Below are 72,089 nucleotides of genomic sequence, written 5' to 3' on the forward strand. Positions count from 1 at the left end.
TCTAAGCAAAACAACTAGATATTTGGAGTAGGACTAAAAAGAAAATATCCATGATAAGTAAAAGACAATGTCCCTAAGGAGAACTGACATGGAATGTACCTGGTGTGATTAACAAATTTGTTGGTTTTTGTCTGTTCAAATGATTGTTTGATAACAATAGCTGCACTTAAACACAAGCCAGATTTTTCTGAAAATAGGCATGAGCATTTAAAAAAACATTATTGAAACGTGTTTTTGATAGTTTGGCTATTGAATGTTCATATTGTTCTGATAACTGTTTGTTTTCCCTGATGAGGAAAAGAGAACCTGTTAAGTTCCTAAAATGCACTTATTTATGCCTGATTTAAAAGCAATTAAAAAGTAGGGTATGTTTTACTGATGAGAGAAAATAAAAACGATGATATAGCCTGTTAACTCTGTCTAAAAGATTTTATTTAGTGTGATTAACAGCATATTTAATATGTGTATACGTTTTCAATAATACATCCATGAACAAAATTGCTGGTTTATCTATTCAAGATTATATATAGGTGATGCAGAAATGGTGATGGAAAATTTGTCAGGAATTTTAATTTATGCACAAATTCGCTTCTCTCACAATTTATATAGTACGAGACCTATTGTGATTTGGGTCGTCATTTTGTCATTTGTCATTTTCAAAAAGTTTGTGAAACACTGCCGTAGAGACTCTTCCTGGCTCCGCTTACTGGCTGCACGTTTCACTCTTTCTGATGGACACTTGATACTGAGGAGACGACTGAATGTTTCTCTTGGCATGCTGCACTAAAAGGTGAGTGGAATTAAGTAAGACTGAATGAAACTGGTAAAAAATAGAATCTCTGAACTGCACAACGTGAAATTAAACAGCTGGTGTCTATATACGGTATACATGGCCTACAACACGTATCGTGGTAATTAGCTAATGTTCGCTAGCTAGCTTAGCGCAAAAGCCTCGCAAACCTATTTAGTGATTATTCAAGAAATGACATATAAACTGATAGCTAAACAAAATATATTGTTTTTAATGTGTGAACTTGTCTGAGGCTGGAGTTAATGTTAGACCTTGTTTTTGCTGATGAACATCTAATGAGGTGTATAAAACATGTCTGAACATGTCTGGTTGGTGGCATCAGGAGTTTGCTATCATTTTTACATTTCCCCATAAAGTTTTAAAATACGTTGTCAAAATTCTTTGCCATTTCCAGAAACAATGCTAGTACCGGTGAAGTACAACCAAGAGCAGAAGTATGTGAAGCTGAATGAGGTTGGAGGACAGTTTCACGAAAAAGGTATGCTAGTGAATTTTATTCAGCTTGGATTGAGGACATGCTAAAACCCTACCTATATCAGGGCCAGAGTGGGGTTGTAAGGGGGGAAGATGCAGGAGTATTTAATTATTATGCAGTGATCCATGAGTGCATTTAAAAATAGTTATTTCCTATGAAGCAAGAAGCAATGGTGACTTAAAAAAAAATAAAATAAAAAACATTCATTTTCATGTCACTCTCTTTTCCAGTCAATGAGAGCCTGCCATCTGATGCCAAAGTTATTTGCAAGGATGCAACAGGGACAGAGGTTGATGCAGAGATGTTCAGCAACCTAGTTTCTACAAGGCGACATGGTTTTGACAGTTTCCTCTGATGATGGTGAGGTATACATGCAGGTATAGTCAAACATTTTACACATTAATAAAATTGTCAATGTTTTTCCCCTTTCTTTCAGACTTCTCAGGTTTGTCATCTGCTTCTGAAATGTCTAACTCAAACTTCAGCTCCTCAATTATAATCTTAGATGAAGTTCCCTGCAAGAGGCTTAAAATGCAGGTGACACAAGATGCTGAATCTGCTAAACAGGTTTCATCACAGCAGTTCTCATTTTGAGCAAAGTTGTTCATTGACAGATTTTAGATTCTTTTTTTTCTTGACAGTTGGTTGAAGCTGTCCTAAGAAGGAAGTCTCGGGGAGACGCAGTACTACAGGAGTACCATGTGACAGAAACCCTGATACATGCTACAAGACAAATGATTAACATAGTGGTGGCTCACATAATAGTAATCATGGGTACATGTGTTTCCTGTCCTTATTACTTAAGCCAAATGACTGTATTCCAATTGCACAAGTTTGGGTTAGTACATTTTACATCTCTTCCCAGGCACCTTCCTCCCAAAGCAATCCGAGAGGAGTACGCTCTTGGGATAGTGAAACTGTTTCCCTCCCTCAAAGATCCATATGCCACGAAAGACTATGTAATAGTCATTAGGTGTTTTTGCACAACACTTTCTCTGCATAGGATTCAATGTCAATATAATGCACTCAGCTTTGTGTGCACAACATAGATTTATTATGAACTTAGCATGACAACACATTTATTATGTTTTTGTTTTATTTCAGGAACACTTCTATGATGCTGTTAAAGGCACAGGATACATTTCTTGGCACCTGAAAACTATCCAAAGAAAGATTTGTCGTAGATCTCCACTGCTACCAAAACGCTCTGTTTATGTGGTCCCTGGGGGCCCAAATCTCCGAAGAGTGTGAATGTTGAAAGGCAGCTCGATGGAGATGCTTGCAAAGAGGCCATATCGTTGCTCGACCATACAACAGACAAGTCTGTGATTTTCACACTGACAGGACCTTGTTAATGACGCAGGCAGAAGTGCCAATGTCCTCTCCACCTTTCCAAGGTCTCTGCATATAAAAGGATTGGTAAGTTAGGAATGTTATGTTTGGAATGGCGTGAAATTGTAGTAGTTGATGTTTTAAATCTTCTTTCTTAAAGGTGGACCAAGACTTCACACTCCTGTTTGATGATGCCACATCCTCCAGGCTGCTTCAGAAATGGGACATGTTCTTTGGGCCAAAGGTTATCAACAAAACAAAGCAACTCAGTTTAACACCAGAGCTGCTCAGTTGTTGGAGTCAGCAGAGCGTCCCCCAGCAAGTGATCTTGATGAGACAGGAAGTGAGTTGTATTTGTTGCACTTTTAAACTTTGTTTATCCCTGTGTACCTCTGAAACTTGATGAAATTTTAGGTTAACGATATACAATGGATGGAAAATGAATACACATTAAATTGGAAGATCGTTTATCGTGAATATTTCTGACTTCTCATCCTCAGCCTACGACCAAGAAATGGCATCCCTTCTGTTGCTGATACATCTCCTTCCACCACCACCTGTAGGACCGAAATCTCCAGAAAGCAAGTCATGCAGTACTAGTCTTTCATAAGGTAATCACATTATTATGGTAATTTAAAAAACAAAAACAAAAATTTGTCATCTTCACTACATATGAACATTACAGATATTAAAAGAGAAGAAAATGTAAACTAATTCTGACAAGGTGTTCCAATCGAGGATTATTCAGGAGGATTTTGGAAGCAATGAATGACTTTAGACGGATGTATTCCATATGGTGTTCTCTGTGGCTGCAGATCCTTCAGGTGAATAACGTTCAGCTTCCTTACCTCATCACCAGTCATGCTGCAGTCTGGAGAAGCGTCTCCGCAACCAACAAGGTCGGCAGCCGTACCTCCTCGCTGTTGGGCGTCAGAAGAGCAAGATTGACAGCTTCTACATCACCATGGATCAGCATCAGCATCAGCATCAACATCAACATCAGCATCAGCATCAGCATTTGATGAACTTTTCACAGCTTATTTTGTGTTCACTTTGTCTTATGGTGCTGCACTGGTGAACTTCTACACATTTATCAGACAACAGTGTATAACATTGATGTAGGGAAAATTAAGGAGTCACCCAGAGTTTGAGACGCGAGAGTCAGGATGCCTCACCAGCAAATACCTCTCTATTAGAGGGGTAAAACAATGCTGACCTGTTTTTTGTGTCAGAATCTGACAAAACCTAATCACTTGCTAAAAAGCATCAGATGGCCATTGCTTATGACTGGGAAACATTCTCTCTCAAACAAAACGAGATTGGGCCAATTAAACATTTTTCTCTCAGAAGTGAGAAGGTGGTCAATAATGATGAGCTGGAAATGCTCCGGTCGAAAGTGGGCCCGGACACTGTCACCCCGGTGGACGGCAGCCCCCCAGACCCGGGGAGGCCCCAGCGATCCACGCTACCGCCCAGAAAGCACCAGATGGAGAAAGCAGAGAGGATTCCCCCCCAGGCAAGAAGAGCCCACAAGAGAAGGATAAAGGGCACAGGGCCCCACAAACACACACATACACATACACATACACATACACATACACATACACATACACATACACATACACACACACACACACACAAACAGACACACACACACACGCATACAAACACGCACGCATCCACACACACACACACGCACACACACACACACACACACAGCATTAGGAAACCCACCGAGATGGTGGTGCCTGATGGTAAAGCTCCAGAATTTTACAAAGAATTATGGTCTTTACTCTCACCATTTCTTTTAGAATAATTGAGGAGATTAAAGAATCTTCAACTCTCCCCCAACATATGAACTGTGCAAATATCAGTCTTCTTCTAAAACCGGATAAAGATCCCACACTACCATCTAGCTATCGGCCAATATCACTTATCAATGTAGATCTTAAAATAATTAGTAAAACATTAGCAAGAAGACTGGAAAAAATCACACCCCACATCATACACCCTGATCAAACTGGGTTTATTAAAGGACGACACTCCACTAACAATACATGTAGATTGATTAATCTTATAGACCACTGCCACCACAATAAACAAAAGGCCATTATCACCTCCTTAGATGCAGAAAAAGCCTTTGATCGGGTAAACTGGAAATTTCTACTCACTACACTACGAAAAATTTGGATTTAGAGAAAATGTACCTCTCCTGGATAAAAAAACTGTACACCTCACCCAGTGCCTGTGTTAAAACCAATGACCAAATGTCCTCCAGGTTCAATCTTGAGAGAGGCACCAGACAGGGGTGTCCACTCTCACCATCTCTCTTTGCAATTTTTATTGAACCACTAGCAGCAGCCATTAGACAGAACAATAACATAAAAGGAATACGAACAGCAAATGTAACGCACAAAATATGTCTTTATGCAGATGATGTGCTACTTTTCCTGCAAAACGCACAGACTTCTCTTCCAGAAACAATAGGGTTAATAGACAGATTCTCCTCAATCTCAGAATATTCTATCAATTGGAATAAATCAGTTGTCTTGCCTATTAACTCGAGATTTCAGCACACACCTAACACCCCACTAAAACCAGGGAACATCAAATACCTCGGCATTAACATCTCAGCCAAACTCTCAGACTTGGTGCACTTAAACTCCACCCCTCTTATTAAAACAATAGAGGAGGACCTCACCTGATAGAGGACACTTCCTATTTCACTTACGGGGCGAGTAGCAACAATCGAAATGATGGTCCTGCCTAAAATTAACTACATCTTCTCAATGATCCCAACAAAACCACCAAAAACTCGGTTTAACACTCTTAATTCTCATGTCTCAAAATTCTTATGGAAAAACAAACCATCACGTATTAGTTTAAAAACACTATGTGTCTCGCAAAGACGAGGTTGTCCCGCATGCTCCGACTCTGGAGATCGAGGATGGACTCCTTCATCTTCTTGTTCTCCTGCGTCAGCCCAGTCAGTCCTTTGTTCAGCGACTTCACCTCGTCCCGATGACCCTGATTTTCAGCGGTCAATTCCACCACTTGCTGCTAGCTGAGCTCCAGCGAGTCCCGGAGAGCCTGAAACTCGCGGTGGAGCACCTCGACCAGAGCGAGCCGGGCATCGAAGCTGGACAGCTTAGTGTTAATGCTGTCCAGGACGTCCTCGAACTGCTTGGACGGCGAGGAAGCCATGGGTGGAGACGGCTCTGGGCGGCTTCTTCTGGAAGACGAGGTCTGTGGAGTCTTGGACATTACGAGGCGGTTGTAGCACTCGTCCAAGTAGGCTTGAAGATCTTCGATTGTTTCTTCTTCCAGCGTTGTGGGTGATCTTTCCTTTTTGTTTCTTTGTTTTGTTTTGTTTTTGTTCCCGTCGGACAGAAACGCTTGTATTACAAGCTGGGTTGCCACCATGTTGGATTGACCTCGATAACGTCACACTCGAATCACTCACTGCGAATGTCACCTTCCTCCTTCTGCTCTGGGTGTGGGGCGTCAGGTATGCTGTGTAATTTGTGATAAACTTTTATTTTGAAGGTGTTTTGGGCTTTTATTTGGAAAGTCAGGATATGCAGGTTAAGTGGTCACACTTTGATCGACATGGTATTGTGTAATTCTTGGTGTGAATGATGCAACACTGATGGACACAGCTGCAGTTAGTGATGTCATCAGAGTGGACAGATGTTATCTACATATTTTGGAAACAACTCTTCAGAATCTACAGTTTTCGGTCAAATATTTTCATAAAATGATAATTTCTTGAGATGAAGATTTGTTGTTGGGATTTAGGGGTGGCTATTAGCATTAAATTACTGTAAGTAATAGATTACTGAAAGTAATAAATCACTGGAAGTAATTTATGAAAAATGAAAATTATTAATGGAAGTAAACTCACTTACATTAACAACTGCTAAAGTAATTGAGTAATTACTTAAAGTTAATAAATTATCAAAAATAATTTATTAATGAAAGATTATTAATTTGAATACATTGGTTATTTATTCATTAATAATAAAAGGGGGCACCACCAGAGAATCTGGAAATAGCTTGTTACCAAAATATCAGTCTCATTTGAAAAGAAGTTTATTTAAGTTACTTAATATTTCTGTGTAAAAATCTAACAATCTTAAATAAAAGGGAAGGTGTGAGAGCCGAGCACAGACTGTTACAAACTAGTGAATGTCAACAATAAATACACAATAATGCAGTGGCAGGGCCGTGCATTTCAGACCGAGACCTTTACTAGTGCTGGTCTGACTCAATCCACCCCTCAATAACGTTTTTATGGCCACAAAAACCATGTTACCATGCAGAAATGCTGTATAAAAAGCTTTTGCATTACAGATAGATACTCGTGTAGCCAGAATAAATACCTTTACTGATGAAAAAAATCCAAGTTCAGTCTCTCCTTCTGCTGTAGCTGCATAAAATAGCAGCTGCTTTTCCAAAAACTTCTGGGGGTCGAGGACAGTGACAAACGTCAGCTTTTCATCGTCTGGAAAATAATATAATGGCAAATAATATAAACCTGAATCCTGCTATTGAGTTTGTAGTGAGTGCAGATAAATTGCACCGGAAGTCTGCGCTGGAGTGCCGTGGTGCGTTCAATGACCTCTTGGAAAAGTCCGTCTTCAAAAACCAAATGTCTTTATCTTCTCCTTTAGTCATTGAAGGTTGATAAAACCACGATTAAATCAACACAACTATATTTTTGTTCATGCAGCTCGCTGCAGATGCAGTCAGCTAGCTGCAGAGTGAAGTCTCTGAAGATCCAATCAGAGGGCTTGAATACACTGACGTCACGTTAGGCCTTCTATAAGGCCCTGAGTCGCCAATAACAAAATCTGATTGGTTGAAGCAGCAGTGTGACCGACGCTTGTTTTACACTGCAGACGCCTGCAGAATTGAAAGTGAAGGCCTCAGGCAGATTTCTTTACCCGGCAACAGGTGATGGCTGAAATGTGATTAATTAAAAGCTTTAATATGGAAGGACAGTCTGGAAGCAGTGCAGCCGGCCGGGGCAGAAACTATGAGAGGAAGCGAACAGATCATTTGGAATTATTTAAGAAGTATTCATGGACAAACTATAATCAACATCAGTCTGTGATTCTGATATTTTTCTTAGGCCTGCAGAGAAGGCCTTGCAGGCCCTGACAGTCATGCGTGACTTAGTGAGATTAAACGATATTAATTCATCTATGATATAAACGGACAGCATGTCCGCTGATCACTCAGTTTCACTTTATTCCAGCAGAAACATGTCGGGCTGAATTTCCTCACTGATCTTCTTTTACTTTAGATTTTCCATCCAGTTGTTTAGAGGCTGAGTTTCTCTTGTGTTTTATGTTGGAATATTAATTCATCACCGTGACGGCACGAGTAGTTCTGGTTCCATAAATTCATGTTTCTGCAGTTCTGTCAGGTGTGATCATTAACTTCATTATTCCAGATCAACCTTCGTGGAGATAAACAGACCTGGAACAAGTCAAGAAAAAAAACATCCTTCAGAGCTTCAGTGACCAGGATTTATTTTATTATGTTAAAAAGATTGTTCTAAATTAATTTATCCTCTCCTCTCAGCTGCAGCTCAGTGCTGAACCTGCCCACCAATCATCATCATGTAAGAATGGGCTGGTCATTTTCCAAGAGATCTGATTGGTCAGGAGGCGGAGCTCTGACCTCTTATCCAGAACATATCCTGCTCCGGAGCAGGTTAGACCTTCAGTGTAAGTTACCATTTACCAATTTATCCTGGTGAGAAGTGAGCAAGCGTCGTAGTACGGAAAACCAGAGTTAATCCTTGAAGTTATAGTAGTACAGGCCTCTGGAATCGTTCAATTCAGCTAACAGGCGTTTATTAACAAAAATGTATTAATCCATGAATAATCCTGAAATCATCTTATAAATTAACACATCCAAGTATCAAACGTCATCTAACACGGAGATCTAATCTACTAAACAGCAACACTATGTACAAAGAGCGTGTGTGTGTGAGTGTGTGTGTGTGTGTGTGTGTGTGTGTGTGTGTGTGTGTGTGTGTGTGTGTGTGTGTGTGTGTGTGTGTGTGTGTGTGTGTGTGTGTGTGGCTCTGGAGTGATGAGGGTGAATGGATGTAATGACCTCGAACGTCCACCAAGTGGAAGCAGAAGTTGGCGGGTCAATGTGACTGGATGTAGCCACCTCGAACGTTCACCAGAGGGAGGCAGACAGCGGGTTCAGTGTGGTGACCGTGACAACCACTAGGGGCGTAAGGCGGTCTCAGGTTTCCAGACTATGGGTGTGATGGAGTTGGTGGGGTGCAGGAGCGGGGCGCGGAGCTTCCACGGAGGGGTTGCTTGGGACCCCCTGGCGGGGGTCATGTGACCAGTGGCGAATTTTTCCAGTGGTTACGACATGTTTCTTTGTTCTCAAAGAAATGTGGTCACCCCCCCCCCCACACACACACACACACACACACACCTTGTCCGGAGGGGCTGAGCATGGAGGCCAGGCCCAACATCGTTGTCTTTCAGACTGTGGGATTCGAAGCAGTCAGACGTAAACTTTAGACACTCGGAGGCTCAGTTTGACGCAGACGCACGATTTCGCTCCACCTGACTCAATGATAGAACACTGCATTTGAGCTGCTTTGTCCATCTCAACCTCTTGACCCTTCTCTTGCTCCAGCTCAAACATGCACAGCGCCTCCTGGCATATTTGATGCGCAGCACAGTCAGAAGAAGAAGAGTGGCTTATGATGTCACTCTCCTGCGCCGCTTGGGGTTGCCAAGTGGAATTGAATTTTGATCTTTTTTTTTTGCGGGACGGGCATGAAAATGGTAAAGCAACCCGTCTTTGGTTTTTTGGAGTTCTGTCATAAAATGTGCAACTTAAATAAGAAAATGAAAATGCAGTTTGGTTGATGTATTATTAATTGTATTTAAGAGTCAAATAATGCAGCCATAACCTTGAAATGCAAAAAGCATTTCTGCTAATGTAATTTATTTTTACATTTTACATTTCAAATTGAATTTTGGTAACTATTTGCTGGGGTATCTTTTGAAAATAAATCTTAAACATAATTAGCTTTTTTCATTTTAATGAAGTCAGAGAATAAGCAGTCATGTAAGTTTCAGTTTGGATGATTGAGTATTAACTTTATTTAAGAGTCAGACAAGCAGTTTTAATCTGAAAATGAAAAGGCATATCTGTTAATACATTTGAAATAGATTTTTGATACATATTTGCTTCATAATAGAAAGATGATTTTTTTTCTTCTTCTTTTTGCGAAACATAGATAGAAACAGTTTCACCCAAAGCTGAAAGAAAGTTATAAAAATGGTCTTTAAATTTAAATTAACTTTCTGTGTGTTGAGACTGCATTAATTCCATGAGTCTGCCATAAATATCCATTTCAAGCTTCAGCCTTAAGTAAAAAAAAAAAAAAAAAGAGAGAGATTGATCGTGATTTATTACAGAAAACAAAAAACAAAAAGAATTCACATCAAAACAAAAATAATAATGCAAATCCGTTTTTTTCCCTCTACTTTTAGAAACATCGCATTGGGAGGATTTGGGTGGAGGTTCGTATGTTTTTCTTACTGTCCTCTTGATTTTGTTAAACTGAAACCGGATTTATATTAAAGTGAGCTCCCAACAAAATGTAACTGTCATGTATGCATGTCTTTGTAGGTAAATAATAGCGTCAACTACAAAATAAAGGCCTGTCTGACTCATCTGCAAAATCCAGAGGTCCTCGGTATGCAGGGTGGGATTGTCAGGTTGTGTTTCTCCGCCCTGGCTTTGGGGACCACTGATGGGCCGTAATACGTTACTGTAATCTGACTACTTTTTACAAGTCACGAGTAAAGTCAGGGATTGCTTTTGTAAAAACAGTAATTAGACTGTCGTTACTTTCACGCAAACAGGCTGCGTTACCAAACCGTCATTTTGTCTTATGAGACTGTCCTGTAACATTGACATCTCAGCTGGACGACGTCAATGTAAACAACAGGAGACATCACGGAGTGCAGCAGAGAGCAGGACCCTGCAGTGTTTAATGCTGGAAAATACTGACATTACGTTCAGTTTGACTCAGTAAAAGGTGACAAAACCTCGCTCACTGTGCACTCTGTGTGGGAAGAACACTTTTAGCCACGGTGAAAAATTCCACCTCAAATCTGAGCAAGCAGCAAGAAAGCAGCGCAGGAAAGTGAGACTCAGTGAGAAAACCTCAGATGAGCCGTAACTTCCAGCTCACCCCAGGACCCCAGGACCCCACCCCGGACATGTCTGCAGAGGCCACCACATCGATTCCACCAGGGGAACCTCCAGAGATAGGCGCACAGAAATCAAGAACGAAGCGCAGACATTTCTTGGTATGGTGGCCGACCAGAGGATTCAGTGGGAGTTCCACGGAGTGACTCGGTACGAGTATTGGGACTCGGGAAGTCTTCGAGCCGCTGATACAACCGGTGTTTTGAAGTGACTGCTTTCCCTGTTAACTTGTGACTGTCTTCCTTGAGCGTCTCATCAGTGGCGGCTGGTGGTAAATTTCTTACATGGGGCTCTCCATTATTATTCAATTTCAGCCAACGTTAACTTAATTTAAATACAGTGCGTTTATTAACCACATTACAACAGTCATTTTTTAGATTGAGAGAGGCCCCCAGTGATGAAATGTGTACACTTCTAAACAGCTAGTGAATAGAGAGCTCTTATTAAGACTCTTTTATTAACAGACTTGTAAAACAAATACAAGCAGAAGCTTCATTAGTCCCTTTTAGAAAATGAATGTGTTTTGGGTCTGGTTAACTTGAAATGAGAGTTAGTCTGAGTTTTGGATAAACAAAAGTAATATCAGGTATATTTTCAAACAACACCATTTTAGAATGCTTTGAAAGAAACCTCAAAAAAATAATTAATAATAAATCTGAGTATTTCTAAATATTTATAAACATTAACAAACCTGGACGCATTTGCAAAATTCTGAACACATTTCTGCTTGTGTGAATTTAAAAATAACTATGATGGAGAAAGTTGAACCTGACCTGCAGCTTTTCAGCCAAATTTCTTCTTTTAAAGGATAAATTAGAAGAGATGTGACAGAGTCAATAATCAGAGACTCACTGCTTCTTATCTTCATCTCAACATCTCAAAGAAACACCAGAACAAACCAGAACTGACTTTAAGCCAATCACTGGGCGAGAGGTGCTTTAAAAAGTACCCCAACTCTCGGACAGCAAATAAGGTGACTGACATAGAATTAAACCAATCAATAAGGCTGATTGGTCAAATCTGATGTTAGTCACTCTGGTGTTGATCAGTCATTGGTGAGACCACTACTAAACCCCGCCTCCTCGGGCGGCTTTCTGCAGCGCCCCAGGCTGCTCTCACACACTACCTGTACTAGAGAGAGAGAAATCAAGAAACTCTCTCTTTTATCAAAGATTATCTATAGAAAATGAAGTGAATACAATTCAGAGCCCATTGTTAGATTGTTGACAGAATTACAGCATTGGCCAGCCGCCACTGCGTCCCACGTCACAGCACATGTTAAAAACCAAACCAAAATCTGCAGCTGTTCTGGTGAACAGCATTCCCAAGAAAGTTTAAAGTATCGTACCATTTGTTTGTCTTATTTTAACATCAGCTGCTACTAATGGCTGGTGGCAGAAGACGGTCACCAGTTAACAGGGGGACCAGATGAACACAACTCCACAATCTGAACACGACTCCACCAACTGAACACAACTCCACCAACTGAACACAACTCCACAATCTGAACACGACTCCACCAACTGAACACAACTCCACCAACTGAACACAACTCCACCAACTGAACACAACTCCACAATCTGAACACGACTCCACCAACTGAACATGACTCCACCAACTGAACACAACTCCACCAACTGAACACAACTCCACCAACTGAACACAACTCCACAATCTGAACACGACTCCACCAACTGAACATGACTCCACCAACTGAACACAACTCCACCAACTAAACACAACTCCACCAACTAAACACAACTCCACCAATTGAACACAACTCAACCAACTGAACACAACTCAACCAACTGAACACAACCCCACCAGCTAAACACGACTCAACCAACTAAACACAACTCCACCAATTGAACACAACTCCACCAACTGAACACAACTCCACCATGAACACAACTCCACCAACTGAACACAACTCTACCAACTGAATACTACTCCACCAACTGAACACAACTCCACCGACTGAATACTACTCCACCATGAACACAACTCCACCGACTCAATACTACTCCACCATGAACACAACTCCACCAACTGAATACTACTCCACCAGCTAAACATGACTCCACCAACTGAATACTACTCCACCAACTGAACACAGTTCCTCCAACTGAATACTACTCCACCAACTGAACAGCACTTCACCAACCGAACACTACTTCACCAGCTACATGACTCCAGCTGAACACTACTTCACCAACTGAACATGACTCCATCAGCTGAACACAACTCCACCAGCTGAACAGACTCCCCTAGCTGAACACTATTCTACCAGCTGAGTACTGTATATAGTAGAACCTCTGACAAGCGGACCTGGTAAGAGCGGACACCCTGTACTGGGCGGACACGCCACTGTGCACGGACACATATTTAACTGTTAACACACCTTAATGAGCGGACAACCTGCCAAACCTGGACAACAGACTGGTTTTGCTGGCAAATTTCAAGCTGAGCGGACATTAAAACGGCCAAATTACTTTGGCTGGACGGGATTATTTGAATATTCAGACGTTGTGGTGGTGTCAGGAGATTAGTTTTGAGATGGGAATAATTGCCACCTCCCTGCAGTACGGCATTAACAAACCTGTACACATTTTCAAAATCCTCAACACGTTTCTGTTTGTGCATATTTAGATTAAGAAAATTAATTAACTCATTGGCTGCCATTGACGAGTTTGACGAGTATAATGTATAGTAACGCTCACTGCCATTGACGACTTTGACGAGTTTTTCATTTTTTTACACAGCGGGCTGTAGAAATGTCTGGCGCACCTTATGAATGAGCCTTTATACTGAGACATTACCTGTAATGATTAATCGATGCCACTAGAATGCAGTATTGCGCGATCGGTGGGGTCAAAAGTCTGCCGAGAGGCGGAAGTGTGTGGAGTGTTTGGAGAACGTGGTGTGAGCAGGTAGCGGAGCGGCGGGAGTTAGCATTAGCGAGAGATAGCGGTTTAGAGAGAGACAGGATAGCAAGAGACATGGCGAAGAAGGGCGGTTATAAACAGTTAACACCGTGGGAGAGTTTGACCCGCGGATCGGTGAGTGAGGTTGAGAGGGGAGATAGCGGAGATCCAGGTGAGGGTCCATCTGGGGAGCCAGCGTTGCGGGGAGGAAGACCGCGGCGCCGGGAGACACCTGGTGCCTCACGGAGCGTATCACCGGCTGGCTCGAGTGACGCGGGCTCTTACAGCGAACCAGATCCGGATTCCTCAGATGAGTGGTTGCCATCTGGATGGCATCCACCTGATGGCCACCAGCAAGAAGGAGAGACCGACGAGAAGATGTCGGGTAGGGGGTAGGGGTCTTCGCAAGGAGACCAACAAGTGGTGCGCAGCGTGTCGTGTTCCCTTGCACACAGGAGACTGTTTCACCTTCTACCACACAAAGCCGAACTACTGGGCCTGGGAGGATTGAAAAAGCACACACTCACACACGCGCACACACACACACACAACAAAAATGCATATAAAAGTCACTTTTCTGCTTGATAAGTTACTGTTTACAAAAAGCTTGTTTTCTCTGTTTTTTGGTCAGAAGCAGGTGTTTTGGGTGAAACTTTGCTATGTTCTACGGCAGATTGCTCATGAACGGTAAAAGGTAGAAACAAACAGTTTTTTCCAGATGAAAGCAGAGATCCTAATCTTTAATTTGGTGCCCTTGGTTTTGTTTTACATAGTCTAACAAAATGCATATTCTGTGGCCCTTCAAAGTTGGGTCAAATCCCCTGAAAACGCTGGCAGAACGCACTTCCCAAAGCTGAAAATGCCTGGCAGTCAATGAGTTAAATAAATAACTATGATGGAGAAAGTTGAACCTGACCTGCAGATTTTTCAGCCCCATTTTTCCAATCAAACGGGTAAATCAGAGTTGTTTCAGAGACTCACAGCTTGTTATCGTCATCTTGACATCTTCTAGAAATGCTCGAACAAACCAGAACTGACTTTAAGCCCATCACTGAGCTAGCGCCCCAAGGCTGGACAACAAATGACACTGATTGGTTTCATTAATTCATAGGGTAATCAGTCATTGGTGAGACCGCTACTAAACACTGCCTCCTCAGGACGGCTTTCACAGCGCCACTCTCTCTCTTACACACACACACACACACACACACACACACACACACACACACACACACACACACACACACACACACACACACACACACACACACAGGCAACTGGTCATTAGGGGCAGGTGGGGCTGAGCGCCACCTGGTGTCATCAGAAAGGACTGCATGCAAAGTATGCTATTAATTCTTTAATATTATCTACAATATTTTCTTGTCAGTGAATAAAACTTCCTCTTATATAGCACATAATTACTATGTTAGGACTGAACTCCCTGGTTACTGGTCTCCTCTTGCTGTTTCAGGTTGTTTCCTCCTGATCCACACTGATGGTGCATTAGTGTAGCTCGCCCCTCTCTCACCATGCAGTGTGTATTGCATGAGTGTAGCTCGCCCCTCTCTCACCATACAGTGTGTATTGCATGAGTGTAGCTCGCCCCTCTCTCATCATGCAGTGTGTATTACATTAGTGTAGCTCTCCCCTCTCTCACCATGCAGTGTGTATTACATTTGTGTAGCTCGCCTCTCTCTCACCATGCAGTGTGTATTGCATGCAGTAAAGTGAAAGTGTTCATGCTCAGGCTGTGGCTCCGTTCATTCAGATCAGGTAATTTGATGCATGTGGGGCTTGAAGCTCCTACTGCCTACACTCTGCCGCTACCCAAAAAGAGAAAAGCAAACGCCCACATACTTAAAAGACTATCTACTTGACATAAAAGATAAGAATGCAACTAACATAAATGTTGATCATTGTTACAGGGCAGTGTGTGGAGTCCCCCAAATTTATAGCGAAGCCCGGATGTCACCTAAAGCACCCAGATGGGAGCAAGCTATGAAGGAAGAGATCGAATCACTCAAAGAAAATGACACATTGAACTTACCCCTTTACCTGAAGGTAGAGCTACAGTAGGAGGAAAGTGGGTATATGCACTAAAGGAAAATGCTGAAAAGGAAAAGATCTTTAAAGCAAGATATGTAGCAACGGGATACAGTCAAACAGAAGGCATTGATTATCATGAAACTTTTGCCCCAACAGGCAACATCACGTCAGTACGGGCACTGATGAAGGGAGCCATACAAAATGACCTCATTATTCATCAGATGGATGTTAAAACAGCCAATTTACATGCTCCAATCGAAGAAGAAATTTTCTTAGTGCAGCCAGAAGGTTTTGAAAAGTCACCAGAGACAGGAGAGAAATTAGTGTACAAGTTAAAGAAATCCCTTTATGGTCTAAAACAATCTGGGAGGAACTGGTACAGACTTCTAAATGATTACCTGGAACAAAACAATTGTGTGAAAAACCAATCTGATCACTGTGTGTATAAGAAAGAGCTAGATAATGATGTCATCATGGTGATTAACTGGGTAGATGACCTCATCATTGCAGCCAGCAATAGCGACCTCCTCAAAGAATTCAAGCAAACTATGAGGTCAAAGTTCAAGATGATTTAGGGAAAATATCTACTTTTTGGGCATTCAGTTCAAACAAAAGGGAGAAGAGATCAACATGAAACTAACAAGGTCCATTGTAAAAACGCTTGAAAGGTTCAACATGTCAGATTGTAAACCTAGATCCACCGCGTGTGAACAAAAGTTAGGAGACTCAAATGAAGAAGGTAATAATGAGGTGGCTAATCCCAAAGAGTATCGAGAGATTGTAGGCAGTCTCATATATGCCATGACATGTACCAGACCAGACATCAGTTGGGTTGTAAGCAAACCGTCTCAAACATTAGCACACCTAAACTCAGAAAACCTAGTAGCTGCTAAACATGTCCTGAGATACCTAAAAGGTGCAAGTGATTATGGACTAACTTTAAGGAAAAGCGAGGAGGATTTGAGCCTGATTGCCTATAGTGACTCTGATTGGGCATCTGCTGTAGAAGATAGACGCAGCACCACAGGTTACTGTTTCAGCCTGACAAAACAAGGCCCTGCTATTTCCTGGAAGTCAAAGAAACAACCTGCAGTGGCTCTGTCAATTTGTGAGGCCAAATATATTGGTCTAGCAACCACCACTCAAGAAAGCATGTATTTGACTCAACTGCTAAGTGGCATGGATAACAAAGAACACACTTGTACTAAAATCCATGGGGACAATCAAGGAGCCATCGCACTGAGCAAGAATCCAGTGAACATACAGAGATCAAAACACATTGATGTATCATTTCATACGTGATGCACTGAGTGAGAGTATAATAGACCTTGCTTATTGTCCATCAGAGGAAATGATCGCAGACATTTTCACAAAACCTGCAACAAAAATTAAAATGACAAAGTTCAAGAAATGGTTCTTTGCAGACTAAGCTTGTTCAAAATGTTTGATCTGAGATGATGAGAACAAGTGGGGGTGTTGGGTTTTGTGCCCTCATTTACACTGTTTGTTTATTTTGAGTTATTCCATATTACAATATATATGGTGTATTTGTTTTCATATGTGCTGCTATTGTAAGTTATACGGTCACTTCATGTGACGTAAATACCTGCCTGACTGTCGTAAATGGGTTTTTTTCCGTCAGTATACGGCACTTTACGTCTGTTTTGGTGAGCGGGAATCTTCTGTCAATCTATAGTCACTGATGTTCTCCCGGTGCTATAAAGAAATAAAAATAGTGAACACGGACGTGTATTACGAGTAATCCTTCCTCAACAGGGATGAAGAAGGTGAAGGCACAACAGAAACCAACACTGTCTGCAATGTCAAATCCTCCATCTGCCAGCACCAAATCTCCAGGAAGCAAATTTGTTAATATTGAACAGTTTTCCGTAATATGCTCGTCACTCACACGGCCGCCCCATGCTTTTGAGATGAAAGAAATCACTCCTTGTGGCGTGACCCCGATGAGACATTTAGCAGTGTTATGGTGTTTGTAATTTGACCATGCCATGATGGACGGTCGATAAATACTTCAAAGCAATCTAAGATGACAGCCACCTTATTCCCAAATGACTGTCTGAATGAAAGCGGCATGGTTTTCTGTAACACTTTGAGTTCTGGCCAAACAATTAAGAATGACGATCTGACATCAATGACTGGTAACCAACGATAAAGGTACGACTCGCGGTGGAAACAGAGACTCCAAAACGATAGGCTAAATCTTGGAATGGAGTGTTTAAACGTAGCCTCATCAGTACGATCAGAAGTTCTTGAAATTGGCTCAATACATTCTTATGTGTGGTTGTTATATAAGGTGAAGCAAAGTTAAATACACACATAAGGAACACTGAAACTGGATGAGCCCGTATAAACCTTGACTTTCTCATTGTCATTTCTAAATGAATCCTCATTCATGGAAAGGTCATCTACTTTCTTTCGAAGTTCATATATTTGTTCATTGGCATCTTTCAGTCCTTCCTCAAGGTCATTTATTTCAGAAGCTGGCATCTCTGTTTGAATTTCATGATCCACGTCCATAGGCTGGCCAGGGATAGGTCCTGCACCAACAGGTGACGACTTTTCAGATGTAATGTCTTCACTGCAATCTTCTGACTGGCCCAAGGTAGCTGTAAAAAAAAAAAAAGTAGTCTTAAAAGAAATATTCACAATTCTGTCATTTTGTCGTGACATTTTTTTAATCTTAATAAACTTCTACTCCAATAAAACGTCACATAATTATGCCAGGGTCAAAAGGTATTTCACAGACAGTAAAACATCACTGTATACTTGAGTGAATGAGTGAATGAATGAATAAATGAACGAATACATCAATGATTCTGTATGAACAAACAATTTGTATTTTCACAAAATTGTGCACATTTTTCGGGACACTCAACTTACATGTAACGTCTTCACTGTCTCTGGAAGGCTCCACATCAAAGTTGTTGGCACCAGCAGACATTTTGGAATCCTGTGCTCTTGCTTTTCTTCTATTCAAACATTCACCACATTCAACTGATCCAGCAACTGACGCACTTCTGATTGTGGAGTGTCCAAGTTTTAGTGTGGGGGCCCAGTCTACATCTGCCTCGTGCATCTCATACACAGGCCTTCCTACAAAGAAAATGTTTTTTCCTGTTATTTTAAAAAATGGGTAGTAATGGACAAAGAAACTTACCCTTAACAAACTGCTCTTCACATACTCGTGTGTATTTGTAGCTTGGAGGTTTTATGTCCGATCTGTAAAGTTTTGTGAGCCGCTGTCCTTGACGTCCGCGAGTTCATTCTTTGATTTTTTGCCCTTCACACTAGTGATGAGCGGATCGATACTGAAATATCGATACTTCCGATACCAGATCTCTATGCTCAAAAATCGATTCTCAAATCATAACACTGATACTTTTGATACTTGAGTCACTTGAGGTATTGTATATCATTAACAGGACCACAGTGGGAAGTAACTAAACGATTGAGATCTTGTCTAAATGATATGTGGTTGGTAGGAACTACTTTTTCTTCCACCTGGATAAGTGCGCACTGAGCAGTAAGTCAGTCAGACGCAATGGCAGAGCGTAAACGGAGCCACGTGTGGAGGTATTTCAGCTCCACAAACAGCAAAGATGGGGTTTGTGATGTTTGTGGAAAAACCGTAAGGAGTTGTGGCAGCACAACTAACCTTGTGAAACACCTCAGGGTGAACCACAACACCGAATATGAGGCGGACAGAAGAGGAGAGCACAGGTGCTGCTGCTGGGGCAAGACAGACGTCGCTGGCGGAGTCCTTCGGTGCTGCAGGCCGGCACTGTCCAGGTATAGAGGGAGACAATGTGGAGCTTTAAGTGGCTATGGTTATTAAATAAGTAACAAAATAAATACATGCTTCAAATAGCTGCATGAGTTCGGCTTGGAGTAATAATATGTGTATCACTGAGATAATGTCACATAGGTAAAGGCTAGATTTATTCAGGTAAGGTTTCCTAAAGAATTGATCATTTAAAATGGATTACATAGACTAGATGTCATTAAATTATACGGAGCAATTTCGATATAACAGCCATGATGAACTTATATATATACTAGAAAAGACTGATTAGACTGAATTAGACTGATTTACAATCAGTCTAATTTGCTTTAACTTTTAAATAAATATTTTAAAATGTAGGTATTGAAAAATGTATGCAATTATTGTGGCATTTATTTATTTATTTAAATATTTTACTGGCAAATTCAATTTGAGTCACCCAGTATTACAAAAGAGCAAGTGTTTGTATCTCCTTTCTAAAATTTTAAGTATCGGTATTGGGTCGGTATCGCTGATACCAGCCTGAATTTTACTCGATATCGGATCGAAAAGGAAATCGGTGGTATCGAACATCACGGCTTCACGCTGTTTAACAGTAGGTAAACTAAAAAACGAGACATTATTGCGAGCAGAATTGTTACGACACCCGACAACTGTGCACATAACTTCAATTTTTGCGCCTTCCTCAACGGATACCGCCCGTGATGTTGTCATAAAGAATGGCGGACACTCGCGAAACAGAGAGGATCATGTCTTCTTTTTTTTTTCGCTATTTGACTGCATGATGTTTTTGTCATTATTCATTGACTTTTATCTATTTCAGGTGAGAAGAGCACTTGTTTTGGTGTCCTAGCTGATTTGAGTTTTAATAAACTTGTTGATTGATGAGGAACCAGGAAATAGTGAAATGAGGTGATGGAGGGAGTGTGAAGCAGGAAGACCGTGCAGGAGGCCGGAGTTACGGGGCAAGTCCGGGCCCCCGGTCTGCTCCTACACCTCCGAACCGGAGTCAGCAGCCTCTGCGCTTTAGCGGCCCCCCCGGGGTGGCTGCGCACCGTCAACGCTGCTACTGTCTCTTTAAATTTACCCAGGAGCCCCTTAAGGAGCCCCAGGGGCCCCTAGTCCGGCTCCCCACCCTGAAGACAAGCAAGAACCTTAAAATCCACGAAAGGAGGCCAGGGCCGAAGGGCTTCCAGCCGAAGCAGCACCGGCCCACGGTGCTTTTCGCCCCCGATACCTGCCGGTGTGATTGGATGAAAAGTTAAGTTGGGGTCGGTGGTGGGGGGGCTGCGTGTCGAGCGGCGCGGAGCGGTGTTAACCGGGTCCCCGCCGGAGCATGCGATTGTTGTGCGTGTGACATGCCCGGAGCCACCCAGCAGTGACGGGGAGGACGAACGGAAGAAGAGCCGGGCAGCAACGCGCAGCGGCCGGGCCGGGGATGGAAGAGGAGCAGGGGGAAAGCGAGCCGGTGGAGCCCGCGGAGCTCCGGAGCTCCGAACAGCACGAGCTGCTCTCATTAATAATAAGCGGGGAGGAGGAAGCGACGCAGGACGGCAGCGACCCGGGAGGTAACAAAAAACACTCTGTTCAGTCGGGGGGGTTTTGGGCGATGAGGGGGGTGAGAGGAGTGAGAGACACGGCCCGTTGAGGCAGACAGTTAATCCGTGTCAGGGACAAAGCCCGGAGCAGCATGGCCCCTCCGTCTGTGGCTCCTATAAACAAAGGCTCAACAGCACGCAGGCAGGCAGCGCACCGGCACACGATGACCCCCAGTGGGCAGCGACGGTATTGCAGCTAGAGACAGGAGGTCAGACCAGAGTGGGATCCAGAGAGAGGAGGTCTGGACAGAGTCTGGTTGGACAGAGGGGGGTTGGACAGAGTGGGGTTGGACAGAGGGGCCTCCAGGTCTGTCACATTGCAGGCAGGGGCCACATGCAGAAACTCCCCCAGGAGTCGTCAACCTGTTTTTCACTGTTTGAAATTCTTCGTTCAGTCAGTGAGGAAAAATCTAATTAAAATATGACAAAAACATTTCCAAAACCCATTGAAACACTTGCAAAAGGTTTACGGTTTGTTTAAAGATTCATCTAGTCTTCATCCCCCCAAAGTCTCCTCTTCTGGTCCCAGAGCCAACCCCGTAATAACAAAAAACATTAGGAAACATTGGAATTATAAAGAAGATAAACCAAAATGGCAGGGAGATAATAAATAGTAGTTTTCATATTTTTTCTTTTTTTTTCTTTTGAAAGTCTATTTTTATGCCATTGATATCTAATAAACACCAACGTTTAACACATAATGTTGTATAATTTTAAAATGCTTTTAAATGTGAATGAAAATATCCTTGAAATTCTATAAACGCACCTTTATTTTTCTTGCAGATGTGAAATTCACAGAACTAAAAGCCTTAATGGACTGATGTGTACTAGTTTCATGTGTATTTCTTCAAATATGGTCAAATTGGAGGAAATCAAATTTGAAACTGACATTTTTTTCATTCTCATTCATTGTCTTAATCCTGCATCTGTTAAGATTACAATCCAGATTACAGAAATATCGTCATCACTGACTTCATTTAATCAGCCAATTAAATTTTTTTTTAGAAATGCTTGAACTCTATTACAAGGTGCTAGTTTCAGTTACTGGTGGAGTGGTCGTCTCTCAATCAGAATGTTGCAGGTTCGAGTCCCCATCTTCTCCCTGACCACATGTTGAGTGTCCTTGAGCAAGACTCTTAACCCCAATCTTCTCCCAATGGATGGATTGAGCACCTTGCATGGATGCCACATCAAGTGTGTATTGGCAGTGGTGGCCTTGAGGTTAGAAACGTTACCTTGGGATCGTAAATTCATCAGTTCGATTCCCACAGCATTGCTGTGGCTCCCCTATTACCCCAATGAGCGCCTTAATGTGCCCCCCGCATCCTAGAATTAGGATGGAGAATTGTGGATAAAGGAATTTTCCCCAAAGGGATTAATAAAATATGATTAGTTCTTTAAAACACAATACACCAAGAGAAAATGCAAAAAATGCAAACTATAATCAAATGATGGACAAAGATATTTATTATTCTCATTTTAGGAAATTCACACAAACTATACAAATAAAAACTACATGTGAGAATAATATAAAACACACCAAGAACCAAAATAATACATCAAAGAAAAACATAGTGGAAGAATTTTAGATTTACAATTTAAGAATTTAAAGGTGAGACACTATCGACCAGGGGTCTGCAACCTCTAACACTGAAAGTTTCCCACTAAACAGAACACACACCCTCCCGTTAATGTTCACACACGCCGCTTTGCACACACTGGTTGTTTTGTTGACTGGGTTTATTGAAACGTCATTGCTCCACAGCACTGCGGTCTTCCTTCACGGTTCAGACGCTCCTCTCAGTAACAGGAGAGGAGGTCCAGCAGGAGATGGACGCTGCAGTTCGGATTGTGAAAGTTTTCCGCTGTGTCACAGATAAAGGAAGCTCACGGCTTCGGACGGCCGCAGAGCTGTAGCTGCGGCCGTAACTTCTGCGTTCTTCACGCCACTACTCAAAAAGTGTGGCGTGACATCGCTGTGTAACATAATGGACTTTCGTAATAAAATCAACAAGAACAATAAAAACAAATTTAAAAAATCAATTTTAAAGTAAAATAAAAATCCAGTGTGGATATTGTGGATGATTACAAATGCAGTGGGTAAAATAAATAAAATAAAATCGCAAGATGAAAGTGGACTGTATGTGGTCCCTGAAGTAAAATAAATCTTATTTAATAATTATTTTGTATACATCTTATATACATGTGCATATATATATATTGTATACAACTTTGTATTGGTTCAGTTATGTGCTTTCAAATAACCATAACATGTTTGGTTCGTTCAATATCAACTGGTCCTACAATTTGGGATGTTTTTTTTTTTTTTTAGCCGATTCATCGAGTAATCGAAAAAATAATCGACCTATTAATCGATTATCAAATTAATCGTTAGTAGCAGCCCTAGTGTGTGGAGTCATATATTTTTAAACCCAGCTGCGGACCTGACTTGTTTTACGCCCTGGGCAAACACCCGCTCCACCAGACGCACCTGAGACGGTGATTCTCATTTCCTCTGCTGTGTGGCGCGTCCTGGCAGCTGGATATAACAAATTCTCCCAATTCACCACATTCCTGACAGATTAATGAAAGTGACGATACGCAACGGCGCAGAGCAGCCCGCCGCAGTGCACAGCTTTGTGTATTAGTTTGCAACACCGCGGAACAATAATACTGAGGGTGCGTAATGACTCGTAATGATCCACCACCATTTCCTGCTCTTACTTGTAACTCAGTGACGGCGTGACGCCTCGACCCTGAATCATAGAATTCAGGTCAGAATCGTGATCCGTGGTCAGGAATTGAGATTCCTACCAAACGTGTTGTTATGTGCACCTCAAACGCACCTTTAACAGCTCCACAACTGTTTTCTTTCTTTTCTCGTCGTGACTTAAAACTTCATCAACCATATTAATTGCGCCTTTTTTAAAAAATTAACTCAACATCAGCAAATGGTTTCTTAGCTTTGAGAAGCTTCCATGAAACAATCGACGATGCGCTGTTGCTCTCTTGTGCCAATGCCGACATATTGTAGACACGGAGGGCTTGTATCACGTTACGTTTTCAATATCTGTTTTGTGGCTGTGGGACTTTGGAGGGTCGTTGGTATTAAATCTGCTGCATGCAGAGAGTTGAAGTGCTGATCCACTCTGCTGACAGCTCTGGTCTGCTGCAGATCAAGTATGGGTCGGTAATATCAAACTAAACTGTTCAGTCCAGTCAGAGTTCAGCTGAAGCTTTTCCTGATCAACATTTTCACGCTGCAGGTCATGTTGTTTCTTTTTTTAAATTTTGACTCACTGTTGGATGACGTGTGGTTTCACGGGTCGTGAAATTGAAAGCCGTGGACGCCCGCGCTGAGCAGCATTGACGCAATTCCGTCAGATGTGCTTAGACTCTGGCTTTGACTACGTGTGGGATGAGGATTAAAAAGGTAGAGCAGCGAGTTTCTTTACCCACAAATCGCACTTTATTTCATGTTGATATGCAGCTAATGGGCCGCCGCGGGCCAGGTGGCTCCAGCCCGCGGGCCGCCTATTGAGGACCCCAGTTATAGGATCTTTTTTTAAGAGATGTTTGATTTTCACGGACCCCCTGCAGTTACACCACGGGCCACTAGGGGTTCACGGACCCCCTGTTGAGAATCACTGCTTTACAGCACTAAAAACAGAAAAAATTTAATCGACAAGAACGGTTAAAATACAGAAGCAAGAAAAACATACACAGTTATACAGAAAAGTAAAATTGAGCAGCTACAAGTCAAAGGCCTACCTGAATAAAAATGTTTCTAACTGCTTTTTAAAAGTACCGCAGGAGTCAACAGATCTCAGCTGAAGGTGAAGAGCATTCCACGGCTTTTGTGTGAAAGCTTCAAATTCACAGTCAGCACGGGTTTTCAGCTTAGTCTGTGGGACTGCAAGCAGCATGTGTTGGCCAGACCAGAGCATTTGGGGCATACAGGTGAAGGTGTTTGGCCATGTCATGCTTTAAAAGCTAGCAGTAGTATTTTAAAATGAACACAGCAGGTAATCGGGAGCTCATGAAGGGAAGAAGCAATGTGGGCTCCCTGTTTTGTTCTGTTAAAAGATGAGCAATTGCATTTTGGACGGTTTGACGGCGCTTTAGAGATGACTGAGTTAAACAAGTAAAAAGGGGCGTTACAATAGTCTTAATGTGAAAAGATAAAAGCATGTAAAATCATCTCCAGCTCCACCTTGGATACCATTCCATTTAGTTTAGCAATGTTGCGCAGGTGGAAAAAGCAGGAACACGTCAGCAGGCTGACATGGCTGTCTAGGGACACATTGTCCCCCATATTGTCCAAATGGAACAAAAATACTATGTACTGCTTCCTCTTCTGACCTGATACTAACCTCAAGTTGCCTTTTGAGAGAATACATTCATACATTAGTACATTTCATACTTTACTGTAGAGAGGAGTTTATTACAGCCTCATATAAAATCAACAATAATGCTAAGAATAATATTAAAGTAAACAGAGCTCTGCTATCAGAATTGGATCAACAGATTCACAAATTTGGGTATCGGGATCGGATCGGAAGTTAAAAATGCAATGTAGATGAGCAAGTTCCTGAAGCGGTCCCTCCATCAGACACCTGAAATAAGAACATGTGAATGTTCATCAATTGTGCTTTAATACTTGTTTTCAAAATATTTTAGTGACAAACTGGATCCACATTATGTCAGTTTGTGTTCTATATTACTGGACTCTGTCATGCATCAGTTTGTGTCTTTTTATTGGTGTACTCTAGTCACTGAATAATACCAGTTAATGTATGATATGACAAGTTTTTGTAGCACTTAAGTACGGGGCTTTTTATTTTTTGTCTAAAACTAGTCATTAATTCTCTAGTATGCACAAGAATTTAATTCTTCCCTTTAAATCATTAATGCAGTACTTGTATATAATAGTTGTTTTCAACTATTCTAAGGTAATTGAAATGACTCTGTTAGTGTGTAAATAAATTAAAGATGTAAATGAACTCTGATAGGCTAAATGTGGAAATGTTTCAGTACTATGTCAGAATCTGCATAGATACTCTCATGGAAAGAAGTTAAATTGTAAAAATAATTTGTGAAATCCTATTATGTTTGTCTAGTAATTTTTTATTAGAGTCAAATATACCTCAAGTTTATTAAAAAAACAATTACAGAAACATATTACAATGGATTTATTGGTCGAATTCATACTTTACCCAAGCTTATAAATGTCCATTAAACTTCGGGCAAGTAAAAAGCTCAAAATCCTTAATGTCGAGCCCTGGTCATACATGCCATGTATGTCTTGAGCAGATGTAAGCTGTGTGGCAACAACTTTTTCCAGTATTTGTGAAAGTTAGGCCTTTAATTTATTTGAAGTGAAAAAGTGTAGGGACAAAGCCTGTTAAAAGGGACATATTCGTTACATCAATAGTGGGAGCAATTGATTAAAAAATATTTATCTTTAAAAGAGTATACTTGCATTATTATACCATTATTAATATATTAGTGGAAAAATGGTATCAGAACGGCAATATTATTGTTTATCGCAATAATTTCTGGGACAATTTCTCGTCCAGCAAAATTTATTGTAACCTAATTGTGCTGCTCTGTTGTCACGGTGCTGCGCCCAGACACGCTGAACATGAGGCTGCTCCGGTAGGGGAGTTTAAAAAAACAAAACAAAACGTAAGTAAACAAAACTGCGTTAATTAAGTAAAAATTTTTTAACAGATTAAATGTTTCAAATTAATTAAATTAACGCATTATTTTTGACAGCACTAAAATAAATACATTAAAGCATTAAAATAAATTGAAGAAATACATTAAAACAAGTAATGAAGAATCTGAACTTAATCTTCAGGGGCCTCATTTAGAAAGCTGCTGAAGCACAAAGCGGGTCCTGAAAGATGCGTACGCCACTTCCCACACAAAGTTTGTGATCTAAAAAAATTAACTTTGCGGGGGAATGTGTGTACCGGTACACAAACTTTGAACCTTGCGCAGTACATTTTGGAGACGGGGAACCTGCAGCGCTGATGGTGAGGTGGAGAATAGAAGCCAGATTCATCTCATATGTTTAGTATCTTCAAATATCAGACTTACAGATCCACGTAATCATAAACAGCCAAGCTGCAGTGTTCTAGCTGTTTCTTTAGTAGAACATTCCTACTGAATCAGCAGCACCATGTTCATATGTCAAACTTTCCTCTTCAAATGATCCAGAGTGGATAGAACTGATTGAAATTAGACTGATTGTTACTCACTTTGTCACAATTGATAATCAGAGTAAACACATAAATAGTGCGGTGACAGCCGTGAGTAAAGCTGCAGTGTGGATGCGCCGGTGTTGTGCAAAAACTGATTCCCGTCCACGGGAGCGCACACTGACTGTCTGTCGATGGGGACGCCTGTTCTACTCCAGCTGCTTTTATTAGGATTTACAGCTTTAACGTAAAAATATACTGAACTGTATGTTCACGGTAACACCTAAAGCCCAGGAACCGGCCCTGAACTAGAACCTGGTTCTTTTGGTGGAAAAGCCCTATGAGAAGAGTTGAGTACAATGACATTTCTCTAATTTTGTGGTGGTGAAAATATTTTTTTTTCTGTCATAAGGTTTACTCTTGAGCTCATCTGGACTTGGACTTGGGACTCGGACCTTGTGACTCGGACATGGCTTGGACTCGACAAGCCCCAACTTGGACTTGTCTTGGACTCGATAAGGGTGGACTTGACTACAGCCCTGGCTGAATGAGATTCAAAAAGATTGACAAGGCACTTTGCATTGACCATTTATGGTAGAAAGTGTGCGTGTTGAGGAGGGATATAAACTGCGCAACCTTCCAGTTCGACTGGGATCTATAAAAGTAACGTGTGTGCAGATGTGCATACGCACAGTTATATTGATCCAAATTTTTTTGGGCGCACGCCATTTTCAGCTTTTGGGCGCACGTAAATTTTTTTGTAGGAATCCTACGCATGGCTTTGTAAATAAAACCCTGATCTGTTACGATCAGCGTTTTAATCTGACTGGGAGTTAAGGGGGGTTTCGCAGCATCAGGGTTTTACACCTGATGCTCGTCTTCAGGCACCCTGTGGCGCCAGGTCGCGTCTTAACCAATCTCCCTGCGCTGGTCTCAGGTTCCGAGACCCGCGCCCTCCTCTGGGTGTGGCGGAGTTGGTGGATCTCCATGGAGGTCTGAGGGGGGCCCTCTGGTGGAGGTCACGTGACCAATGGCAAATTTTTCCATGGTTGACCACATGTTCTCTTTGTCCTCAAAGAAACGTGGTCATGTGGGTGAATGAACAATGGGATCATGGGCCCAACATTGTTCTATTAATTTTATCATCATTCATAATCTAATATAATCTAATACAGATGGCTTTCACTGTATTAAGAGAACAAACTATTAAAAAAAACCAACAAAAACAATTTTTCCTCATGTTTCTAATTTTGACAGCATTGTAAAGTTAATATACTGTCACTTTGTCTTTATGTTTCTGTTTTTGTGTAATGCCAATCAACACACATGAGCTGACATTCGCTCATATATGCATATACCGAGCTACTAATGAGCTCCTGTCTCATTTTGGGTTGATAATTTGGTTCTGTGTTGCATTATTATCAGTGCTACATTTGCAAAAAATAAGGTGTTTTTTTTCCGGTGTTTGTTTGTTTGTTAGCAACATAACTTGAAAAGTTGTAAACAGATTTGAATGATATTTTCAGGAAATGTTGATAATGGGACAAGGAACAGATGATTGGTAATGTTCTGGCTTATCATTAGGTGAAGGGGTCATTTTCAGCATGTGTGTGTGTAACTTATATAATAAATTGCTATAGATTGCTTGGCAAAACGATACAGGATTCACTCTCATGTTTCTATAGTAGGAGGCAGCTGTGGCTCAGTTGGAAGGTTTCAGGTTCAATTCCCTATCCATCCACATATCAACGTCTCCTTAATAGGGATGGGAATTGATACGTTTTTCCGATTCCATTTCCGGTTCTTTTTAACGATTCAATTCTTTATCGATTTTTTTATTAATTTTTTTTTTTTTAAAGGAGAATAAACAGGTAGATTAATAGGGGTGGGAATTGATAAGATTTGATCAATTCTCCTAACGATTCTTGAGTATTTTTTTGAGGGGGGAAAAAGTAGTTTTACAGTCTTCTACACCAAAAGGAACAATTTTATTTTTCCAAACATGAAACTTGAATTATAATTTTTCCCTTAAAAAAGAACAGTCAAATGTGTATTTGCCTTCAATTGATGCCCCCTGGAATTTACACTTTATCGAATTTTGCGCTGTTGATAAGTTAACCCTCTCTGGGAGGTCGGAGACTGGAGAGGAATGAGGAGTGACCTAGGAGGAGGAACGCGTTCTCTCGGTCTGCAGGGAATCCTGTGTTTTCATATTGTGTTGGTGCTTTTTTTGAGGGGATTTTGAGGGGATTAGAATGATCTATTACATAGGCATACAGTAGTTATCCTCTACTAGATTGTGTATGTCTACACAGTAGACATACTCTAGTAGATCGTTTACTACTGTATATGGGGTGAAAACTAGAGGCTCACACATATAGTGAAAATCTACTAGCATATGTCTACACTGTCTGCTTGCTGGAGCAGACATTCACTACATGGGACAGATTGACAGCAGAGGTCATTTATGAAAAGTCCCTCATTTGTCCTCCGACAGGACATTTCTTCACTAAATGGACCGTCTTCAGCAGCCACACAGTGCAGCGTTCTGGGAAGGTGATGGAGGCCGGGGGTGTAGCTCAGGAGGAGGTGATGGAGGCCGGGGGTGTTGCTCAGGGAGTCACAGTGCAGGTTGTTTTGACTATCAGAGTAAACCGGAGTACCGGAGGAGAACCAGCACACAGAGAGAGAGAGAACATTAAAACTCCACACAGAAAGGCTCCTGCCGGGATTTGAACCGAGACTTTTTTTTTTTTTAACTGGGACCTTCTGGCTGTGAGGCGAGAGGCTGTGGACTCTGTGGATTCAGGACGTGGTGAGTGGAACATGTATTTATGTATCGTATTATTTTGTCGTTTATCGTTTATCGTCTCCCACTTTAGACCTTCTTCCTCTCCATGTTTTCTCCTGGTTGAAGGAGGTCTGCGTCGCAGTGTGTGACGTCATGCAACGTACCGCAACGCGACGCGTCATGCTGGAAATGAATCGTTAAGAAGAATCAAACACATTTAAGGTGTACGATTCCGATGGAATAGATCAATTGGAACCGGTTCTCAGTCAGAACCGGTTTTCGATTGCCATCCCTACTCCTTAAGCAAGACACTGAATTAGAGTTGTGACGTTCACGAACGAACTGAATCTTTTGACCGGCTCATTAACATGAACGATGGGGACCGAGTCGCGTTTGGTTGGGAGCCGTTCTTTTTATTCTCTCTCCCTGAGTTCACACCTATGGTTCACACAGACGCTCTCACAAGCTCCTCCTTGCTCCTCCACTGAGTGAGACGGAGAGAGCATGGGGAGTTGTGCACGCTCCCTTCACGTGAGTGCCTCAGTGAAAAACAAAGACAAAAACAACCTGTGCCTCAGACTCGGCAGTGCAGTCAGTCAACAGCAACCTGACGGAGGCAGAGGATCGTCCATAGTCGTTCTGCAAAATGAGCCAAAAGAAAAGCAGCAGCATTTGGATGCACTTTTCGCTTGAGGCAGACAGTAAGGCGAAGTGCAATATTTGCCAGAAGATCATTTCATTTAAGTCTAGCTCCACAAACAAGATGCACAGCCATTTTAAAACTCAACACCCCACTGTTAAACCTCAGAGGTGAGGAGAGAGCATGACTCTGACCATGAAGTGGAGAGTGCCAGTACTTCTGCCTCCACATCAGGCAGATGTCAGACCAGTGCCACAGTCACTCAAGCCACAGCTCCAGCAGCAGCAGCCTCTGTTTCCACTGGGCCCACATCTTTGCCTGCCAGGCACCTGGTAAAACAATTCCTGCTGCTACCCCAAAATCAGCAACTATATGCACCTCAGGACAGTTCACTAGTCCATTCGACAGTTTGTGTTAGTAGTACTAGTGGGCTGAATGAGCATTCTTTTCTGTAATTTATTGTAGTTTTATCTTTATATAATACTCTAAGTCTGTTATAAAAGTCTATTGAGTTTTCTATCAACATATTCATATGTGAAATGTTTTTCTCTCAAATTTGCACTAAAACAAGACATGGTCTTACTAACCAACAACGTAGTATTTTTTACAGCACCTTTAATCTTTATTATAAGCATTTATTATTATAATTTTAAAATATTGTTTTGAGTTTTTCTGTATTGTTAAAAGTGTTCTTGGGTGGAAATTTTGCACTAAAAGCTTTTGCATGGAACTTCATTGTAGCCTGCTTTGTTTTTTATTGTGTATTGATAAGTGTTTCGGTGTTGCATGAATAACATAAGTCAAAGTAGTTTAACACATACTTTATACAAAGGGTAAATAGTGATCTCACTGTCAACTCAGAGGGATATGGCAGTGGAATATTTACAGTTAATCTATATCAGACTTTAAAATCTTGTCCACACATGTCAAATGAAGCTATACACATTCTAACAATTTCAGAATAATTCAAACTCAAATATTGGTGGAAAATCTGAATTTGAAATTATTCTCATCCAAATCTCAGCCCATCATTCCTCCCTGTGATTATTTCCAGGATAAAATGAATTAACCACAGGCTGGCTTCTTAAAAGTGAATAAATATAAAAATGAGCCAAATGAGCCAGTCTTTTGAAATGAACTGATCCCAAAGATCCGGCTCCCTCCAAAGAGCCATGAATCCCATCGCTACACTGAATGCCAATGGATGGGTTGTTTTGTTATAAATGTATGTTATGTTTCAATGTGATGTAAAACCTATTGTGTTATATGTGTTGATCTTTCAAAAGTAATAAAGTGGTGAAACATAACAAGTTTCACCATAAAATTTGCGTATTTGAACCAATATCTGTGATGGTAAGGAACACCACTGCAATACATACCGATAGAATAGGTAGTTATGGAGTTAGTAGGGGTGGGCAATTTATCAAAAATATATCACGATTCTTTTTTACATTGATTTTTGAGATTAACTTGTTTTTGAACAGTGCAACCACGTCCCTGATTTAGAACCAAATATACCTTTCTGAACATATTTTAATTAACATAATTTGTGCAATTTTTCCAACATGTGCAAATAATGTAAACATACTAAAAGGTAAATATCAACACTCTGATGAAGTGACTCTTGCAACATAAAAACTAAACTGCTTTTGATGTAGCTTTCACATGAACAGTGAAACATAAAAAGTGAAATGAAAATATCAAATACTTTTTTCAAATGGGAAAAATAAAAATATCAACTGGTATAAACTTTGGTAATTCTGCAAATTATTATTCAACAGTCATTTTAACAGCACTTAAGTACAAAAAACTGAATAGCTTATAGAAAAGATTCCAATGAACAATGCAATCTTGAGTAACTGAGGTTTTTTCATTTCATTACATTTTATATTTTGAACATGCTCAAATTGAAATGTAAAAATCAACAGTGCACAGTGACTACAGTATTAAATACAATCATTTTGCATTTCCAAAAAGGAGTGACAAGAAGTATAATTGATTAAATACTGCTCATTCTCCATAAATAAATATCTTAGCACTATTATAGTATGGATATCTATTGAAACGGTATTAATAAATGAGTTTTATTTATTTTATTATTTATTATTAGTTTTATTTATATATATATATATAGCTAGCTAGCAGGCTAAGGAAGTAGCACTGTGCTATCCAACTTTTAATGACAACATGTTGCTGTTTGAACGTGTTTTACTCTCAAAGCCCCGCAAAGCAACACATTGACGTGGATGTTAGCAAAGCCGTAGTACAGAGAGGCGGCGCTCTGCAGCCAGACGTCACCATTTTAAAACTCCAGCTCTCCGAGGAGAAGAGCGCTGACCGCGGTGTCAAAACAATGAACAGGAGCTCCTCCAGGCTGTAGCAGTCGATTCACACCTCCGTGAAGCTGCGTCCGACTCCACGCAAAACTCCCTGAAAATAGTCCCAATGGTTGGAGCTGCATTAGAGCTGGAAACATTCTGAATCAGAATCAGAATCATTTTATTGTCATTGTACAAGTACAAGTACAAGTACAAGTACCACGAAATTACATGTAAAGCTTAGGGAAAGAGAGACAACAAGAGGTGAGAAGAGGAGAAACAAAGGCAGATTTCAGACTGTTGCTCTGAGGGAGTACAGTGTGTAATTAGGAAAAAAAACATCTCGGCACATTTAAAGCGTCAACACAGATTACAACATATCTTCGGTACAAGTACATGTGGGTATTGTGGGGGGGGGTTGCAGCTCGCGGCCAGAATGAGGGGGGTCAAGCGCGCAGCCACTTTCAAGGGCGTGCAGCGAGCCTCCCCCAGCTGCCTCTGCGTGGGAGGGGGGGAGGGGCCATCGGAGGTGGTGAAGCAGTACTGTTTACTTATCTCTGCAGTATCAGTCCGGCACTTGATGTTGTGAGACGGACTTGGATAGTTCTGAACAGGGACAAGTTCCCAGTGGGGCGGGTGTGAGAAGACATCAGGGAAGGACAGAGCCTCCGTTTTAACAATCACATCCAGGAGAAATAGACAAACAATCGAATCCAGCAAGTCTGTCAGTGCTGCGTTGCTAAAGAATTTCTCCAGAGATTAACAAAGTGATTCTGAGGTTTCAAAGATAGAACTAGTTTATTATGAGATGATGACGTCACGCAGACCCCCACATGGTCCACATGGAACAAAAATACTTTGTACTGCTTCCTTTTCTGACCTGATACTAACCTCAAGTTGCCTTTTGAGAGAATACATGCATACATTAGTACATTTCATACTTTACTGTAGAGAGGAGTTTATTACAGCCTCATATAAAATCAACAATAATGATATTAATATTAAAGTAAACAGAGCTCTGGTATCAGAATTGGATCAACAGATTCACAAATTTGGGTATCGGGATCGGATCGGAAGTTAAAAATGCAATGTAGATGAGCAAGTTCCTGAAGCGGTCCCTCCATCAGACACCTGAAATAAGAACATGTGAATGTTCATGTGCTTTAATACTTGTTTTCAAAATATTTTAGTGACAAACTGGATCCACATTATGTCAGTTTGGGTTCTACATTACTGGACTCTGTCATGCATCAGTTGTGTCTTTTTATTGGTGTACTCTAGTCACTGAATAATACCAGTTAATGTATGATATGACAAGTTTTTGTAGCTCTTAAGTACGGGGCTTTTTATTTTTTGTCTAAAACTAGTCATTAATTCTCTAGTATGCACAAGAATTTAATTCTTCCCTTTAAATCATTAATGCAGTACTTGTATATAATAGTTGTTTTCAACTATTCTAAAGTAATTGAAAAGACTCTGTTAGTGTGTAAATAAATGAAAGATGTAAATGAACTCTGATAGGCTAAATGTGGAAATGTTTCGGTACTATGTCAGAATCTTGGAAAGAAGTTAAATTGTAAAAAATTATTTGTGAAATCCTATTATGTTTGTCTAGTCATTTTTAATTGGAGTCAAATATACCTCGAGTTTATTCAAAAAACAATTACAGAAACATATTACAATGGATTTATTGGTCGAATTCATACTTTACCCAAGCTTATAAATGTCCATTAAACTTCGGGCAAGTAAGAATTTGTAAGCACTTGCCCGAAGGGTAGACATGCGAAGACGTCATAACGAAGGTGGAGCTTAGATTTTCTCCACCTGTGCTGGTGCCTGTCTGCACTCTCTTTGTTGGGCCTTAACCAGACTACTATTCCTCCATGGAGCTTTTCTTCGACCACACACTACTTTAGCTCTGACTGTTGCTATGGTATCAATGATGTTTATAACTTTAGAGCTGAAGTTCTCTACAAGGTGGCTGACAGGAGCTGCAGCAGAGCTGGCTGGCTGAACACTCAGCGCGTGTTTTCATCAACATGTCATTATCTGATCATTTCTGTTTTCCTTCTACTGCTGTCAACTGAGATCGAGACTTTAAATGAAACAAGGTCATGGTCAGAAACACACACATCTTTCACCACAACCTCACAAATGTTTACACCTTTGGAAATAACCAAGTCTAAGATTAGAGATGCACCACATTTGTTCACTTCCGATCCGATCTCGATACCTGAATTTGGATATCTGTCAGTACAAATACTGTTCCTAACCCTAACCCTAACCCCTCGTGATGTGAGGCTGTCAAAATATGTGACGTTATAACAGTAGTCTCAGCCGAGGCGGCCCACCTGGACCTTATGAATCCCCTGTTGTTGCTGTTTATATTCTCTGCTTTACATGAGTTACAAGGCTGCAGAAGCAACTTCTGTGTTGGTTCCGAAAGCGCAAACACAACGCGGAAGTTGCGACTGTCACATCGCCGGTGACACAAGGCTGTCACAGTGCCGGTGATGCAATGGCGACACCAGTGACACCGGTGACGTGACACCAATGGAAACGGAGCTTTAGTGATGTCATCATAGTGATGGATTGATTTTATCTACATATTTTGGAAACAACTCCACAGAATCCAGTTTTTGGGCACATTTTTTCATCGAAATATCATTTCTTGAGAGGAAAATGTGTTGTCTTTCAGTCTGTGTGGGTTTTGAAGCAGTCAGACGTAAACTTTAGACACTAGGAGGCTCAGTTTGACACAGATGCACCATTTTGCTTCATCTGCCTCAGTGATTAATGTTGCTTGAAATCATGGGATGAAAAAACATGACAGCATTGTTCTATAGTCAAAAAGGTCATGTTTTATGGAATTTTCCCCAAATGTGTTACATTGCCTTGTTCAGCAGGATCTTGTCGCGCTTCTGATCTGCTCGCTTTGTCGATCAGAGTCATGGATTAGCGACAGACGCCACTTGTTTAAGGTGTTCTATTAAGGGGGTTTCTTGAGAGGTTTTTTCTTTTTTCCATGTATTTCACTGTGAAGAATGATTTTTGGGTCTTGATGAAACGAACAATTGAGTTTTGGTTTGATCTCTCTACAACATTCCTACGGGTCATGGTGGCTGTTTGTGTTTCTAGGTGGTGCTAGAGAGCACATTTTGGAACTCTGGTGGTTAATTTGTACATTTTCTTTAATGTTTCGCCAGTCTTGATGAGCGTGTCATATTTGGTGAACTTTTGAGCGTGTTTATGGGTTCAAAGTTGGGCTCAATGACGTGCCAGGAGTCAAAGAAAAAAGAATAATAATATAAAACTTATCTTTTGACCTGAGAGGACGACATGAGATAGTGGACTGTGGTAACTTACGATGACGTCTTCATCCTGTCGTTATTGGCTCACAAAGCAGCTATGATGAACTTTAAGAGTACTGAGGTGTACCAGTATCTACATAGTGGAAAGATGGGACGTGTGCCATCGCCCAGAGATGAAGAATTCACTTTTTGAAAACAGACGCAAGTCCCAGCCGGTCAGCTAGCACTAGCCACCATGCTAACCACCATGCTAACCACTCAGAGTGGTTGAAGCAGAGCAACCAGCTGTTCCTGCAGCATCAATATCGCGGAAGTATTGAATATCATCCTATAAAATAAACCAAGATGAAATCCCGGCTAGCTCAGTTGGTAGAGCATGAGACTCACAATCTCAGGGTAGTGGGTTCGTGTCCCACGCCGGGTGTCACCTTCCCGTGGGCTCACCACCTGCAGGAAGGTTCTTAAATGGTGCAATGTGATCTGGGTGACAGTGCTCAGACTGTCACCCCCGCGACCCGGAAACGGATAAGCGGAAGAAAATGAATGAATGAAAAGATGAAATCCTTTCAAACTTATTATTGTTTACAACCATGAGCTTTACACAGTGAGATGTGGACAACTTTGCACTCACTCATCTTCTACATCAGAGATTATGTTGCTTTAAAAGCTATACAGTGCTGCACAAATCCACAGGTCGTAAACTGCTCCACAACAGACCTGTCTCTCCACTTTATGTTCAAAACATTGTTGTTTCATCTGCCTTCTCCTCGTTATGACTGCTCCGCACGAAGCATGTAATGCTACATACAGCTAGCCGCGGTTGGCCACGAAGCATGTAATGCTACACACAGCTAGCCGCGGTTGGCCATGAAGCATGTAATGCTACACATAGCTAGCCGCGGTTGGCCACGAAGCATGTAGTGCTACACATAGCTAGCCGCGGTTGGCCACAAAGCATGTAATGCTACACACAGCTCGCCGGGGCCAGTCACGGATCACCGATCCACACATAGCCAGCTGGCTAGCCACGGAGCATCGATCCACATGAGCGATGTAATAAACTCTTAATTCAGGGATAGATTGTCAATCCCGTTCACCTTCCAGAACAACACAACACTACAGTTAGGGCTGGCCCTCTGGTGGAAGCAAGATGATTTTTTTTTTTTATATATAAAATATATTAATATATTGCAATACCGTGAAAATCTGTTTATGCCAACAAACTAACAATGGTCCCTGAACTGTATTCGCTTCATTTTCTATAGATAATCTTCAATAAAAGAGAGGTATTACTGATTTTTCTCTCTCTAGTAGTATTAATGTCTCAATTTAATTAATTGATTTGAAACGTTTAATCGGTAAAAAAAAGTAACGTAATTAACGCAGTTTTGTTTACTTCCTTTTTAAAAAATGTTTACTTCCTTACCCGAGCAGCCATGCGTCTATGGGAGCAGCACCATGACTACAGAGCAGCATAGTACTGAGTAGAATAATATTAATGCACAAAGTTTCACTTTAAAAAGTTCCCTGACGGCTGATTGAGAAAGTGAAAGTCATTAGTTTTACTTTGTAAAGCTGAATTTAACAACCACAGAAGTAATTCTGCAGCAAAACAGCAGGTTGCCTTGTTGGCTGAATAATGTTGGCCACCAAACTGCTAAAGCTGGAGAAAATACTGGTAAAATATTAATTTCTCCTCTTTCTCTGGCTTTCCTGTGTACTGTGTGTGTGTGTGTGTGTGTGTGTGTGTGTGTGTGTGTGTGTGTGTGTGTGTGTGTGTGAGTGAGTGTGTGCTCACACGCGCGTGCAGGCGTGCAGCCAGGGGCGATGTGAAAGCCGCCCTGAGGAGGCGGGGTTTAGTAGCGATCTGACCAATTAATGATCAACACTATGAGTGACTGACATGAAATTAAACCAATCAGCATCATTTTATGTCAGATACTTTGGGCACTTTTTCCCATTATAGTTATTTCTAAATGCACACAAACAGAAATGTGTTCAGAATTTTGCAAATGTGTCCAGGTTTGTTAATGTTTATAAATGTTTAGATATACTCATATTTATTAATGACTGAAAATATAAGAGCTTGAAAAAAAGCACACAGTTTATTTTGCAGTTCTTTTTTTGACGTTTCTTTCAAAGCATTCTAAAATGCTTTGAAAGATGGATTGGTGTGTTGTTTGAAAATATCCCAGATGTACCTCGTTGTTCTTCCTATATTCAGAATAAAGCCCCGGTCACAACCCGCCGTACTTGCAAGTGCGTGCTGTCTACTTGCAAAAACGTGGGCAAAATTTTGGGATCCGTACGTAGTGAGGACCGCCTCTATACTGATTTGGGAGCATGCAGACACGCCGTAGCACTTTTCGTGCATGAGGAACTTTCGCTGCGTTCGGGCTGCGGATTCACCCTCGTGCCTTCTACAGCCAATGGGCGCACGATGCACTGACTCCGTGAGTCTTTTAAATGTTTCCCACGGTCACTTGCTCTACAGGCGCTGCACTTATCACCTGGGTGCTGCGCAGGTGATGAGTGCGTAGTCTGTACTTACTCGCCACTTCCCCAGTTCTACTGTCCAATGAGCACGCAGAACTCACGTGGACTGTCCCGAGTCAGCACTTGCTCCGCAGTTACAACGCACGTTGTGCGCACTGATTTCTGCATGGACGAAACCACCATCTCCTCCGTCGGCGTCCCCGTTGCCTCTCCCGTATCTTTTCCCCCCCCTCTCCTGTATCAAGGCAAGTAATACCACACTGTGCTCATGCGCTGCCACTTGAGGCTGCTCTTGCAGCTTCAGAACCCGGAGTCTCTGCGGCCTCATCTGGAGGCAGCAGCAGCTGGGGCATCGGGCGGAAAAACTCACGTTCATGGCACTTGCACGCACTTACAGTATGCAAGTGAGTAAAGACACCGTACGTGAGCAGCACGTGTAAGAACGGCCTCCATAGGATAAAGTGGCAATCGCACGGAGATCGTATGTTGTAAGCACGTACAACTCACTTAACACGTGTGCAACGTACGATGCACGCAACCGCTCACGGCCAGGCATGGCGTGCGGGCCACGTACTTACACCTTGTGCAACCGTGCGAGTGATGTGTGTCGACGTACTCCCTCCCTGCTCTTGCCACTCCCTCCTCACATTTTCAAAAACACGTGGCGGCCGTGGCCTCCCCAAAAAACGTACTGACTAAAAACACGCACGGTGGGTTGTGACCGGGGCTTAACTGTCATTACAAGTAAACCAGCCCCAAAACACTCTAATTTTATAAAAAGGACTAATGAAGCATCTGCTTGTATTTGTTTACAAGTATATTAATAACTTTCATCTCTGAGGCCTCTCTCAATCTAAAAATGGTAAGATTGTTGTGATGTGGTTTATAAACGCTCTGTATTTACGTGAAGTTAACTTTGGCCGAAATCGAATAATAATGAAGAACCAACCTCAGAAATTTACCACCAGCCACCACTGCTCATTAAGTAACCAACCAAATCAGAAATAATATCCTCAGACCCAATCAGTGCAAACAGTTGTGCCATGCTCCAGTAACCCATCTATGTGCAGATAATTAGGGAGGGACAGTTACAAGTACTGAGTTACTTTTTGGAGTGACAAGTATTTGTTACTGAGGACTACTTCCTGACTGATGTGTGTTTCGTCCTGTTCCTGCCAGAGGAGGGTGTTTTTGCTAATGGCCATGGTGCAGAGGAGTCCGAGTCCGGCATGACCACGCCGGTCCGATCACCGGGCACCAGCTATTGGAGCATCACCGAGGGCCCGGACCACCCGCTCCTCCTCTCCCCGGCCCCCGGCCCCTCTGGACGTAAGCCCCGGGTGCAGCGGGCCTCCCGCCCGGGCCTCAGTCGGATCCCGGGCCGCGACCACCGGCGCTACTACCACGAGTACTGGCGCAGCGAGTACCTCATGGACTTTGACCCCCAGAGGCACGGCATGATCTGCATGGTGTGCGGCAGCTCGCTGGCCACCCTGAAGCTAAGCACTATCAAGAGGCACATCCGGCAGAAGCACCCGGACTCCCTGCTGTGGAGCGCCGCCGACAAGGAGGTGATCCGTTCTGGCTGGGAGAGCCACCTGAGCCTATCTGGGGGACACGAGATCCCTCCTCTGGACGGGGGCAGCGAGGAGGCACTGCAGCAGCACGTCGCCGGTGGGTAGAGCTGGACAGGAGGTGACATGATGAGCTGAGGACAGCAGACACACCAGTGTGAAGGTTCAGTTCAGGCAGGGAGAGCAAGTTCAAAGCTTCATGACACGTTTCTCTTCGTTTCTCTTCTTATCTGGGAGTGGGTACTCAGACTTTTAAAGTACTTTGTTATATTAGAGAATGTTGTGATTTCTAAATGTTAATTGTGTGAGCTAAAAGATAACTTTATTCTTCAAAATATCTCAATAACAGGTTCGAAAGTTGTTTGTGAGAAGGGAAATGTCACAACACACACATACTGATGCAAAGTACTGTGGGTTTCCACCGGGGTGCCCACCATGATTGTTCCCCTTCTAAAACATTGAATAGAAATCTGGATGAAAACATTAAGTTTAGGGGTAAATCTATTAAATATTTCATTCAAACAGGATTTATTGTGCGTGTAATGAGGATAACTCCACCCATCCAACTTTTTTACAGCATTATCCAACCTGGAGCCGACAGGGCAGCCAACAGGTGAGCAGTCATCACAGGACACGCGCACACACACACACACACACACACACACACACCCACACACACACCCACACACACACACACCGTTTTCATATTTTAGATTATGATATAATATTGTCACAATTATCTTGTTTTTATATTTTATTCATATTATTTTGCTACTCTTTGTTACTGCTGCAACAATGTCATTTTCCATCTTTTCTTTATTTAATTTTTTTTAATTTAATTTTTAAAATAATACATATCCACTGAATGTATGGAAACCTTACAAAAATACAATTTACCAACTCCTACTCGCCCCCGCCCCCATTCCCACCAAACAGAACAATCAGAGTGAGACCATTGACTCCCTCGGTATGACTTAGCAGGTCCCCTATGGTGCCAATCCCTTTATTCAGTCACTGTCCACACGAAGGGAACTTAATTAATGCAAACTTTCAGAATCAGCCAAATATATACAAAGGGTCAACATCTAATGTCTTCAAAATTTTTCTCCACATCACCTGAAAAAGTGATATGATTGGGTGAAGTTTGTCCTCCTTTTTATCTTTGATTGATAGACAGTTTATTGAAGGTTGAGGGGCTGCTGCAGCTCTATGGAGGTCCATGGTGGGGGGTCCTTTCTGGAGGCAATGCGCAAGGTGTTTCAAGCTGTATGCATAGTTACAAAATAATAGTTTTGGGAATCCCATAAGGAGGACTAAATGTGCAGAAATTAAATAAATAAATACACCATTAAATAATTAATTAAATCTGTCATTAATTAAAATTGGAATTAAATATATAAATTTGTCATTAAATCATTAAATAATTAACTAAATGTTTCAATATTTAATTGCAATTGGAATAAAATCTAGAAATGTGCCATTAAATGTGTAATTAATTCATTAAAATACCAATTCATTTTATGTAAAAAGAAACTAGCACTGTCAAAAATAATGTGTTAATTTAATTAATTGATTTGAAACGTGTAATCGGTTAAAAAAAAGTAACGTAATTAACGCAGTTTTGTTTACTTCGGTTTTTTAATTTTTTTACTTCCTTACCGGAGCAGCCATGCATCTATGGGAGCAGCACCGTGACTACAGAGCAGCATAGTACTGAGTAGAATAATATTAAGGCACAAAGTTTCACTTTAAAAAGTTCACTGAGACGGCTGATTGAGAAAGTGAAAGTCATTAGTTTTACTTTGTAAAGCTGAATTTAACAACCACAGAAGTAATTCTGCAGCAAAACAGCAGGTTGCCTTGTTGGCTGAATAATGTTGGCCACCAAACTGCAAAAGCTGGAGGAAATACTGGTAAGATATTAATTTCTCTGGCCCTCCTGTGTACTGTGTGTGTGTGTGTGTGTGTGTGTGTGTGTGTGTGTGTGTGTGTGTGTGTGTGTGTGGGTGGGTGGGTGGGTGGGTGGGTGGGTGGGTGGGTGGGTGGGTGGGTGGGTGGGTGGGTGGGTGGGTGCGTGCGTGCGTGCGTGCGTGCGTGTGTGTATTACAGGGCAGCATCTTGCTGGTATGGAGTTGAAAGCTTTATTTTCTCTTTCACCTGTAGCGTTATGTGCAGTTGCATACCGTCCATCCCCAGCAGGGCTTTATGCCTTTCTGGACATGTGGACCACAGACATAATACACAGAGACGCCTCATTGACTGGTCCTGCCTACTGGAGCTGATGTTGCAGTGCGGCGCCGTCTAGGATAGGGCACCCTGCACCTCTAGTAGATTTAAATCTACTGAGGAACGCTTAGTCACCTGTAATAATCATCACTCCCTGAATTTTCACGCATAAAAATATGATCGTTAATGCTGAGATATTTTGTATTATGCTTTTTTACAAAGACTGACATATGGGATGGCATATAAATAAAAGTTTACATTTTCAGAGAGAGAGAGAGAGAGAGAGATGGCCCTTATGTACACACCAATAACACAGGCGTGTCTTCATATTTGTTTATATTCACACACACGCACGCACGCACGCACACACAGGAAAAAGAGGGAGGAAGGAGAAATTGGTAACAGTAACTCCACATTATTTTTTAAGGTGTAAATAAAAAACAAAACAGACATAACAATAAACATTAAATCGTCTTTCTCTGCACTGGTGTGTCTATGTGTGAGCTCAACTCATTAAAGCAGTAATTTTCAATCTTTTTTGAGTCATGGCACATTTTTTAGATTCAAAATATCCTGGGGGACACTGCCAATCGAAAATGTTACAAAATGACACATTGTAGCTTTATATAGCACAATTAATGACAATATTTACAATTTTTATAGAGTCTATTGTAAAGAAAATATTTTTTATTAAAAATGGAGCAAAAATCTTTTAATATAAAAAATTGGACAAATATAGTTTTTGAATTTATTAAGTGAGAAACCTGAGCCTGTTTAGTTGAACACAAATATGATATCTGTACAGGAATTGAAGAAAGACACACACACATAGCTCGTTCTCATCAACTCTCATCCGTCTCTCTCTGGTCGTGGTTTTTATATTGGTCATGGTTGAAAAGCTCAGCTTACACTGATACGCTGTAGAAAATGGGAGCAATGTTGAAGTAGTTCCATTTGCTAGAATGGGAAACTCTTTGGCAGAGGTCAACCAAAAACTGTCCAATGGTTGATCATCAAAGCTATCCTCAAACAAGTTCTGCTCCCGCAAAGGCTGCTGCTGAGCTGTCTGGGTCCCTCACCCAGTCAAGGAATTCAGTGAAGACTGCCGAGACATAAAATTAGAGCTTTTCCTCCAGATTTTTCAGCTGTTTGTCTATTCTCTCACACAGTGCAGCAGTGTTGACATCTTCTTGCCATTTCTGGGTGAGGGGGAACATGCCAAGGTTGGTCATTTCTAAACATAACTACATCCGGATTTTCTTTTTTTTTTAATATTTTTTTTTTTTAACTGTGCTAAGTAAGCCTTTGGGTCGCCCGACCATGGCTGCTGCTCCATCAGTTCAGACACTTGTGCAATTTTCCCATTTAAGTCCTCTTTGTTCAAGTTATTCTGATGTGACAAGGAAAATTTCTTTGCAGTAGCAATATAAAAGGTTTTCACTGTTAGTGTCTCCATCCACAAAACGCATATTGGCCAAGAGTTGAGCATGTCAACTAATGTCTGTAAACTCATCAATTGTTTTTTTTTGTTTAGGACTTGCAGTTTTTATTTATTTATTTTTGTACAGAAACATCATATACAATATGTTTACAAACATACAACCTATCAACACTTAAACCCCTACATCCCACCCACCCACAACAAAGAAGGGTCAAACACTCCCAGAGGTGGGCTGCATTATATAAGACAGTACACAGGGTTCCTGTGTGGTCTTACAAAGTATTGAAATTACAAATCTGCATTTAATACCATAATGAAGTCTTAAAAAGGTATTATATTTGACATTGTACGTCTTATATTTTGTAGAGCTGACAATAAAAATTTGCCAACTGCACTGTATGTGCTGCGCTGGCTGCTAATTAAACCTTCTTCTTTTCCTCTTCCTTCACTGTTCTGATATAAAAACACTGGCGGCAGGTGCGGCATGACCACTAGACTGCGAGGCAGCGCGTGGTGTCTATCATAGCACTGCCTTGTGCCGCCACGCACACTCCAGCTCGTTAATTAGTGTATCCCTCATTCTTTTATCCTGTGTAGCTTGTAGCTTGTGTGTGAGCCCCGAAATACCTTAGCATGTAGCATGTAGCCTCACTACTGTGTGTGTGAGCCCTGAAAGACCTTAGCATGTAGCTTGTAGCCTCACTACTGTGTGTGTGAGTCCCGAAAGACCTTACCATGTAGCTTGTAGCCTCACTACTGTGTGTGTGTGTGTGTGTGTGTGTGTGTGTGTGTGTGTGTGTGTGTGTGTGTGTGTGTGTGTGTGTGTGTGTGTGTGTGTGAGAGCCCGGAAACTCCTTAGCATGTAGCACAGCTCGGAGTTGCGTGCGGCACCTGGTTGGTCAGATGCACCTCAGACTCACTCTCCTCTGCTTCTGATTGGCTCGTGCTGGCTGCTTTGTCTAATCTGATTTGTTAGCGTCTATGTTTACCTGTAGCATGATGGATGACGAGCCAATCAGAGGCAGAGGAGGGCGGGTCATTACGAAGTGTTGCTAACCGCAAAATTATACCGACTTTACGTGACAATGAGCAAATATTCTGGATGAATTTGAACTAAATAGAGTTGTTTACAGCTACAGTTTCTAAAAAAACTGTTTCTGGGCTGACTTTATAGAAGGCCTAAATTGAGTATATACCCACTTCTCCAGGATCCACTGAATGCACTTCACCACTGAAGTATGTGATTATTGGTGAAACGTCGAGACAGTCTGTACTTTTTATTTAGTCTTCAGAAGAACAATGACTGTGTTTGGATGATAACTTAGATTAGATTAGATACTTAGACTGTTCGGCAGTTATATTTTAAGAAAGGGGGCCTAATATATATATATATATAGAGTACAGACCAAAAGTTTGGACACACCTTCTCATTCAAAGAGTTTTCTTTATTTTCATGACTATTGACATTGTAGATTCACACTGAAGGCATCAAAACTATGAACTAACACTTGTGGAATTATATACTTAACAAAAAAGTGTGAAACAACTGAAAACACGCCTTATATTCTAGGTTCTTCAAAGTAGCCACCTTTTGCTCTGATTACTGCTATGGACACACTCTGCATTCTCTTGGTGAGCTTCAAGAGGTAGTCACCTGAAATGGTCTTCCAACAGTCTTGAAGGAGTTCCCAGAGATGCTTAGCACTTGTTGGCCCTTTTGCCTTCACTCTGCGGTCCAGCTCACCCCAAACCCGAAAAACGAGTGGCCATCATTACTTTAAGAAATGAAGGTCAGTCAGTCCGAAAAATTGGGGAAACTTTGAAAGTGTCCCCAAGTGCAGTCGCAAAAACCATCAAGCGCGACAAAGAAACTGGCTCACATGAGGACCGCCCCAGGAAAGGAAGACCAAGAGTCACCTCTGCTGCGCAGGATAAGTTCATCCGAGTCACCAGCGTCAGAAATGGCAGGTTAACAGCAGCTCACCTGTGCAGTTTTCCCACGTAAGCCCACTTTTGTCAAGATATTCCGACGTGACCCGAAATATTTCCTCTCCTGTTGATTTTTCTGGCAGTGCCTTGCAAAATAGGAAGTTTTCTCTAATGGCTTCTCCATCCACAAAACGCACGTTGGCCAAGAGCTGACAATGTCCACTAATATCCGTCGACTCATCAAGTTGCAAAGCAAATTTCTTACTGATGCGCATCTTTTCCAAAACAACAGTTTCGATCTCCGCAGACATGTCATCAATACGTCTGGCAATTGTGTTATCTGACAGAGGCCCTTTAGCTCTCTCTTTGGCCGCGTCAGGGCCGAGCATCTCATTTACAATGGCTTTACAAGCTGGCAGTATTAATGTTTCTGCCACAGTGTGCAACTTTTTTGATTTAGCTACGAGTTCAGCAACAAGGTAGCTAGCTTTGAGGGCTCTCTCGTTTACCTTTGTGGTTTTTCTCAGAAAAGTTGCCTGTTTCTCATTGTTTGTACGTAAGCGTACAAAATAGTCCATCGGCTTGTTTTGAACGGAAGGGTGTTTTGTTTGGAGATGGCGTTTAAGCTTGCTTGGCACCATGGCGCTATTGGATAGCTTCTCACCACACACCAAGCACAGCGGAGTCGGTGCTGTCGCATCCCCGGTGAAAGTAAATCCAAATGAAAGATAGCTTTCGCTGTATTACCTCGAACTCACCGTCTTGTCTTTTTTCTTTTGTCGACCACTCATACTACGGCCTTCATCTGGGTCACAATTTTGTCCAGGACCCTGTTCATTTGCATTTTCCCTCCTCAAAAACGTCTCCATCACTGTCACTCGCTCACCTCGTCTTGCTGTGATTCCAAACTGTCACTGTCACGTGTCGCGCAGCGCTAACTCTATTGTCTTTACAGGCATGTATCGCCCTCTGCTGCCACCCACTGAAATAGAAGAGTATTACATTATCTGCCACACTTTATTACAGCACAGACACCCGACAATGGTTAATTAGGTGATATTAGATCATTTCCCATGGCACACCTGACGATCTCTCACGACACACTAGTGTGCCACGGCACACTGGTTGAAAATCACTGCCTTAGTGGACAGACAGCAAAGCAGTGGGAGAGGAGCCGTTACAGATTGCTCTGTATCAAACTTGGAGAGGCCCTATGCAGGGGTAATACGTTGAGTTATCCTCAGTCTTGGCTTCATCAAACCAACAACTTGCCTGTTAGATCCAATCCCGACGAAACTAATTAAAGACATTTTCCCCTTGATTAGTTCATCAATACTAGATCAGATCAACCTATCTCTGACAACAGGTTATGTACCACAAGCCTTTAAGGTTGCTGTTGTTAAACCTCTACTTAAAAAAATCACTTTTTTTTCAGGTGTTTTAGCAAATTACAGGCCAATATCCAACCTTGCAAGTCAGTTACGTGACCATTTAAGCAAAAACGACCTATTTGAGTCTTTCCAGTCAGGTTTTAGATTCATCATAGCACAGAGACGCTCTGGTCAAAGTTACTGATCTCAGTGACTTTGATGCAGTTGATACCATTGATCATAACATCCTATTACATAGGCTAGCGCACATCATCAGGCTTAAAGGTACAGCACTAAATTGGTTCCGATCATATTTATCGGACAGGTTCCACTTCGTTCATGTTCACGATGACGCTTCAGTCCAGACTGAAGTTAAACATGGAGTTCCACAGGGTTCTGTCTTAGGTCCTATACTTTTTACTTTATACATGCTTCCTGTAGGGAATATTATTAAAAAACATTCCATTAACTTCCATTATTATGCAGATGACACACAAATCTATTTATCTATGAATCCTGACGATAATAACCAACTTTCTAGTAGAAGTAGAAGCTTGTCTTGAAGACATAAAGGTTGGATGAGTCGTAATTTCCTGCTTCTGAACTCGGATAAAACTGAAATTATTATATTTGGCCCAAAACATCTGAGAGAGAAATTGTCTAAAGATATCGTAACACTAGATGGTATTACTTTGTCCTCCAGTACCACTGTGAGGAACCTGGGAGTTCTTTTTGACCAGGATTTATGCTTCAACTCCCACATTAAACAAAACTGCAGAACTGCCTTTTTTCACCTACGTAATATTTCCAACATTAGAAACATGCTGACTCAGAGTGATGCCGAAAAACTAATCCATAATTTGTTACTTCGAGAGTAGATTATGGTAACTATGGTAAAATCAGGGTGAAACAATAACTGCTTAAAAAGTCTTCAATTGATTCAAAATGCTGCAGGGAGAGTCCTGACAAGAACCAGCATCAGAGATCACCTCACTCGATAACTAACCTCTCTTCATTGGCTCCCTGTTCAATCTAGAATAGAATTTAAAATCCTTCTTCTAACTTCTAAAGCTCTTAACAACCAGGCTCCATCATATCTTAAAGAACTGCTAGTCCCATATCTCCCCAGAAGAACTCTTGGTTCTCAGAGTGGTGGCTTACTGGAGGTTCCCAGGTTTCCTAAAAGTAGAATGGAGGCAGAGCGTTCAGCTCTCAGGTTCCTCTGATGTGGAACCAGATCCCGGTTTCATTTAAGGAGGCTGAAACAGTCTCTACTTTTAAGGTTCCACTCAAGACTTTTCTATTTACTAAAGCTTACAGGTTGGGCTGTTCCAAGACACTGCCATGCCCCCCCCCCCCCCCCCCCGAATCTGTCTGTCTGCCCTATCTTTTACTCTCCTCTATCCTCTCACCACCCGCCTCTCTCTCTACCTCTCTCTCTACCTCCCCCTACCTGCCCCAGGGTCTGTATCCTAACATGAACCAGGGTCTGTTTCTTGCCCCCTACCCGAACCAGTCTTCGGATAATTTTGGAAGGTCTTATTTTTGAAAAAATCCTTTCATATTCTCGTCTCATTACTGCAGTCTGACGTATACAACTCCCTATAGAAATCTTTAAACGCATTATTAATATCAATGGATTTAGTTAGGTCTCCCCCTGAGGCTCGGATTGCAGGAATCAGTGAAGTTAGTTCCCTCTGTCTTAAGCCCCAGATTCAAAATATTTTTGTCTCATTCTAAAAAGAGAAAACTACTTTCTGTGACAAGATAGTTATATTCATATTTTAGTTTTGTTAATTCTCCGAGCCCATTAGTATTGAAGCACCTTTTCAAATCAGTTTCCAATTTCTTAATTTTACTTTCAAGTTCCGTCTGCTTCATAATACTTTTCCTTTTCTTATGTGAAGCATATTGTATGATGAACCCTCTTACTGCTCCGCTGAGCACCTCCCAAGCTATTCCAGCAGAGGGCGCAGTGGTAACATTTACGGCAATATAAAAGTTGATATGACTCCTCAATGCCTCTCTGAATTCACTTTCTTGCAGTCAAAAATTTTTTTACCTCCATCTTGGCATTTGAAACCTCTCAATAACAGGAAGCAACTCCAGCACTACTGGGGCATTATCTGATATTAAAATACTTCCAACTGAGCGTGTAATGACAGACTTCAAAAGAGGTTTGGAAATCAGAAAGAAATCTGTAAGAGAGAAGGTTTTATGAGCAGAAAAGAATGTGTAATCTCTGTTGGTTGGATTTAAGGTTCTCCACACATCAATTAACCCCAAACTCTCACACATACTCTTGACTGTCTGTGCAGCTTTATTGTTCCGACACCTCACTAAGCTACATCGCTCCAGAAATGAATCCATCACTAAGTTAAAATCTCCTCCAATTACAATTTGATAATTTCCCAATTGTTTAATTTTAGCCTCCAGCTCTCCAAAGAAATCTGGCTCATCCCCATTTGGAGCATGAATATTTGTGAGGGATTGCAGGTGGTGTGTGGATGGACCCAAGCACAGATACAGAGTTCCATAAAGACCAGAGTTTATTGAAGTCCAGGGAACACGAGGAGACACAGGGGCGACGAGAGGAGCAGCATGATGACAAGTAGACAAGACATTGATTTTCAGTCATTGAATTACTTGAGGAATATTTTCAGCCCATAAATGCAATTGGATTACTAGAACGTGCACCCAATACAGCACAGACCTTGTCAATGCAACATATAGATGCTAACCACCCTGTCAGTTAGCAACGTCACTATGTGAAACACTGAGCGGGGACACAGAGATAAACCACTCCTCGAGTCAATGCACTCACACAAGGGGTGTTTGGATCCTTGCCAGACCTAGATATTAGCTGTGAGCTCTGGAGCATCTCCTTGGACAGCATTTCTTCTTTTTGTTTTTTCACTTTTTCCTTTTAACAATAACAATCACAAACAGTGCAGAACAAAAATACAATGGGGCGTCTCCAGTATGTACAGTATGTTTTTCTTTCCTCGATGAGTTATATTAGTCCATTTAGTTATTGGTGTCACGTTCCTTGTAGGCATTCCATTTCTTCCAGTTTCTCTCAAGTGTGTGTCCTTTGAGTTTTAAGTAATGAGTCATCTTTTCCATTGTGTAAATATCCTTAATCATTTCAAACCATTGCTCCATGCTTGGTGTTTCCACTTTATGCCAGTTCCTGATTATGGCCTTTTCACTGGCACTAAGTAAGATTTTCACCAGATATTTGTCTTCTTTCCGCACTGATTTGTTAAGTTTTCCCAGATACATGACCACACAGTTGTTTGGTATGTTGTAGGTCAATATATTATTAATAGTTGTATTTACAATATTCCAAAATGGTTTTATTTCAGAACAGCACCATAAAACATGTGACTGATGTCCATCTTGAGTCTCGAGCATGGCTGTTGGGTTTTTAATTGTCTGCTCTTAATTTGGGGCGTTATGAAGAATCTAGTCAGATGCTTCAAACCAAATTCCCTCCCTATCTGTGAGCTGGTGGTAGAACATTGTGTCAGGCACATTTTATACCAATCATCATCTGAAATGTTGATCTTTAACTCAGATTCCCATTTGTTTTTAAGGTGAAGTGTTGAGCTTTCTTTATTCTCTCGAAGGCTTTATAAAAAGTAGGGATGCACCGATGCTGATACCAGTATCGGGTATCGGTTTGATACCAGGCATGAGTACTCGTACTCGTATGCATAAAAGTGTGTTGTGTATTTTGACCTACTAGAGCTGCCGTAGTTGAGACAGACACAAGGCATTGTGGGTATTGTAGTGTGTGTGTGTGTGTGTGTGTGTGTGTGTTGAGTTATCCATAGACATATACACTAGACGCCACGCAGCCTGTCTCCGCCCACCGCTCCGATACGTCAGAGCGGCCGCCATCTAGTGAGGGGCAAGTCTGACCCATCAGCCTAAACAAGTCTATGTGACAGCGATGTGTTTTCTGAAGAAAACCACACAAATATACATTTACATGACTGTGAAGAATCATTGCTTTCATTTTTAATTTATTAAATTACAAATTATTTCAATTATTTATTTATTTAATGTAGCATACTTATAGAAAGTATTGAGAGGAAATGGAAGAAGTTTGCAAATGGGACATTGGGACTTCTGTACTCTCCTTTTAGAGCAGCAACATGATGGAGCCCAAGACAAAAATATGCAAAAGCGTTTATTTACACACAACGTGACATTTATGTACAATGAACATGTACATTAGGGCACAAGTTATAACTGTTTTGTGGAACAAATGTTGATTTTTTTTTTACATATTTACACACAATAACATATTTACCTATTATACTTTCATTTATTTTTACATAGTTACCTTTAATATTACATAGAAAATGATTGTTACATATTTACCTATTACATATTTATTCATTGTTACACATTTATCTATTATTCCATATTATATGACATGTTCTCTTTCAGCTCTTCATTTATTAGATTTTTCACTCAGTTCCTCCAGAAGACCACACACTGTGCTCTTTGCCCTCCGTTCTCCATCTTTGGCATTCCTCTTCTCTCTTCTCAGACTCTCCACCTCGGCCATGGCTTCACTGAGTCTGGCTGTCAAAGCATCAGGACATGTGGGCAGTGCATAGGAGTGGTCCTAGTGAAAAAAAAGCATTTGATTCAGACACACCCAGAAATAAAGTGAAAGGAGCAGAAATTCACAATGTAATGTTGAAAAATAAGACCTAAACTCATTCACGCGTTATTTTTTCCCCCTCTACGGCCACTCCGATGCTCCGGACTAAAACAAGACGGACGTGAAAAAACACCAATAGAGATACGAAGAGACGTAATGTTTTCTGGCTCTTTGGTGCATCTGAGGTTCAGACCAAACTAGATGGAACGACCCGGACTAAACCGATGAATACAGTCCGTCTCCTCGTACCTGGATTAGCGCTCTCAGCGCAAAATTGTTGAAATCAGTGGCGTATCACGTTTTGGAGTGACGCAATGACGTAACTCTCACTTGGCTCCGCTAACGGTGGAAAAAGAACCGGTTCTTTGGTGGTGCTCATTTAAGAACCGGCCCTGGCACCGGCCCCGAACTAGCTCCTGGTTCTTTTTGGTGGAAAAGCCCTATCAGGCACACTGGTCAAGCTAGCAGCACGTCTGTTATAGGGCCATGCACACAATGTTTTCTAACAGTATAGGTGGCAGTGTCAAAAAGAAAAATAATTTTAAGTGAAATTATGTACTCTGTATCAGTATCGGTGAGTACTCAAATGCAAGTACTGATACAGTACTTGTTTTGGAAAAAAGTGGTATCGGTGCATCCCTAATAAAAAGCTGAGATGACCTGAGATTTACCCTGATTATACGCATCCACTATAATTTGGATGGTGCCATTCATTTCAATTTTAGGATCAATTGTAGTCTCTTTCATAATGTAATCCTAAATTTGTAAATATCTGAAATAATCTTGTTTTTGTAATCCAAATGTCTCTTCTATTTCTTGAAAGCTCATACACTTCCCTCGTTTACAGATTGTACAGAGAGCGGTGATGGCTTTCTCGGCCCATTGTTTAAACCTCGAGTCATCCAGACCTGGTAAAAACTTAGGATCAACTCAATATTTTCCTCTCTCCTTGCAATTTATATTTCCTCATTACCTTTTCCCAAATTTCCAGTATACAATTTGTTATTAGATCTATTGCCTTTTTTATAATTTCGGTTTGTTCATTTATACGCAACAAACTTTGTATTTGTATACCTGTGACCTCAATTTCGATATCTTTCCACCTTGTTTCATACTCAGATATGCACCAACATACTACAGGCCTCAGCTGTGCTGCATAAATCTATCCTTGTAGATTTGGCAAAGACAATCCTCCCTTACTCCTTGCAAGTTGAAGAGTTTTGTATCTTGTTCTGGGTTTTCTGCCATTCCAAATAAACCGTGATATGCTTTTGTCCCGGGAAATACATTTGTTTTGAGGTATGGTTATTGGTAACGATTGACAGAAGTATAGAAACCTTGGTAAAATATTCGTCTTAACAACCTTAATCCTGGAGCTAAGATCAAAGGAATAAGTCGACCTTCTTTGTATATCATTTTGAATGTTTTGGTCAATCGTGTTATAGTTCACTTCATGTAATTTGTCTAGCCTCTTTGTTAAGATTTTGTGCATTTCAGGTGAGTAGTTTTTGCAAAAAGCTGTTTGCACACCTACATACATACAAAAACATATCCTTCTCAGCCCAACTTTAGTGAGCGAAGGTAACCACCGGGGAATCAGTTTGAAACCAAGTCTATCCAGTGAAAAACCCCAGACACACACAGGAAGAATATGCAAAGACATCGAATCCCAACCTGGATTCAAACTGAGGACTGTCTTACTAGAAGGCAAGAATACAAACCACTACAGCACTGTGTCGCCCGTGAAGACAAATTGAAATCATCAAGTAACTTTAGTGCGGAACAGTTACGGCAGTTACAGGCTTTATATGAAGTCCTAAAATATTTTTCAAATACATGCATGAAGTCATGTCAACTCAACTCTTTTTCTTCTTGAAACGGTTCCCCAGAAACTATTGAACCACATTTGTTTTTTTTGTTTTTGTTTACTGACAAGGTGTGTCTGCTTCTGTTTGTTTAGAATAATACACCATTGATAAGAGAGTGTGAGTTCCCTGCTTTATATGTGTTTGTTATCCCTCAGGAGACCCTGCAGACCCCATATCCCCCCAGGAGCAGCCCCAGCAGCTTCTCAATGTGCCCCCTCCCTCTGTGGAGGATGAAGCCCCTCCACCCAGCGAGGAGGAGGAGACGGACCTGTCCGGACCATCCGCACGCACTCTGGAGCGCTACCTGAACGACTCGCTGCATGCTTGGTTCCGCCAGGAGTTCCTGATGGAGTACGAGGCGGAGGCAGGCCGGCTGCTGTGCATGGTCTGTGGATCCGAGCTGCCCTCGCTTCATCTGGATCATATTAAGAGCCATGTGCTGGACACACACCCCAATTCCTTAGTGTACAGCTCCGAGGAGAAACATTGCATCCTGCAGGCCTGGGCCCAGACTCATGGTAAGACCTGAAGACACAAAATGTACTGAGAAAGGAACCGCAATCTCATGAGTTCAATGAGAAACATGGACCTGCGTTCAGAATCTGGTCCTGTACAAAGTACCTGCATACTGAGGATAGTGAGGAAAGATCAGACGAAACAGATCTAAACCAGTGCAAATAACAGAAAGGAATCAGTCCAAAATACAAAACTAGCTTGAAGTCAGTCCACAAACCAGTTTGAAATCATCCTCAACACAGTCTAAATGCAGTCCAGTGACCAGTGAGAGCCCAGATTAAACGCAGTCTGAGCACAGTCCAAACAACTTTGAGAAACCAATCAGTTCAAAATCTTTCTAAACACAAGTCCAAACACAGTCCAAAAACCAGTGAGAGACCAGATTAATACCACGTCGATAACTTGTGGGAAACCAGTTCAGAACTGGTCCAAACACATTCCAATTACAGTGCGGTGAAAAAGTGTTTCCCCCTTCCTGATTTCTTACGTTTTGCATGTTTTCCACACTTAAGTGTTTCAGATCATCAAACAAATGTAAACATTAGTCAAAGATATCACACGTAAACACAAAATGCAGTTTTTAAATTAAGAGTTTTATTAATGAGGAATAAAGAAATCCAAAGCTACATGGCCCTGTGTGAAAAAGTGTTTGCCCCCCAGCTCCTGTTAAAACACAACTGTGGTTGATCACACCTGAGTTCAACTTGTGGAGCCACACCCAGGCCTGAATACTGCTCACCTGGTCTCAGTCTAGAAACCACTTCAATAGGACCTACCTGACAAAGTGAAGTCGACCAGGAGATCCTCCAAAGCTACAGACATCATGCCATCCAAGACTCATCCAAGAGGTGACAGAAGACCCACAACCACATCTAAAGAACTGCAGGCATCACTTGCCTCAGCTGAGGTCAGAGTTCATGACTCCACCATGAGAAAGAGACGGGGCAGAAATGTTCCAAGACCAAAACCACTGCTAAGTACAAAGAACATTAAGGCTCGTCTCAGTTTTGCCAGAAAACATCTTGATGATCCTTAAGACTTTTGGCAAAATATTCTGCGGAGTGTCGAGACAACAGTTGAACTTTATGGAAGGTCTGTGTCCCGGTACATCTGGCGTAAAAGTAACAGCGCATTTCAGAAAAAGGACATCATACCAACAGTACAGTCTGGTGGTGGCAGTGTGGTGGTCTGGGGCTGTGCTGCTGCTTCAGGACCTGGAAGACTTGTCGTGATAAATGGAAGCATGAATTCTGCTGTCTACCAAAATATCCTGGAGGAGAATGTCTGGCCATCTGTTCCTGACCTCAAGCTGAAGAGAACCTGGGTTCTATAGCAGGACAACGATCCAAAACACAGTAGCAAGTCCACCTCTGAATGGCTGAAGAAAAACAAAATGAAGGTTTTGGAGTGGCCGAGTGAAAGTCCTGCCCTCAGTCCTATTGAGATGCTGTGGCAGGACCTTAAAGGTGGTTCGGGCTGGAAAACCTTCCAATGTGGCTGAATTACAACAACTCTGCAAAGATGAGTGGCTCGAATTCCTCCACAGCGTCGTAAAAGACTCATTGCAAGTTATCACAAACACTTGATTGCAGTAGCTGCTGCTCAGGGTGGCCCATCAGGTTATTAGGTTTAGGGGTCAAACACTTTTTCACACAGGGCCATTTCCTTCTTCCTCATTAATAAAACCCCTCATTTAAAAACTGCATTTTGTGTTTACTTGTATTATCTTTGACTAATGCTTACATTTGTTTGATGATCTGAAACATTTAAGTGTGGAAAACATGCAAAAACTAAGAAATCAGGAAGGGAAACACTTGTTCACACCACTGTATAAGCCAGAAACTAGTCTGAAAACAGTCTAAAAATTGTCCAATAACTAGTGAAAACAACCTTATAACTAATGATGAATCGTTTTTTAAAACAGCTGAAACAATGCCAGAACCCAGTTAAATAATCACTGAAAAACCAGTGAAACGAGTAAACCAGTAAAACAGTTTAAAGCAATATTTGAACACCGTCCATTAAACAGTTTCAAACCAGTCTATAAACACCTTAATGAATGGAAAAAAAGCAGACTTTTAACCAGACTAAACAAAATTCAAAACACACACTCATGACTATTGGAAAAACAAGGTCAAAAACCATTAAAAACAAAGTTGATGAACACACAAGAAACCAGTTTGAATCCGATCTGAAAATACACCAACCACCAGTGAGAAAATTCTTTGAAACCAGTCTGATAACTAGTCTCAAATCAGTTTTAAAATGGGCTTAAAAAAAGCTGAACATGCTGAACAGTGAAACACCAGGTTGAAAAAAGTCTGGGAACTAGTAATAAACTGTTTGAACCAGACAAAAACATGAACAAAGTCCAGAAACCAGTAAGAAGACAGTATAAACAAAGTCTAACAATCAGTCTGACCAGTGTGAAAACCTTTGAGAACCCAGTTTCAGGCCTTCACAGCTACAGTAGACCACAGACTTCATGGTTGTCTCTAATGTTTCGAATGTTTCTGTGTGTTTGGACAGAAGAGTCTGAAAACTCTCTCCAATCAGAGCCCAACACCAAAGAAAACCAGACGGACCACTTCAATGAAGATGAGAAGACTCTCCTCGTGGACTCCCACCTCTTCCCAGAGGGTGACAACACTTTAACTCAGGACACTTGCCTCATTGGGGAGGACGGAGGGGTGGGGGCCTTACAGCTGGGCCCCCTGGCCCCCCACCAGCCTAAGAGGAGGCGTCTGCGGGGGGGTGACCCGTGGCGGCTCCGCCTGGACTACCTGGTGGCCTATGGACCCCGAGCACAGGGCACCTTCTGCATGGTCTGTTCTCAGGTTCTGCACGAGACCAAGGTGAGCAGCTTCCGGCGCCACATCCAGGAGTGTCACCCCGAGACCACCACCCTGAGCCGGGAGGACAGAGAGGCCATGGCTGCAGCCTGGACCAAAGACTCCCCCAGGGACGGTGAGCGCTGCACCATCTGTTGGATGAGCAGCAGAGCTGAGAAACTGTTCTCCTCATGATGAAATGGTAGATTTTAGATTGGAGTACATCCCACAAATGCATGTTCATTTTAAATATGGCTAAAAAAATAGTAAGCAGACTAGTCAGATTAACTATGTGGTTCTCAACATATGGAGTGGTCCCTCCATGGGGACACCAGAGAGCTTCAGTGGGAAGACTTTTAATTATGATTTCATAGAAATTATACTTAAAAGCAAAGACAATTTTATTATTCTATTAAAACACTGTTTTTATTACTGAAGATGAATTAGAAAATTCTTTCATTGCAAGAACAATCGGTGCATCAACGGTTGCAGCCTTCATATAAATGTCTACCCGGTTTCAGGAGGAGACTTATAATATAAACTAGTGTGCCTGCCTCTCACTGCCGACATTCTATGACCTCCGTCTCCAGGCCAACAGATGCTGATCTCCTTTGATCTCCTCCATGAGGCGCTCCTCCCGTCTGCTTTGTATGGGAACGTCTTTGAAACGATGAGCCGAATCGTTAACAAAAGTCACAGCAACTGATTCCTCAACTTTCTGCATGTTTTGATGTATGTGGGACGAGTTCCGCGCAGAAAAGCAGGAAAGTAAATTGTTCTGTGATGTGAAAATGAACCTTCTATACACGGATGGGTCATTTAAAAAACGAATGGTACAACTCAGCTCTCTCTGTTTGGATCACTACGGACACGATGATTCTAAATTTAGAAATGGAGCGAAACATTGCATGTTATATTAGCATTTTTTTTCTTTTTTAATTTGCACCCTGATGCAGTTTACCCACATGTTGACATCATCAGAACTATAAATTAGTGATATATTGAGTAGATGTGATTCGCAGTTCCTGTAGAAACATTTTAAAAATTGTGCTGAGCTTCAGATCTTGTTCCTACAGAAACCCTCCCCGCTGAAGCTGGTGATGCCTCTCCCGATGACATGACGGGCAGCAGACAGTTGAAGAAGGATGAAGGCGGAGGTGGCGGGCGGGGCAAGTGGGGGGAAGGAAGCGGGGCATTCGTGCCCCCCCGACAGGGCCACTACCCCGGGAAGGACCAGCGTAGGAACTACCAGGTGCGCTGGAGGATGGACTACCTGATGGACTATGACTGCCGCAGGCACGGCCTGATCTGTATGGTGTGCAGCGCCACGCTGGCCACGCTGAAGGTGAGCACCATCAAGAGGCACATCCAGCAGGTGCACCCCCACTCCCTGGAGTTCAGCCCTGAGGAGAGGCAGCAGGCGGTGCTCAGCTACAACCAGAGCGCGCTGCACTTCATCCACTCTGACGATTGCTTCTCCTCCCAGGACCACGGACACACCGAGCCAGGACCTCCGCCCTGCAGCTCCTAGAACAGTTACTGCCTCCAAACTGCCCACAAACTGCCCCAAACTGCCCTCAAACTGCCCCAAACTGCCCCCCGCCCTGCCGTTCCGAGGCTCCCAACTATCCCACTGCCCCACACCCTGCTGCCCCTCTGAGGGGAAATCAGTTCAGAACAGTACACACACACACACACACACACACACACACACACACACACACACACACACACACACACACACACACACACACACACACACACACCCTTTGGGGCAGATTGTGGGTCTGTGGAGGTAGGCTGGTGCTGTGGTGGTTCGGTGGTGGTGTTGCACTGTCAGCAGGACTTTGAATCAAGTGTGCAGGGCTTGTTAGTGGGCAGGGCTGATCAGTGAGTGGGCCCTGTTAGTGGGCAGGGCCTTGGTGTTATCTCAGGAAGTCCCCAACAGTCTTGTGGGAGGCCGAGGTGATGGTGTGTGAAGACAATGCAGCACTTTGTGAACGAGTTTCATGCTCACCTGAGCTCAGCTGTCAGACTCTGACTCTTGTTTACAGCTCTCCCTCCTCCTCACTGTAAATACATATGGGTATTCTCTTTCTAGAAGCACTTTTACTCCCCCTGGTTTGTACCACTGCTCTTTTCTATTTCCTCTCACATGCTCACCCTGGTCACCTCGCCACGCTTCACTTTTTCCATTCACTGTACAAAGTTTATGCAAAGACAAACTGGAGAGCAAGAATCCGTCTCCACTTCATCTGGAGTACATAACTCAGGGATTGTTTTTACATCAGCCAGTATTTGAGCAGAAACATTCAGGATGGACAATTAGGACCACCGCTCCAAAGACCCGACCCCCCCTAAGACCCCCACAGCAGAGACTCTCCCCAGAGACCCTTCCAGTGAACCCGCAGATACTCTCCAAAGACTCTCCAGAGAACCCCTAGAGACCCTCCAGAGACCCACCAGAAACCCCCCGGAGACCCCCACAGACCTCTCCAGAGACCCCACAACAGACCCCCCCCTCCAAAGACACTTCAGAGACCATCCAGAGAATCCCTAGAGACATTACAGATACACTCCAGTGACACCTCCAAAGAACCCCTAAAGATCCATCAGAAACCCTCCAGAGACCTCCAAAGATCTCTCCAGAACCTTCCCCTCAGAGACCCCTCCCCCCAGAGACCCCTCCCCCCAGTGACCCCTCCAGAGACACAGCCACACCATGAGGCCAAAAGGTCAATTGTCCCTAGAAAAGGGAACCAGTTGGAAAATGTGGTTGAGGTGAAAGATGGAATAAATAGAGACGAAAACTGATCGTTTAAAGACTGAATAAGGCTCCGTGATGAATAAGAGCAAAGATTTTGAGATTCTATCCTGTATTTTCTTCTCTCTAGTATGTATTTCTATTGCTCTATTATTTTCTTAATTCTACATATTTTCTTCCGATAATTTTTTTCTTACTAACATTATTTTTGTTTGTTTTGCATAATTTTGTTTTAATGTCTTTCTGTCCTTTTTAAAGAACTTCTTTCTAATGCTGACATATTTTCCCTGCAAGCTTTATGTCCCCTTATATTTCTTGCATTGCAGCATTTCTTTGTCTCGTCAGCATTTATTTTCACTGCTCCAGTTGTTTTCTTACTATTTATTTCTTGTATTTCTTATTCTTTCTCGTGTTATGTTTCTTGCTGGGGTTGATCTTTTTTTCTACCTTTTATTCCGTTTGCTTTCAGTTAGCTTCTTTTCATCTGAAATTACTTTTTTTTTTTTTTGGTAAAATGTGCAATGTTAAAGCCATTTAAACAATCTTGTTATTAGACAAATGCACTTAGCCTGCCTTATTCATCACTCAGCCAGAAATCATGCCCCACTTGTGTTTGAAGAATAATGATTTTCACAGAACGTTAGGAATAAAAAAATCTTGAGAAATGTGATTTCTATGACAATAATGAAGAAAAATGTTTATCCAGAACTCATAAAATGAGAATCATAATATATTATTTATTCCCACAGAAAGCTTGTTTGATTTGTGTATCGCTCCACTTGGGTATTTATTGAGTGTTGAACCGAGACGTACGTCCTCAGGGACTTTTTCTTTGAATGTCTGCTCCATGAACTGACCCAAAACCATCTGAACATCGTTCAAAAAGAAGTTGGAACAGCACTTATTGTGTGTGTGTGTGTGTGTGTGTGTGTGTGTGTGTGTGTGTGTGTGTGTGTGTGTGTGTGTGTGTGTGTGTGTGTGTGCGTGACGACCTTCTTTCTTCTTCTTTCATCTGTACATGGCCAACGTGTGACATATGCATCTAGTCCTTTGTGATCTTTGAATAAATGCTCCACACCACCCAGCGGTCTGCGAGTCTTCTCTCTGTTCTCTCAGACGAGCCCCCGACACACCTGAATCAACCTCCCTGTGTTCCCTCCGGACACACCTATATGTAACGCTTATTTTAATTAAGTTATAAGGTTAAAGCTCAGTAGTGCAATGGACCCAGATTCGTTTATAGGAGCTTGGGGTGAATGAAAAGCGGGGACACAGAAATCAGGTTTTGTAGGTGAATTATATTGAAAACAAAATAGTTAAACACATTGAACATATAAATATAAATTAACGTTTTAAAGTGTACATGACAATAACAAACACAACAATGACAACAATAACTAGATGAAGATACGGTTTAACAAAAACCCGTATGACCTTTAGTCAGCGTTTCTTTTAGTGTTTCTGTCAAAAGAAAAGCAGAATCTTGTTTCCAAAAAAAACAGAGTTCAGAGTTCATCAGATTCTTTTTCCAAAAACAAAGTTCATGGATCAAAAAGAGAATGGAAAAGAATCATAATCCAACAAAAAATTGGATCTGGTGGATGCAACCAAAAAAAGGAATAAAGGGGGTCCTACCGGATCGGCTTGCCACCTCTCGCAGAGGAATACTGGGGCAGGAGGGGGGGGGGGGGGGGACCTGATCGTCAAATCTTGTGAACTGTCCTGATGTGGTTTCAAAGTTATGGTACTTTTCTGAAGGTTTATTTGTATCTCGAGTCAGTACGGGGTCGCAGCGGAAGCATCGACTTGCCGACCAGAAGTGCCGGCTGTCGACCATTTTTATGCTAGCGCCACTTGTGGCGGAGGGCTGGAGTGCATCAGCCGTCTGTAGCAGACATGGGTTACAGGGTCCCCCCCTGACCTCATGTACGTCCCTGTACATGGGCTGGACTGGCATCGTCACGATGGCTGGGCAGAGGTATGAGGAGGGTTCTCATCTTCCCTTATGGCAAAGGAAAAAACTTTGCCCAGGCCATCAAAGAGCGACTGCATACTTTTCAGCAGTGGATGACCCAATTCGCCATACTGCAGTCTCTCTGGAGGGCGTCTGGCTCGTGTTGAGCTTCTTACTGGTGGGTCAGCGTCAGAGTCAGATGTATCAGGATCAGGTAAGTGAGCATCTGGTGCTTCAGCAGGGGTATCAGTTTCTGAGGAATCTTCAGCAGGTAAGTCAGGTCCAAGGTCTGAGATAGCAGCTTCAGATTCAGAGTACTCTGGTGATTGATCATGTTGTATGGGTGGTTCAAATTCTGTTACAGGTTGAAGTGCGGTGGTAGATGACACAGAAAATGAGTCTGGCTGTGGTTCTGAGCTGTCTCTAGCAGCTTCCAACTGTTGTCTTGGGATATCCACAGTGGTGATCAAACGGAGAGGTTCGGAGGTAATTGGTTCATACCAGTTCGCTTGAAAGATATCATCTTCGGACAGCAGTTCATTTTCAGGATCTGTTGCAGGTGAGGCAGGTTTGGCGGGTTTTTTGATAGGTACTGGCTGGACTTGGGACTTGGCAGGTAAGTATCTGCAGGGTAAAAGTAGATCTCGATGGAGAGTTCTCAGCGGCTTGTCAGTATGTTCACGTCGGACAGTGTACACCGGTAAGTTTGCAGCTTTCTTTACCACCACGTAGATGTCGGATTCCCATTTGTCAGCGATTTTGTGCGTCCCTCTCAGTCCTACGTTTCGGACGAGTACACGATCTCCCACTTCCAGCTCTGATGCAGTGATATTTCGATCGAAACGGGTTTTGTTTCTCAGCATGCTTTTCTCTGCATTTTCAGAAGCTAGTTGATAGCTCTTCTCCAAGTGTGACCGCAACTTCTGGACGTAGTCAGTGTGATTCTGACTGGGTTTACACACAGGGAGGCCAAAAACAAGATCGATTGGGAGTCGGGGTTGGCGACCAAACATCAGCTCGTATGGTGAGAATCCAGTGGTGTCGTTTCGCGTGCAATTATACGCATGTACGAGTGGTTTGACGAAGTCCTTCCAAAGTGATTTTTCTTGTTCTGCGAGTGTTCCGAGCATGTCCAACAGGGTCCTGTTAAATCTCTCAACAGGGTTACCTCTTGGATGATACGGAGTGGTTCTAATCTTGTGGATTCCTGCAAGTGCACAGAGTTCTTTGATTGTCCGTGATTCGAAGTCAGTACCTTGGTCACTGTGAAGTTTCTGAGGAATGCCATAGTGTACAAAGAAATTTTCCCAGAGGCATTTGGCAACGGTTCTTGCCTTTTGGTTCGGGGTAGGTATGGCAATGGCATACTTAGTAAAGTGATCAGTGATGACCAAGATGTCTTTCGTTTTGCTCTTATCAGGTTCCAACATCAAAAAGTCAATACACACAAGCTCAAGTGGATGCGAAGTTCGGATGTTCACCAAAGGTGCAGCTTTCTCTGGTAAGGCTTTTCGTTTTATGCATCCTTCACACGTCCTCACCTTGGTTTGCACATCGTTGGCCCTCCGTGGCCAGTAAAAAACGATTCCGTACAAGATCCAAGGTGCGTTCGATGCCCATATGACCCATGTGGTCGTGTAAGCTTGACAGCACGTCTGCACGACACTCTAGTGGTAGCACCAATTGATGTTGGAGCTGTGGCCCAAGCTGCCTCCTCCGCACGAGGATGTTACTCTGGAGCTCCAAACGATTTAAATCTCGCAGAAGGAGTGGCAACTCTGGCAGTTCAGCTCTCAAGGCAGGTAATGGTGATTCACCTGTCTCCAGCTGTGCTATCACGTGTTTCAGAACTGGGTCAATGCGTTGCTTGTCAGCGATTTCAGATGGGCTCAGCTGGGGGACCACCAAGGATGCAAACTGCTCGTCAGCAGTATAGCTAACTGGTAGACTGTCAGCGGACATGGACAGCGAGTGAACGAGTGCATAATCAGGAGTTGAATCGGGAGCACTACATATCAGCTGTCGATCTGAAAGAGCTTGAACCGTGTGTTGATCAATGGATATGACATTGGGACTTTCAAGATGTTGCTCAGTGAACCTGAGAATTCTTTCCTTTTCTTTCTGAGACATCAGGTCGAGTAAGAGTTCTCCATGAGGTCTGCGCAAAAGACCATCTGCATCTGCATTTTGCTTTCCAGCCCGGTAAGTGATCTTGAAGGTGTAGGTGGAGAGAGCAGCCAACCAGCGGTAGCTCGTAGCGTCGAGTTTGGCTGAAGTGAGGAGATAAGTTAACGGATTACTGTCGGTTACTATAGTGAAATCTGTTCCGGACAGATAATCGTTAAATTTCTCGGTGACGGCCCATTTTAAGGCGAGGAATTCCAGCTTGTGCGCTGGGTATCTTGACTCACTTTTCGACAGTCCTCGGCTGGCGTAAGCAATAACTCTCTTTTCGCCATCCTGCTCTTGATATAATACAGCACCTAGCCCGGTGGAACTGGCGTCGGTGTGTAAAATGTAGGGCTTCTGTGGATTGGTGAAAGCAAGCACTGGCGCTGAAGTAAGTTTTTCTTTTATAGCCTCGAATGCTTCTTGGCAGGCAGATGTCCAGCGACCCCCAAATGGCTCTTTGGGATTGAGGTAGAGTTCAGGTTTGACCAAGGGCTTTAATTTCTTTTGTGATGGTGGATATCCAGATGTAAGTACATGGAGTGGCTTCACAATAGTGGAGTATCCTTGCACAAATCTCCGGTAATATCCAGAAAACCCTAGGAATGATCGGAGTTCTTTTAAGGTTTTAGGGACAGGCCAGGTTCTCAGGGCTTCGATCTTGTCAGGATCCATTTCAACGCCGTGCTTTGACACAATGTGTCCCAAGTATCGTACTGAGGTCTGGAAAAAGGAGCATTTCTCAACTGAAAGTTTCAGCCCAAAATCTTTGAGGCGTTCCAGGACTCTCATCAGTCTTGTCTCATGTTCCTCCAACGTGGGGGCAAAAACAATGAGGTCATCGATGAATACAAGCACCTCTTTCAAATTCATCTCTCCGACGTACTTTTCCATCAAGCGTTGAAACGTTGATGGCGCATTGGTGACCCCTTGGGGCATTCGATTAAATTCTCAAAATCCGATTGGGCACACAAAGGCAGTTTTACATTTGTCCTGTTCATCCATTTCTATTTGATAATACCCGGACTTTAAGTCCAAAACTGAGAACCATTGGGAACCTGTTAGTGCTGTGAATGTGTCTTCGAGTTTGGGAAGGGCATATGCATCCTTGATTGTCTGTGCGTTGAGCTTCCTGTAATCAATACAAAGCCTGACACTTCCGTTCTTCTTTCTGACAACCACGATTGGTGAGGCAAAAGGTGAGTCGGACTCTCTGATTACTCCGGAATCAAACAACTCTTGCAGATGTTTCCTGACGGCATCCAAATCTGGAGGATGTATGGGTCGAGGTCTCTGTTTGAATGGTGTTGGATCAAGGAGCTTTATCTGATGCTTTACCCTGTCCGTTTTTCCAAAATCCATATCATGTTTTGCAAAAACTTCTGGAATGCTGTTGAGTTTTGCAATGATTCTGTTTTTCCACTCAGCAGTGAGAGGAGAATTTTCAAAGTTATAATTGAACAATGGCTCAGGAGAGTTGGATGGACTGTGGTCTGAAGTAGTGTGAGAAGCACAGGAAACAGATTGGAAAGCACTTATTTCAGCGAGCATGGCTCGAGGGGGTAGGATCACATCATGGTCTGACTCGTTTTTCACAGGAACGGGCAAGAACACAGGATGAGAACCAGGGAAATCAACAAGACAGGACTGTACCATCAATCCTCCAGGTAAGTTGAATGAGGAAGGATGTTCAATCATGACCGCTTTTTCTGCTTGCAGGGAGTGTTCAACAGCGATGCCTTCCAGAAGGATAATTTCTCCAGCAGGAATGAGTTGTGGAGCAGTGCTGCGCAGTCTAACCATTCCATGATGTTCCTCACTGCTCATTTTGTGTCTATGTTCCAGGATTTTCATAACAGCACGGTACCCACAGGGAACAGGGTGGAAATTAGAACTGTGTTCCCTGGAGAGAGCATATACGGTGTCAAGAGTATTTGTTACTACCAAGATGAACGGCTGGGAAGTCTTGACATTAGGCACCACCAAAGCCAATGTGGCTACATCTATCGGAGTCCCAAGGAAGTCTGGAGGAAACGTGATGTCCAGGTTTATGTAGCCCAGTGTTAGAGTAATTTTATATATAGTTGCCATATCTGTGCTTAATTATATTCATGTTCAAGTTCAGTTATATTCCTTGTGTTCTTTCTTAAACAGCGCCTCTGAGGCGCTGCCCACTAATCATATGTTCTGAGCAGGTCAACCTGACCAAGGCTGATAAGCAGGATGAGCCGCGCTATCCACACAGCTGCCTTCTCGAGGTCCCATGCGCAGGGGATGTCCTTTGATTGTACTCATAGTTGATAAAACTGTTAAAGCTCACAGAATGTTTGTTTCTATGATATGTATCCTGTAAACCCTCCCCTTTGTTGAATGGAATAAAAACGCAGGAGAAATGGCCTGGGAGCAGAGTGGATAGGAGGTGTATTTGGGCACACTCCTAGCCATTGCTCCTCGAGTAATCAAAAGCTCATTCTTGTTGTCTTTTTCTTTCTTGCAGATTTAATAAATGTCTGTAGCCTAAACCTGACACCCAGGTAAGGCACAACCTGGCCATTTGCCCCTTCAACTTAAAGAAGGTCGTCCAGAGGTTTGAGTTCATGGTCTGATAGATGAGCATGGTAGAAAGAGTCAGGAATGGTGGTGACTTGTGAACCCGTATCCAGCAGACAGTTGATCAGGGTTCCCTTAATGATGATTTGAGCAGTGCATTTGGTACCGATGAGTCCTCTTGGCAGTGTATTGAACTGGTGTTGAGATCTCTGTTTGGGACGCTGTGATGTCGCTGCAGCCTCTACTTGTCCCACAGAAGAGGCTGAATCTAGTTGAACTGTTTCTGATTATCGTTTCCATCCCACTGTCCTTGTCTTTGCTGAAGTCGAAATTTCTTTTGTTGCACCAGGCCTGGATTTGCTGGTTGCTTGCAGTTAGTAGCAATGTGGCCATCATCTCCACATTTGTAGCAAAAACCGGCTCGGGGTCTTGTCCTCTGCATCTTGCTGCTTGATGGCTGAGACATAAAAGGTTTGTTGCGGCTGGGAGCTTTGACAGAGGTATATGTCGGCTGTGCGAGCAGTGTTGACATTTGTTGCTGCAGCTTCTGCACTTGCTGTTTCAGTTCATCTATGGATGAGAATGTTTTTGTATCATTATGGCTGCAAGAACATGTCTGGGCATGGAGAGATGCACGCTGCTTGGAGGAACCGATATGTTTTTTCATTAGGCTCTCCTTAGCCAACTGTCGGTCCTCTTCAGTCCTTAGGAGGAGGAGCAATGTTGCAAATGCCGGTGGATTGTCCCGTTTCTGTTCTAGCTGCAGCTTTGTGATGATGTCATTATCCCAGCACCCTCTACAGAACTGTCTCAACAGATGCTTGTCGATGTCTGCTGCTGCGACTCCGCCTCTCTTCACGACTGTGTTTATTGTTAGTAACAGACGCTGAAGAGAACTAGAGGACCTTTCACCAGAATCCTGAAGCGTGTTGAGAAACTGGGCAAACAGCTCTTCTCCATCCTGGACTGTGGAGTATGCTGAGTCCAACACCTGTAAGTACACACAAGGTAATGTGTCGGGCTTCAGACCCTTCACAACATCAGCAGCAGGAGACAGCAGACTTTCAACGATCTTTCGGATGACATGGACCGGAGGTAAGTTTACATCAGCCAGCAACAGTTCTACGTAAGATCTCCATGTTTCATAATCAGTTTCATTTGTAGGTTTGGGGACTTTTCCAGAGAATGGACGAAGTCTTAAGTTTGGTACTGAGTGAGATGTGAGCTCATCTGCTCTCACTATGTGTTCCACGATGACTCTCTGTATGTCAGGTGGATTCAGACCAGCGTGAGAGAGTGAGAATCTTTGTGATGGAGCCTGTGGTCTTTGTTGTTCTGTAGAGAAATGTCTGGGTGCAGTTTGTGACAGTGCTGGTTGTGTTGTTGCTCCAGCAAGCGACCCCTGCTGGCCAGGCAAGAGTGCTGCATGATCTACAGTTTGCACTGAATCCTCCCCTTGTTCTTTAATACCACTAGATGGCCCCACATCCACAGACATCAGGTGCTTATTTATTTGAGAACGCACATTTTGTAACACACACTCAAATGGCTGTCCACTCCTCCGGGCAAAATGTTTAAGGTCCTCCATGTAATCAGGAGGATCTGCCTTTGCTTCCGCTGTGACCGCGCTCTCAAATTCAGGAAGTGTAATGCGAAATTTTAATTCAGGGTTGCGCTCTGAAATATGCGTGTACGGCAGAATCTTTTTTAGCTCAGCAATAGCTGAGTTTGTGGCGTATTCGACAACCAGGTTTTTAAAGAATGGACTTGTCTCGTCATTCACGGCTATTCATTTATAACGACCTTATTCCTTGAGAACACTATAAATTTCATCATCCTTGCTAGGGTGGGTAACACCAGAAATAATGACACATTTCAAAATATCTACCCCAGATTTTTCAAAAAATACCATAATTGCACCAAACAAAAACAATCAAAATCAAATGTGTACACAATATTTCATTCAAACACCAAGCTCCTGGCTAGCTTGCCACGTGTAATGCTTATTTTAATTAAGTTATAAGGTTAAAGCTCAGTAGTGCAATGGACCCAGATTCGTTTATAGGAGCTTGGGGTGAATGAAAAGCGGAGACACAGAAATCAGGTTTTGTAGGTGAATTATATTGAAAACAAAATAGTTAAACACATTGAACATATAAATATAAATTAACGTTTTAAAGTGTACATGACAATAACAAACACAACAATGACAACAATAACTACATGAAGATACGGTTTAACAAAAACCCGTATGACCTTTAGTCAGCGTTTCTTTTAGTGTTTCTGTCAAAAGAAAAGCAGAATCTTGTTTCCAAAACAAACAGAGTTCAGAGTTCATCAGATTCTTTTTCCAAAAACAAAGTTCATGGATCAAAAAGAGAATGGAAAAGAATCATAATCCAACAAAAAATTGTATCTGGTGGATGCAACCAAAAAAAGGAATAAAGGGGGTCCTACCGGATCGGCTTGCCACCTCTCGCAGAGGAATACTGGGGCAGGGGGGGCTGATCGTCAAATCTTGTGAACTGTCCTGATGTGGTTTCAAAGTTATGGTACTTTTCTGAAGGTTTGTTTGTATCTCGAGTCAGTACGTGGTCGCAGCGGAAACATCGACTTGCCGACCGGAAGTGCCGGCTGTCGACCATTTTTATGCTAGCGCCACTTGTGGCGGAGGGCTGGAGTGCATCAGCCGTCTGTAGCAGACATGGGTTACATATATCAATCCCAAGTGCCCCCCAATCAATTCAATTGAACTTTTTTTGTTTAGCACCAAATACAACAAAGTCACTTCAGGGCACTTTTACAGAGAAAACCCAACATTTCATGAGCAAGCAGAGGCGACTGTGGAAAGGAAAAACTCCTATTTGCAGAACAAGACTCAGGGTGGTAGCTTTCTGCTGTTCTGGTTGGGGTAGGGGATAGAAAGAGAGGAAAAAGATAAGACAGAGATCCACTCACTGCAGACAGATCAGAGCAGGATGCTTCAGACCAACAACTTCCTGTTCCACTGTTGGAGATCCTACAGGGAGGAAGAGAGCCGAAGGGATGGAACACAGACTGGGAGAGAGGCACATGTTATTGACATGTAATACTGTATAATAATAGTGACCCATGCCGAGTAGGGTTGTCCTTGTCCAATGGAAAAAAATGTAACCTTGAAATTTCTCATTGTGACCCCCCAGATAATTTGCATTTGATAAGAAAATGTGGTTTTTAAAGTTTCACAAAAATCTGTCCATATTTAGAGGTAGCTCAAAGGCCTTGATGGTTTTTTCATTGTGGCTGTCGGTCATCAATCGTTATTGCCCGAGCACCGAAGGCACTGTGGGGATCTCACTAGACCACAGAACGTTGGGTCATTTCTAATGAAAGACAGTCTTCATTTGTCATGAGATACAGTCATGACATGTAAAGTCTGACTCAGGAATCTGCCTGAGCGTCACACCTAGCAAGGGGGTCCGGCAGACACTGCAGTCCCAGGAAATCCCCCCCCCACTCCCCCAGGTTGGACATCTTTGAATTCCCCTGCTTTGCTCCTGCTCTTTGCCGGAGGAGGTGAGCTGCTCCCAGCAAACAGCAGAGGCCTGTGCCCAAAGACCTCAACTCCTCAACTCCTCCTCTGGCCGACCACGAGGGTCAGAACTTCCCCGGATCCAGAGACCAGCACCCGGCGTCCGGTCTGAACAAGCAGCTTAATTGATTCCAGACACAGATTTCAGAATCAATTATTAATTCTAAAAAAAAAAGAAAAATCATTTTTGACAGGACTGAGCACCACTGGCAACAGGTGATGGCTGAACTGTGATTGGTTAAAAGCTTTAATATGGAAGTTCAGTCTGGAAGCAGTAGTCAGCCATATGAGCTTTATGAATATAGAATTTGGAAACGATGCCAATATTATTGACCAAAGATTGAATTTCTTTGTTTTTCATAACTATTCCAGTCTATCAACTGAAGCATATTCAAAAAAATGCATGTTCTGTTGTTTCTATATTTCAGTTTTGTCGCGACTGGCTCAAGGAAGTGACAGTTAGCAAGGCGGTTGCAGTGAAGATGGCGAGTGCACGTCGTTTATGTACAATATTTACAGAGTTAAAGGACAAAAGAGGGCTGCGGTGGTAGTGGAGTCTGCAGGCAGCAAGCAAGGAACAGTTCTATATACACCCCTATATCTATCTTGCAAAGGCAGATATGTTTGCCTGGCTCCTTTTCAAATGTTTCTTTCAGCACAGCTGTTATGGCAATTTTGATTTTGGTGTTTTGGGTGATTTACAGTCTTATTTTTAATCATTTCAGCCATTTTGTCTTTCAGAAAACTTGTTTTCATTTAGTACTTCTGCAGTACAGACAGGAGACACAGAGACAGTTCAGTGTGTGTGTAGGGGACACCTCGCCACACCGAACAGCCTCGGAATGAATAACATGGGACTTGAAACACAAACGAAGCAGCGCCCTTCTAAAGCTTGCTCCAAAACTAATGTGTGAAAGACAGATTCAAAAAGACCAGAGGCTGAGTACTAAACTTGGTTAGAGACTATTTTAGTGCTAACCATAGTGGTAATAAAGTCAACAATTTATTTGAAATTTAAGCTTAAAAACAAAAATAGATAAATTATGGAATAAAAGAATTGGATGAAATAAATGCAGCAAAAGGTGAGGACACCACAGCTCCTTCTTATCAAACTGCTGTTGAGCCAAGGATGCTGAATGAACACAAGATGGAGGCACACGGCCTGAGGAGAGCATGTGAGTGGTTCACCTACTGTATTGTTTCATAGAGAAATATAAAAAAAGATTAATACAAATTTTTCTTTTCTTTTCTTCTGCTTTGAGTTTTTTTGTTAAGATTCTTTGTAGGTTACGCCGCTCCTGTCTACAGCTCCGATCTTCAGCGTTTTGTGGATGGAGACGCAATCAGAGAAAACGTCCTATTTTGCAAGACATTGCCAGAAAGAACAACAGGAGAGGAAATCCTTCGGGTCACATCAGAATATCTTGAAGGAGGACTTAAGTAGGAAAACTGCAGGAGTGTCTGCACTGATGGAGCGGCAGCCATGGTCGGGCGCCAAAGGCTTTGTTAGCAGAGTGAAGGAGATAAACCCAGATATGATTCTTACACACGGTTTCTTCCAAACCAACCAGGGATCATGGACTGAGGTCGTAATCCAGGACAAGCGAAGATCCCCAGTCAGAGGGGTCAC

General features: G+C 42.3%; 1 protein-coding gene across 1 annotated transcript; it reads left to right on the plus strand.

Annotated features, from left to right (window-relative positions):
- Positions 1-20,969: 20,969 nt before the first annotated feature.
- On the plus strand, positions 20,970-58,982 carry zfta (zinc finger translocation associated; the record flags this gene model as incomplete). The annotated part of the gene is made up of 5 exons (XM_080486684.1): positions 20,970-21,223; positions 40,195-40,689; positions 54,260-54,622; positions 57,150-57,587; positions 58,513-58,982. Exons 1-5 carry the CDS (start codon positions 21,094-21,096, stop codon positions 58,980-58,982), a joined length of 1,896 nt encoding a protein of 631 aa, XP_080342810.1. The 5' UTR covers positions 20,970-21,093.
- Positions 58,983-72,089: the final 13,107 nt, after the last annotated feature.

Source organism: Lipophrys pholis (genome assembly GCF_963383615.2).
Source record: "Lipophrys pholis genome assembly, chromosome: 18".
Lineage (NCBI taxonomy): Eukaryota > Metazoa > Chordata > Actinopteri > Blenniiformes > Blenniidae > Lipophrys > Lipophrys pholis.